Here is a 70,178-nt window from a genome sequence, read left to right as displayed (position 1 = left end):
TCCCTCTTCAGCATTTACTGGAGAGAAAAAATAAAAGATGCAATGGACAGGCTTCCTCCTGCCTGATTTCTGATTCAAAGTGGCCCTAGTTGAAGACAAGATTCCTTTCCTTAACAGATTTTCAATTTAATTTCTACCACGGTGGTCAAAAAACAGAGCAAAAAGGTCAAAAACACACCAAATTAAAATAAGCACAATAGAAACACCATAACTCTCCAAAAACTTTCAAACAAATTTGAGATGAACCACCAGGAACTGTGGGAAACTCTTGCCTTTATGGGGCTGAGGGCAGTCCCTGGCAGTGGACTTGAGGCACCACAAATAAAACACAACGAACATAAAAAAGAGAAGCAAGGTTTTGAACCCCGGCAAGTGGAGGATCCCCAGCTAAAACGCAACACTAGCAATAGTGGATTCTTTATACGTTACACACGGTGAGCGTTTTCATGTGACTGTTGCACTTCTGGATCTTCATTATTTTGTACTTGTCCTAATGTTTCTGAGAGTGTTTCATCCATTGTCCACATGTTGAGTAAAATGTGAGGTCATTTCACGCACTGACATTGTTGCTTTAAAGCTTTACACCTAGCAAGATAGTCGAGCAAACTTCAGACTTTTTAAATGAACATAAGTTAAAGACGTTTTATGGCATTATTCGTTCCAGCACAGGTCCTTCTTATTTGCAAAACCCCATGTAATAATAATTGTTCTTTCTGCTGTTGCCCAGTATTAAGGACCCCAAATGTTTTTTTTTTATTTTTTGTCTTTTGTTTTTGTTTTCTTCAATAAAATAACATTGACTGCTGGATGCGGCGAGATTGTTTGATGGTTTTTCTGCGAAGCTGGACGTTCTGGATTTCTTGGACCAGACTGGGCAGCGCTGGTGGTCGATCAGTTGGCTCCAATTCATCAAAGCTAATGTAGTCAGCACCATCTTCTTCAACAGTTTTAGTTTCTTGGGGCTCCGTGTGATTTTTCTCAGGTTTCTGAATCTGCACTTTCTTCTTCTTCTTCTTCCTTTTCTGCTCACATGTTGGTGAGTCTGCAAACAGGTCCACTGCCGGCCTTCTGGTCACAGGAGTCTAAAAAAAAAGAGGGTGGTAGACACTCAGATCAGGTCTCGTCTTGTGGGAAGAATCTCAACGTTTATGGTGAGGATTACTTTTATTAAAGAAACGCTTATGCAGGAAAAGCAGATTAAAACAACTAAATTCTGGGTGACGTCATGCACTTTAGCAGAGGCGCATTATGGCGGTACCCATTCGGTTGGCATTTGCAATTCAGTTTATTTCTGTATAGTGTGACGAGTGGCCGGGTCCCATACCCAGCCGGGACACCCCTGCTGTTTATATTCCAGTGGAGCAATCATGGGCAGCTCAATACCTCCCCCGGGACACTTGGTGGCAGCCTTCCTGGCCGATGGTGATTCCCCAACCTCCCTCAGGGCTCCATGGGACATGGAGTCCTCCACAGCCTGGTTGGGGCCCGGGGGGGCTGTCTGGATACAACAGCTGGGCTGGACGAGTCTTCAGCCCCACCCGGAGGTGCCATTGGGACCAGGTGGTCAAACACCTGGAACACTTCCAGGTGGGCTATAAAAGGGGCCAGCCACCACCACTCGAGAGCCGGAGTTGGGAGGGAATGCGACAGAACTGCTGGGAGGAGTGGAGGAGTTGGTATTGTATTGGATTATTGATTTATTATTGGAGTGTTGTGGAGTGGAGGTGTTTGGTGCACATTATTATTATGAAATAAATAAAATATTGGACTTGTATCAGGTGGCTGATGTGTCGTCTGAGGGTTCAAGGGGACGAGAGCGCCCCTATTTGCCACAATAGCCCTCTTCACTTCACCCAGGCTCAGAATCCTGTGACAAGTTTACAGATAAACTGCAATTGTATCAGTTATCAACTGCCCCATCTAAGATGAGTTGAAATCTAAGTAATCAACAATGTGCACCTGTGGCTGAGTCAGTTTATTATGTTTCATTTTAGTGAACATTCTCAAAACTATGGATTGTTTTAATACTGAAATGCTTTTCTTTTGAAATATTGTGAATTTTGTTTAATATGAATGCAATCAGTGTATCTTTTGTATAATAGTTCCTGTTTGCCTGTTGTAGCGGTGGGGGGCTTTAATTAATGAAACACCCATAGGGCACACATGTAGCGTAACAGCAGACTCCTGGTAAAAGCTGGACGATGCTGTTGCAGGAGACTGAGAGAGAACCTGTCGCTGCGTGTGTTGACTGTTCCCCTTAATGCTTGTCTTATAGCTGGATGACGTTGTTGCAGAAGAAACGGCAGAATCTGGAGATTGGTGTGTCAGTCTTCCTTAAAAGCATCAGCAACCATTTTAAAGCCACTACACATCATCTGCCGGAAAGTATTTTGTAATGCATGTAGTAGTAAAATGCATTGCATTTGTCCTTCCAACAGACGGCGCATCATAACCATTTGTGGTAACAAAATGAATCATGGACACACAGGTACACAGACACTCAGATGCTTAACCTCCTTAGCATTATGTTTACTCCCAGGAAAAACCGTTGAATTTATTTCAACAAGAAAAAAAAAAATGTTATTGCATGTAACTAAAACATCCATCCATCCATTTTCCAAACCGCTGAATCCGAACACAGGGTCACGGGGGTCTGCTGGAGCCAATCCCAGCCAACACAGGGCACAAGGCAGGAACAAACCCCAGGGCAGGGTGCCAACCCACCATAGGACCAGTTTAGAATCGCCAATCCACCTAACCTGCATGTCTTTGGGACTGTGGGAGGAAACCGGAGTACCCAGAGAAAACCCATGCAGACACGGGGAGAACATGCAAACTCCATACAGTCAGGATGCAGGAAGTGAACCCGGGTCTCCTAACTGCGAGGCAGCAGCGCTACCACTGCGCCACCCTAACTAAAACATACAAATGCCAAATCATTCAACAAAAAAAGAGTAGGAAAGGTGTGTCCAGTGTTCACTGCTGCACTGACGCAGGCTCAGTACGTGTCCTTCATGTGTCACTAATGCACAGCCCGACATCCCAATCAGGGCAGTGGATTCCAGTTTCTTTGTGTGCTTTTCTGATATTTTTTTCTGCTGCTAGCATACGAGAGGGTGGAATGTCAGTTCCTAATCTGCATGATCGGTGCATCCCTTGCAGTATTGTTGGCACAACGTTCAGTGACTTGCACATTTCTCCTGACACAGACACTGACACTTTGTGAACAGGGCTGAGGGCACTTTATGCCTGTCTTGTCCTTGCACTCATTTGCGGTCATTTGGTCTTTTTGTCACACAACTCCAGTTGCCTTACACTAAAGTTTCACGACCAAATTCATACTGGTTTGTACAACACTGCATCATGCATCAATGTCACTTTCCATGTTAATGTCTGAAGACCAGTTCACATTGTCACCACTGTCACTCGATTTGAGCAGTGCTTCAGATTCAATTCGTTCTACGATGGCCTTTATGGCTCTTTGTTTACCATGACCAGTTGAAGGCTCCACCCTACTCATGAATATTGATGAGTTACTTTGGTGTGGCAAAACACATAGAAATATTTAAAATATATATAAATCTATCTTTACTGTATATATAATACGCTACCGTGGCTGTTCGTTTGTCTGTCCAGGATTTTAAATCACCTGTAGTTCGCATACCGTTTCACCTATTGACTTGAAATTTGGTACACATATACTACGTAACGTCTACTATCCACTTCCGGTGTGATGATTTTTATTACTCTTTTTATTTTTATTTTATTTTATTGTAGAATCAACTCTCGGCAGCGCGCAGCAGGACGGCCGTGTGGCACATGCGTACGTGCATCGTTATCATTCCCTACCACCTTCGCAGTTACTTCCCCAAACTCTTCATATCTTTAATCGTTCTTGAGGCAGATTGAACACTTAAGTGCCAGCTAAAGTGAAAAATTAAGAAAAACGTACTAAGTAATTGCAACATAAAAACTAACCTAATCACAAAAAGATGCCGGCGAAAGATGAGAAGCAGCGGGCCGCTAGGGTGGAGAATAGAAGAGCAGCTCAGAAAGCAGCAAAGCGCATCAACCTCTGAGCAAACGAATGATAAACATACAGAGAAAGAGGATGAAAACTAGGAATGGTCAAGTCAAGTGGATTCACTGCACGTTATCATTATAGCAGTGCGCCATTAGTGGTATACGTATATAAAAGGCAAAGACCACTGACTCACTCATCACAAAATCTCCCGAACCATGAGGACTTGGGACTTGAAATTTGGAATGTAGGTTACCCTTGGCCCATAGGGGCTTGCTAAGCAACGGTTTTAAAAATTTCATGGTCCAAGCGCGAAATTTCCTATAGTTTTTTAGGCCCATTCACTCCATTTCTTTCTAAAATAAATTTCTTTGAAGTAAATTAAAAATGCTTTCACTTTTCTGAAGAGTACAAGTTTTGTTTTGATAGTTTCGAGTTTCCACAAAGCGTTTATAATTTGCTATTTATTTATCTTTTTAAAATAATTTAGTTATTTCAAGGTATATTAAACCAAATGTATTTCCGCACCAGAGGGTGAGGGACCATTACTTCATCAATATAAATCCTTTCTTCCTCGGTCATAGTTTTAAGGTTTTTTTTTAAAGAGGTATAAACTTAATAGAATTCGTGAAGAAAGTATGGAAAAGAATAAAATAAAAAAAGTACGAAAATCAAAATTATAATTATTATCAATTTTATAATCAATATTAGTAAAATCAAAATTATAATTATTATTATACTTAATAGGGCAGCAGTGTAGCGCTGCTGCCCTTGCAGTTACAGTGGTGTGAAAAACTATTTGCCCCCTTCCTGATTTCTTACTCTTTTGCATGTTTGTCACACAAAATGTTTCTGATCATCAAACACATTTAACCATTAGTCAAATATAACACAAGTAAACACAAAATGCAGTTTTTAAATGATGGTTTTTATTATTTAGGGAGAAAAAAAAATCCAAACCTACATGGCCCTGTGTGAAAAAGTAATTGCCCCCTTGTTAAAAAATAACCTAACTGTGGTGTATCACACCTGAGTTCAATTTCCGTAGCCACCCCCAGGCCTGATTACTGCCACACCTGTTTCAATCAAGAAATCACTTAAATAGGAGCTGCCTGACACAGAGAAGTAGACCAAAAGCACCTCAAAAGCTAGACATCATGCCAAGATCCAAAGAAATTCAGGAACAAATGAGAACAGAAGTAATTGAGATCTATCAGTCTGGTAAAGGTTATAAAGCCATTTCTAAAGCTTTGGGACTCCAGCGAACCACAGTGAGAGCCATTATCCACAAATGGCAAAAACATGGAACAGTGGTGAACCTTCCCAGGAGTGGCCGGCCGACCAAAATTACCCCAAGAGCGCAGAGACGACTCATCCGAGAGGTCACAAAAGACCCCAGGACATCGTCTAAAGAACTGCAGGCCTCACTTGCCTCAATTAAGGTCAGTGTTCACGACTCCACCATAAGAAAGAGACTGGGCAAAAACGGCCTGCATGGCAGATTTCCAAGACGCAAACCACTGTTAAGCAAAAAGAACATTAGGCTCGTCTCAATTTTGCTAAGAAACATCTCAATGATTGCCAAGACTTTTGGGAAAATACCTTGTGGACTGATGAGACAAAAGTTGAACTTTTTGGAAGGCAAATGTCCCGTTACATCCGGCGTAAAAGGAACACAGCATTTCAGAAAAAGAACATCATACCAACAGTTAAATATGGTGGTGGTAGTGTGATGGTCTGGGGTTGTTTTGCTGCTTCAGGACCTGGAAGGCTTGCTGTGATAGATGGAACCATGAATTCTACTGTCTACCAAAAAATCCTGAAGGAGAATGTCCGGCCATCTGTTCGTCAACTCAAGCTGAAGCGATCTTTGGGTGCTGCAACAGGACAATGACCCAAAACACACCAGCAAATCCACCTCTGAATGGCTGAAGAAAAACAAAATGAAGACTTTGGAGTGGCCTAGTCAAAGTCCTGACCTGAATCCAATTGAGATGCTATGGCATGACCTTAAAAAGGCGGTTCATGCTAGAAAACCCTCAAATAAAGCTGAATTACAACAATTTTGCAAAGATGAGTGGGCCAAAATTCCTCCAGAGCGCTGTAAAAGACTCATTGCAAGTTATCGCAAACGCTTGATTGCAGTTATTGCTGCTAAGGGTGGCCCCAACCAGTTATTAGGTTCAGGGGGCAATTACTTTTTCACACAGGGCCATGTAGGTTTGGATTTTTTTTTCTCCCTAAATAATAAAAACCATCATTTACAAACTGCATTTTGTGTTTACTTGTGTTATATTTGACTAATGGTTAAATGTGTTTGATGATCAGAAACATTTTGTGTGACAAACATGCAAAAGAATAAGAAATCAGGAAGGGGGCAAATAGTTTTTTCACACCACTGTAGGAGACCTGAAGTTCACTTCCCGGGTCCTCACTGTGTGGAGTTGGCATGTTCTCCCCCGTGTCTGTCTGGGTCTCCCCCCACAGTCCAAAGACATGCAGGTTAGGTGCGTTGGTGATTCTAAATTGTGTGTGTGTGTGCCCTGCGGTGGGCTGGCGTCCTGCCCGGGGTTTGTTTCCTGCCTTGCGCCCTGTGTTGGCTGGGATTGGCTCCAGCACACCCCCGTGACCCTGTAGTTAGGATATAGCGGGTTGGATAATGGATGGATGGAATATACTTAATATTATAACATTCACCTTCATCTATTTTTATTAACAAAAAATGTAGCACTTAAAACGTATGAGGTCTGGTTACTAAATAATACCAAGGGTGGTCATGTGACTCAGTGGAGCTTTAGTCCAAAACAAGTTTTGATCACCACTGTTTAAGTCTTCTATACTCAAAACAGCGTATATTTGAGTAAACCATTTCAAGAAATAATTAGTATCCTAAATTGTTTCGTTTACATGCTAAATCTTGCCTTATGACCTTTACAGGACGTATACTGTCACTCTGTATATTTTAGAACACATTTTTCCTGTTGCTATCCCGTAGCGACGCACGGGTATTCAGCTAGTATAAATACAAATACATATAAATACATGTGAATTTCCTCTTGGGATTAATAAGTATCTATCTATCTATCTATCTATCTATCTATCTATCTATCTATCTATCTATCTATCTATCTATCTATCTATCTATCTATCTATCTATCTATCTATCAAATGTTTTTTTAACAGCATGCTGTCGTTTCATCCACTAGGTGGCAGCAGAGTAGTGTCAGTCAGGCTTTAAAATGTAAAGTGTATCTTAAACGGGTTCACTCTAACCACACAGGGTTAACGCCGAGGACGTTAACGGATGATAAATATTACTCTGCTATTACGGGTCTTGCATTGAGCCTTGAGTGAGTGAAATAATAAATTAGTAACACGGCGCCAGGTGTTGGGACATCGTTACTTTATTTGTCACAGAGTTAGCAGACTCTAAGGAAGACATCCCAAGACAGGAGAGCGTGACAGAGGTGACACATTTGTGGTCGGTAAGTGACATTAACCAAAGTCTAAGAATAAAATCAACTCTTTTATCTCTTCTGTACTGTTAACCAAACATCACTTCTGTTAACAAGATTTTAAGATTTTCAGGATTTTACTTACGTTCTTCCCAGCACCGGCATAAATGGGGTTTCTGTAAAACAACAGAGAACACACTGCTGTGTTACAGCGTCATGACAGAGTGGAAAGAAAGCATCTGAGACACTAAATAATTGAAGTTGCTCAACTAACCTGACTAACTAGAACTTTAAAGCGAGGTTTTACATCTCTAATTTCAAGTCCGTTCATACAAATTCTAATACCACAAATTGGAATCCACATAATTTATAGACAGATGTTCCTCAGTTTATACATTTTATAACAGATCATCCGACTGCATCCAACTTTCCCCATTACAGTTCAGAACAAATGGCTGTACAGTACCTGTTTGTGTATTTCGCGTCTTCAGAGTCTTCCTCTGTGTATTAAAAAAATGAAATAAAAAGATCATCAAATGTTGAGCTTGGACTTGAATTATAGGATTCTCTGTGTCTTTGTTTCTATGTTAAGGGCCACCAGATTGCACTCTTGTGTAAATAGATGGATAAAATTCTCTATGTAATTTAATTTATTATTAAAACATGTCTATTTATAAGCCTTGTCTTCATATCAGATCTTTGCAAACTTTTTAGTTTTAAATCAAAACAAACTTAATTTGTCACATACAAATTATACATACAGTATAGTACAATATGTAGTGAAATGTACACTAATTGGTGTTCCAATTTATAATATATATATTGTGAGAAGCGACCATGGCCATTACCTGGCCAGGACGCCATCTGGATGGAAGGACCTGAGGAACGAGCATCTACAAGGCACTGCCTTCCCCGGGACACTAGAGGGCAGCCCACCTGGGCAGCTTTGGCACCTCGGATTCCTGCAGGGCATGCTGGGAGTTGGCGTTTGGCACAGCCCTGTTGGGTTCTGTGGGGGGCTACCAGGGGGAGACAGAGAGCTATAGAACCCTACATTGGGGCTTTCAGCACACGTGTGAGGGATTCCAGGTCCGATTAAGGAGCCACTTGGAACACTCCCGGGACGAGTTTGAAAGGGAGCCAGAGACGGGAGGAAGAGCGATGAAGCTTGTAAGGGAGGAGCAAAGACGGAAGGAGACAGAGAGAGAAGGAAGACAAAATGCTCTCTGCATTGGACTGTGTTTCACCGGGCTGTGTACTGAGCACTGCAGGGGGGAAACGAGTGAGAAGCGTTTCCCACTATAATAAGAAAAGCTTGTGTTGTGCTGCACTTTGGTCTGTGCCTGTCTGTGTCAGGGTTGGGGCAGCAGAAGCTCCCCTGGTTTTCACTATATATATAAATATATATTCATTGTATTCGTAGTCTGAGTCCTGGCCTGAATTGTGTGGGTGGTTACCTACCAGGTAATGCTTGTGGTTGGTCTGCCATTCAGCAAACATCCGCCACGGTGCCCTCTTCAGTTGCGAGAAGCAGATCATAGAATGTTGCATAGTTTGTCTCATTTGGGCTCATCAGGCGTACACATGGCAGACTAACCACAAGCGTTACCTGGTAGGTAACCACCCACACAATTCAGGCGTAAAGGGGATTCGTCTCTGACGCTGATGTCCGAAGTTCGATCTCCAAGAGGGGAGCAGTAGAGTGTGTACGCCTGATGAGCCCAAATGAGGGCGAAACACGTGTTGCGTACTCTTGCATTATTTGACAGTAAAATGTCTGTCGACTTTTCAAAAGAGAACTACTTAATGGATTTAGATCATTTTTTTCTATAATTTGCTTGAACATTCCGGTTGATTTTGCGACTTCTGTCATTGCGCTATGTATCACAGTTCCAATTTAGTCGCGCTAATCTGAGAGACAGAGGCTGCAGGCCGAGGGGAAGGGGATGCGCGACATCAGGAGTGGGGAGCTGGGCGGGGCCCCCCTCACTCACGCGCAGGCCTCCGTTCGAATCGCTTTACCTCTCGCCACGTGTTAGAGCAGACCTTGCCTTCGCTCAGCTAGCGATGGCTGTTTGTTTATTGATTTTTAAAGTCTGTCCTGTTTCACTGCTACGTGGTGGGACAGCTAGTATATTTTGCTAAAGTACTGAAACTCAGCCTCGTCTTTGGGGTGCAAGACAGAGACTCGCACGATCACCTTCATGGCTGTGCCAAGCTAAGCGATGAGAGGGCACTGTCGCTAACTGTATATTCTCTTTCAATCACAATTCTGAGGAGACACCAAAAGAGGACTCCCAGCCCCACCCACGGTGCCCAGAGCAGGCTTCGCCCCTTCTATTCAAACGGTGCCAGGAAGGTGGCATTCTCATTTTGACCATACCGTCAACAAGGACAGAGCTGCCAGTGATGGAACCTTTCAACAGGCTCTTACACTATTTCTGTTTGGTTTTTTTTTCTTGCCCGGTTGGTGCCCCAATACTCTTCCTGATTACTTGCAGCCTGTCCACTCGGTCACAAGAATATCTACATTATACTGTGTTTATACATTTATGGATATACAGCATATAGCATATATAATGATGAAGATATAAACAATGTTTTCTAGTTGCAGGAGTTTCTGAAGGTTTTTGGGTGGATGTTCTCACTTGCTTGAACCCCACCAGGAAGTGCTCGCCATGGATTAGTTGGTTTTGAATCATTCATTTTTTATAGGGTCATTACGGGCTTCTTCCACAGCCTCACCTCCTTGGCCTTCCATGCCATTATTCTCAGGGATCCGATCCATCACTTTCTTCTTCAACTTTTTTCTCTTTTTTGGAACTGGTGTGTTCAAATATAATTCTACTGATGGCTCAGTGGTGACAGGACACTAAAAAAAAAAAAAAAAAAATATATATATATATATATATACAGTGCATCCGGAAAGTATTCACAGCGCATCACTTTTTCCACATTTTGTTATGTTACAGCCTTATTCCAAAATGGATGAAATTCATTTTTTTCATCAGAATTCTACACACAACACCCCATAATGACAACGTGAAAAAAGTTTACTTGAGGTTTTTGCAAATTTATTAAAAATAAAAAAACTGAGAAAGCACATGTACATAAGTATTCACAGCCTTTGCCATGAAGCTCAAAATTGAGCTCAGGTGCCTCCTGTTTCCCCTGATCATCCTTGAGATGTTTCTGCAGCTTCATTGGAGTCCACCTGTGGTAAATTCAGTTGACTGGACATGATTTGGAAAGGCACACACCTGTCTATATAAGGTCCCACAGTTGACAGTTCACGTCAGAGCACAAACCAAGCATGAAGTCAAAGGAATTGTCTGTAGACCTCCGAGACAGGATTGTCTCGGCACAAATCTGGGGAAGGTTACAGAAACATTTCTGCTGCTTTGAAGGTCCCAATGAGCACAGTGGCCTCCATCATCCGTAAGTGGAAGAAGTTCGAAACCACCAGGACTCTTCCTAGAGCTGGTCGGTCATCTAAACTGAGCGATCGGGGGAGAAGGGCCTTAGTCAGGGAGGTGACCAAGAACCTGATGGTCACTCTGTCAGAGCTCCAGAGGTCCTCTGTGGACAGGGGAGAACTTTCCAGAAGGACAACCATCTCTGCAGCAATCCACCAATCAGGCCTGTATGGTAGAGTGGCCAGACGGAAACCACTCCTTAGTAAAAGGCACATGGCAGCCCGCCTGGAGTTTGCCAAAAGGCACCTGAAGGACTCTCAGACCTTGAGAAAGAAAATTTTCTGGTCTGATGAGACAAAGATTGAACTCTTTGGTATGAATGCCAGGCATCATGTTTGGAGGAAACTGGCACCATCCCTACAGTGAAGCATGGTGGTGGCAAGCATCATGCTGTGGGGATGTTTTTCAGCGGCAGGAACTGGGAGACTAGTCAGGATAAAGGGAAAGATGACTGCAGCAATGTACAGAGACATCCCTGGATGAAAACCTGCTCCAGAGCGCTCTTGACCTCAGACTGGGGCGACAGTTCATCTTTCAGCAGGACAACGACCCTAAGCACACAGCCAAGATATGAAAGGAGTGGCTTCAGGACAACTCTGTGAAGTCCTTGAGTGGCCCAGCCAGAGCCAGACTTGAATCCGATTGAACATCTCTGGAGAGATCTTAAAATGGCTGTGCACCGACGCTTCCCATCCAAACCTGATGGAGCTTGAGAGGTGCTGCAAAGAGGAATGGGCCAAACTGGCCAAGGATAGGTGTGCCAAGCTTGTGGCATCATATTCAAAAAGGACTTGAGGCTGTAATTGCTGCCAAAGGGGCATCGACAAAGTATTGAGCAAAGGCTGTGAATACTTATGTACATGGGATTTCTCAGTTTTTTTATTTTTAATAAATTTGCAAAAACCTCAAGTAAACTTTTTTTCACGTTGTCATTATGGGGTGTTGTGTGTAGAATTCTGATGAAAAAAATGAATTTAATCCATTTTGGAATAAGGCTGTAACATAACAAAATGTGGAAAAAGTGATGCGCTGTGAATACTTTCTGGATGCACTGTACATCAGGTGCCACAGAAAAATGGAAAAAGAACAGCAGAGAAAGTAGGGGTTAGTACGGATCACACAGCCAAGATAAAAACCATAATTCAATGCATATACAGAATATCAGAGTTACAAAAAATGAAGCTTTGAGAAAGTCATGTTAAAATAATGAGTTTTTAGCAGTTTATACAGCGGGTATAGAAAAGAATCCAACCCTTGAAAATATTCCCTTTTTTTTGCTTTACAGCCTTAAATATAAACACACAGACCAATATTTCTTCCAGGCTTTACTTACTCAATGCAATCTCTAACATCCAAGTGAAAGATATCACAGCTACAGTTCAGAAGAATTTTTAAAATAAAAACAAGAAATCCTGAGATTAATAAAGGACCCCCCCCCCTAAACTCAATTAGGTGTCAGTGCCCACCATTCGCATTGCAGACCCTGGTTACTGGCTTCCTTCCACCTGTGATCAGTTGTAATGATTGGGATTACTGAAGCTGTTCCTGGAGCATTCATTCCCTTGCTTGGTAGTGCAACTGACAGCACACGACTGACTATGGATGGCAAGCCACTTTGAAAAGATCTCAGGGATAGAGTTGTGGACAGACATAAGGCAGGAAATGGAAACAAAAAATCTCAAAGGCTTTATCAATCCCAAAGAACTCAGTAAAGTCCATAATAGTCCTGGACCCCGTGATCATCAGAGGTGACTGTGTGCAGAGGGTGCAGACCTATAAATACCTGGGAGTGCAGCTGGATGATAAATTGCACTGGACTGCCAATACTGATGCTCTGTGTAAGAAAGGACAGAGCCGACTATACTTCCTTAGAAGACTGGCATCCTTCAACATCTGCAATAAGATGCTGCAGATGTTCTATCAGACGGTTATGGCGAGTGCCCTCTTCTACACGGTGGTGTGCTGGGGAGGCAGCATAAAGGAGAAGGACACCTCACGCCCGGACAAACTGGTGAGGAAGGCAGGCTCTATTGTAAGCATGGAGCTGGACAGTTTGACATCCGTGGCAGAGCGACGGGCGCTGAGCAGACTCCTGTCAATCATGGAGAATCCACTGCATCCACTAAACAGGATCATCTCCAGACAGAGGAGCAGCTTCAGCGACAGACTGCTGTCACCGTCCTGCTCCACTGACAGACTGAGGAGATCATTCCTCCCCTACAGATAGATAGATAGATAGATAGATAGATAGATAGATAGATAGATAGATAGATAGATAGATAGATAGATAGATAGATAGATAGATACTTTATTAATCCCAAGGGGAAATTCACTATGCGACTCTTCAATTCCACCCAGGGGGGTAAACGTTAACATTATACAAAGTTATTGTCTGTTTTTACCTGCATTTTTATTACTCTTTAATTTAATATTTTTTTTGTATCAGTATGCTGCTGCTAGAAAATGTGAATTTCCCCTTGGGATTAATAAAGTACAGTGGTGTGAAAAACTATTTGCCCCCTTCCTGATTTCTTATTCTTTTGCATGTTTGTCACACAAAATGTTTCTGATCATCAAACACATTTAACCATTAGTCAAATATAACACAAGTAAACACAAAATACAGTTTGTAAATGGTGGGTTTTATTATTTAGGGAGAAAAAAAAATCCAAACCTACATGGCCCTGTGTGAAAAAGTAATTACCCCCTGAACCTAATAACTGGTTGGGCCACCCTTAGCAGCGATAACTGCAATCAAGCGTTTGCGATAACTTGCAATGAGTCTATTACAGCGCTCTGGAGGAATTTTGGCCCACTCATCTTTGCAAAATTGTTGTAATTCAGCTTTATTTGAGGGGTTTTCTAGCATGAACCGCCTTTTAAGGTCATGCCATAGCATCTCAATTGGATTCAGGTCAGGACTTTGACTAGGCCACTCCAAAGTCTTCATTTTGTTTTTCTTCAGCCATTCAGAGGTGGATTTGCTGGTGTGTTTTGGGTCATTGTCCTGTTGCAGCACCCAAGATCGCTTCAGCTTGAGTTGACGAACAGATGGCCGGACATTCTCCTTCAGGATTTTTTTGGTAGACAGTAGAATTCATGGTTCCATCTATCACAGCAAGCCTTCCAGGTCCTGAAGCAGCAAAACAACCCCAGACCATCACACTACCACCACCATATTTTTACTGTTGGTATGATGTTCTTTTTCTGAAATGCTGTGTTCCTTTTACGCCGGATGTAACGGGACATTTGCCTTCCAAAAAGTTCAACTTTTGTCTCATCAGTCCACAAGGTATTTTCCCAAAAGTCTTGGCAATCATTGAGATGTTTCTTAGCAAAATTGAGACGAGCCTAATGTTCTTTTTGCTTAACAGTGGTTTGCGTCTTGGAAATCTGCCATGCAGGCCGTTTTTGCCCAGTCTCTTTCTTATGGTGGAGTCGTGAACACTGACCTTAATTGAGGCAAGTGAGGCCTGCAGTTCTTTAGACGTTGTCCTGGGGTCTTTTGTGACCTCTCGGATGAGTCGTCTCTGCGCTCTTGGGGTAATTTTGGACGGCCGGCCACTCCTGGGAAGGTTCACCACTGTTCCATGTTTTTGCCATTTGTGGATAATGGCTCTCACTGTGGTTCGCTGGAGTCCCAAAGCTTTAGAAATGGCTTTATAACCTTTACCAGACTGATAGATCTCAATTACTTCTGTTCTCATTTGTTCCTGAATTTCTTTGGATCTTGGCATGATGTCTAGCATTTGAGGTGCTTTTGGTCTACTTCTCTGTGTCAGGCAGCTCCTATTTAAGTGATTTCTTGATTGAAACAGGTGTGGCAGTAAACAGGCCTGGGGGTGGCTACGGAAATTGAACTCAGGTGTGATACACCACAGTTAGGTTATTTTTTAACAAGGGGGCAATTACTTTTTCACACAGGGCCATGTAGGTTTGGATTTTTTTTCTCCCTAATTAATAAAAACCATCATTTAAAAACTGTATTTTGTGTTTACTTGTGTTATATTTGACTAATGGTTAAATGTGTTTGATGATCAGAAACATTTTGTGTGACAAACATGCAAAAGAATAAGAAATCAGGAAGGGGGCAAATAGTTTTTCACACCACTGTATCTACAGTATATCTATCTATCTATCTATCTATCTATCTATCTATCTATCTATCTATCTATCTATCTATCTATCTATCTATCTATCTATCTATCTATCTATCTATCTATCTATCTATCTAATAAAGAAGTGGCAAGTGTTTGGTACTACTAGGACCCTCCCTGGACCCTTAAAACTGGATGGAAGAGCAAGGAGGAAACTGGTAAGAGAGGCTACCAAGAGGCCAATGGCCACTTTGAAGGAGTTACAGGAGTTTATGGCAATTGTGTGCATGTGACAACAATTTCACAAGCGCGCCACAATTGTGAGAGGGTCACAGGGAAAAGCCACTTCTCAAGAAAGACCACATTAAGGCTCATTTGAGCTTTGCCAGAACGCACCCTGAAGATGCGGATGCCAAGTGGAGAAAGGTCTTCTGGTCAGATGAGACCAAAATCAAACTATTTGGCCTCAATACCAAATGGTACACAAATGCAGCTCACCATCCACAACACACCAAATCTACAGTAAAGCATGGAGGGGGCAGCATCCTGTTGTGGGGGGCCTTGAGGCTCTTGTTAGGGTAGAAGGAAAAATGGATGGGGCAAAATACCTTCAAATTCTGGAGGAAAACCTGCTACTCTCTGCCAGAAAGTTGAAGATTGGCAGAATTTGCACCTTTCAACACGACGACGACCCGAAGCAGACAGCAAAATTGACCACACAGTAGCTGAAGGAGCAATAAATGAATGTCCTGGTGTGGCCAGTCAGAGCCCAGACCGAAATCCCATTGAAAATCTGTGGAAAGATTTGAAGATAGCAGACCACCAACGCTCACCATGCAATTTGACCGAACTTGAACAGTTCTGTAAAGAAAAGTGGGGGGAAAATGTTACTCAATCTAGATGGGCAAAGCTGATAGAGAGGAATCCCACCAGACTCAAGGCTGTCATTAAAGCAAAAGGTGGGTCAACGAAATGACACTGACATGGGGGTGATCCTTTATTAATCTCAGTAGGTCTTGTTTTTGAGTTTTTATCATTTTTCTGAACTGTAGCTGTGATATCTTTCACTTGGATGTTAGAGATTGCATTGAGTGAGTAAAGCTGGGAGGAAATATTGGTTTGTGTGTTTTCATTTAAGGCTGTAAATCAAAAAAATGGGAATATTTCAAAGGGGAGGATTCATTTCCATACCCACTGTATAATGTACGTATATCGTTGTAAGGGTTGTCTGTCTATCACACAAAATACCACAGTTGCTGAAAGTTGACAAAACAAAGGAGTTCATTTTTGTCTCAAGAAAGAGCAAAGGCAGTCACACTCCAGACCACACTAACGGCTGCAGGGCACCACGCCGTCCTTACATTGATGGATTGAAGGCCAGAGGTCCACATGACCATCCTTGTCTAATTTTTCCACGTGAAGCCTGTAAACCATGAGGACTGACTGAGATCATTTATAAGGGGTAGAATGGCCAGTTGGGGCTGGGTGGTCTCGTGGCCTTGGCACCCCTGTAGATTTTGTTTGTTTTTTTTTCTCCAGCCCTCTGGAGCGTTTTTTTGTTTTGTTTTGTATGGTATTGCCTAATCTTATTTTTATATATATTTTTCTTTTTATCTTTCTTCATCTTGTAAAGCACATTGAGCTCCATCATTTGTATGAAAATGTGCTCTAGAAATAAATGCTGCTGTTATCAACTGCCTAATCTGTGCTTCCCATCTAAGGTGGGTTGAACTCTAAGTAATCAACAATGTGCACCTTCTGCCGGAATGCATTTTGTAACACATGTAGTAAAAAACGGCATTGCATTTGTCATTCCAACAGATGGCGCATCATAACCATTTGTAGGATTAAAATGCACCGCGAGCAGATGGACACACGGGTACACAAACACACGGACGCTTATCGTTTTATTAACCTTCTTTGCATTTTGTTTACCCCCAGGAAAAAATGTTGAATTTATTTCAATGAGATAAAAAAATGGTATTGCATGTAACAGAAACACGCAAATGTCAAAACATCAACATAAAAAGAGTAGGAAAGGTGTGTCCAGTGTTCACTGCTGTACCGACGCAGGTTCAGTACGCGTCCTTCATGTGTCACCAATGCATGGCCCGATGTCCCAATCAGGGCAGTGGATGGCAGTTTCTTTGCGCACGTTTCTGATATTTTTTTCTGTTGCTAGGATACGAGAGGGTGGAATGTCAGTTCCTAATCTGCATGATCTGTGCATCCTTTGCATCATTTTTGGCACAAAGTTCAGTGCCTTGCACATTTCCCCGGACACAGACACTGACACATTGTGATCAGGGCTTGGGGGACCTTATGCCTGTCTTGTCCTTGCACTCGTTTGCAGTCATTTGGCCTTTTTGTCACACAACTCTAGTTGCCTTACACTAAAGCTCCACGACCAAATTCATTGGGCATACTGGTTGTACAACACTGCATCATTCATCAGTCTCACTTTCCATGTCAACGTCTGATGACCAGTTCACATTGTCACCACTGTCACTCGATTTGAGCAGTGGTTCAGATTCAATTTGTTCTACGACAGCCTGGCATGGCCAGTTGAAGGCTCCACCCCCACTCATGAATATTGATGAGTTGACCTTGATGTGGCAGAAATATAAAGGAGTTTTTTTGCAGCATGCTGTTGTTGCATCCACTAGGTGGCAGCAGAGTAGTGTTACTCAGGCTTGAAAATGTAAAGTGGATCTTTAAACAGGTTCACTCTAACCACACAGGGTTAACACCGAGGACGTTAACGGATGATAAATATTACTCTGCTATTAGGGGTCTTGCATTGAGCCTTGAGTGAGTGAAGTAATAAATTAGCAACATGGCACCAGGTGTCGGGACATCGTTACTTTATTTCTCGCAGGGTTAGCAGACTCTAAGGAAGACATCCCAAGAGAGGAGAGTGTGATAGAGGTGACACATTTGTGGTCGGTAAGTGACATTAACCAAAGTCTAAGAATAAAATCAACTCTTATATGTCTTCTGTACTGTTAACCAAACATTTCTTCTGTTAACAAGATTTTAAGATTTTCAGGATTTTACTTACGTTCTTCCCAGCACCGGCATAAATGGGGTTTCTGTAAAACAACAGAGAACACACTGCTGTGTTACAGCGTCATGACAGAGTGGAAAGAAAGCATCTGAGATGTTGAGTAATTAAAGTTGCTCAACTAACCTGACTAACTAGAACTTAAAAGCGAGGTTTTACATCTCTAATTTCAAGTCCATTCATACAATTCTAATATCACAAACTGGAATCCACATAATTTATAGACAGATGTTCCTCAGTTTATACATTTTATAAATATTTTCCAAAGAAAAAAAGCTCTAGTGGCTCTAAATACACAAAGGTCCCCCCACTGAGATACCCAGATGATGGATATGAACCCCAACGGCCGGCCAGTCACGGCCATCTCACCTTTCTAAGCTCCCATCTCCTCTAAACCTGCGCTCACTGTCTCACCTACTGGTGGTCTCCTGTACCCCAGGACTTTTACTTCACCTTGTTGGAGTTTTGCCTTTTGCTCCAGTTGGATGATTTTCCTCGGGGGCTCCACTGACTGGCTAAGCACCATCGCTCTCTGAGACTTTTCATTTCATGATGGTGTCAGTGAGGGTTGAGAGCAAGGAATCGATTTGAGTACAGATCATCCGACTGCATCCAACTGACACTTTCCCCATTACAGTTCAGAACAAATGGCTGTACAGTACCTGTTTATGCATTTCGTGTCTTCAGAGTCTTCCTCTGTGCATTAAAAAAATGAAATAAAAAGATCATCAAATGTTGTGAGCTTGGACTTGAATTGTAACATTCTCTATGTCTTTGCAGAACGTGAAGAAGTCTAAATACTTTCTGACTTTATTAAACTTCATTACGTACTGTATTATAATATAACGCATATGTGCCTTGTGAGATTTCGGAACTATTATGAGACCCTCCCCATAGGAACGACACGCAGAAGCCACGTCTGTTGAGAGCTGCTTGTCCATTGCCAAGGCAGCCGCAGGTTCGCAGCTTCACAGAAACAATTGCAAGTGGACAACTGTCATGTGCAAAGCGCCTGTCGCCCGATGGGTGATGCAGGGAGCAGTTTAACTTGGCCACTGACCTGGCCCCATCCCTGCCTGTTTGCTGTGTCTGTGTGTAGTAAATTGGTAGAGCCCCGCTTCAATAAATAAACTTGATGTTCCTGTTTCAAGTTGAATGAAGCCGGTTTTACTAAAGTACTGAGAGTCAGCCTCATCTTTGGGGTATAAGACAGCAACTTGCACGTCACAGCCTGGTGATCACCTTCTTGGCTCAGCCAAGCTAAGCGATGCCACTCCGGGATGAGAGAGTGCGCTGTCGCTAACTGTATATTCTCTTTCACTCACAGTTCGGAGGAGACGGCCAAGGAGGAGTCCTAGCCCCACCTATGTTGCCCAGAGTAGGCTTCGCCCCTTCTGTTCAAACAGTGCCAGGAAGGTGGCATCTCATTTTGACCGTACTGTCAACGAGGACACAGCTGCCAGTGACGGAACCTTTCTCTAACAGGAATCTTCAACAGCCTGATACACTATTTCTGGTTTTTTTTTCTTGCCCAGTTGGTGCCCCAGTACTCTTCTTTGAAGGTTTTTGGTGGATGTTCTCACTTGCTTTAACCCCACCTGGCAGTACTCGGCGTGGATTAGTTGGTTTTGAATCGTTCATTTTTTATATGGACATTACGGGCTTCTTCCATAGCCTCACCTCCATGGCCTTCCTTACCATTTTTCTGAGGGATCACTTTCTTCTTCAACTTTTTTCCCTTGTTTGGAACTGGTGTGTTCAAATACAATTCTTCTGGTGGCTCGATGGTGGCAGGGGACTAAAAATAAAAATAAAAAAATATATAAGGCAAGTATAGAGTTAAGGTCTTATCTTTTGAAAACATCTGGCTTTCGTGATCACATTAGCTTTAAATAAATGTGAAGAAAGCAAATTCTGGTTGGCATCACATTCTTTAGCAGAGACATAGTCTCTGGGTTCAAACATCAAAGGAAGATGATCTTCAGGTGGTAGGTCTGAGGGGGCAGGAATACCTGGTGACCCCAGTGGCCCCGTTGAACTGCAGGAGAGAGGGGCGCAGACACAGCACTACAAGAGCACTCTTCTACTGAAGACCATCGGCTCAAATGCTTTGGCCGCCAATGAGCCTTGGATTGGTACCTTGGGCTTGAGTTACCTCACAGAGATTAAATAGAGTAGCATATTAGATGCCTCTGACAGCAGTTGAGGAAGAACTGGCAGGCATACAGGACCACTGGAAGGGACAAAGCAGCTGAACATCTGAGCAGCGGGTGGAAACAATGCTGAAGAAGCCAAAGATCCTTTTAAGGGCTAGCAATCGGCATTAAGAGGCTAATTCCATTCCTCCATTTCCCGCACACCCCGGGTTGTTACAGTCCTATGGCGGTATACATATAGAGGCCATTTTATTAGGGCCATCTATTTGGTACCAGCTGGGTCCACCTATTTTCTAAATTCTTAGGGCCAGTTTATACTTCACACACAGAATGCGTATGCGCGCGCATCATGGCCGCCACGCGTTCCCAGCATTCACTTGACGCGTCCTCTGAGCACGTCCTCAGAAATTAACGCAACGTGTGTGCATGCGTTGCAGTACCAGCAAAAAGGCAGGGGGCACAGTGTGATCAAGTCGGAGCATGACATTAGAGTCTTATGTGACAGAAAGCCGCTTTGCGGATCGTACAGGATCGATGTGCGCGCTTCCATGTTTGATGAATGGTCCAATGTGGTGAAGCAAAAGGGCTGACATACAAATGCATTCCTCGTGCTTTTCTCACATACCATCTTCTATGCCATCTTTTTTTTTAACAGAATGTATTTGACCCACAGAGAGAAAAATTTTGTGATTAAAGTAGAATTTTCGGCTTAAATCTTGAAATGTCCACTTTAATCTTGTAGTTTATTTTATCATTGAAGTAGGCCGTCATAAACGTCATCGTAAAACAGACCCAGTTGTTAATCGCTACCTGCTTCTGGCGCTTCCTCCTGAACTGACAGCAGCGGCAAACAGTAATCGTCACACAGAAGACATTACATGTATGATATTCCAGCTCTCTGCACATTTAGAATCCTTAGATTTATACTTGATATCACTTTCATGATGAAATGCATTAAACAATGTATTTTACATTTTACAGATAAATCTTTAACTTCATTTAAATAATGAATTTTACTAATAATTACACATGTAGGGGTGACACGGTGGCCGAGGGGTAGAGCTGCAGTCTCGAAGTAGGGAGTCGCATCCCTGGTGTTCCCTGCCTGGAGTTTGCATGTTTTCCTGGTGGGTTTCCACAGTGCGCTGCGGTTTCCTTCCAAAGATATGAAGGTTTGAGGATTTGGTGATGCTAAAATGACGCCAGTGTCTGTATGTGAGTGTGTGCTTGTATTCAGCTTGTGATGAGCTGATGTCCCGTCCAGGGATTGTTTCTGCCTCGTGCCCGATGCTAGCTGGAATGGCCGCATCCCTGGATTGAAGGATTTAATCATTAAACATCCATCCTTTTTAGAGATATTGTGGCAAGGCATCCTCAGAGTGTAATGGGTGTTTCAGGTAATTCACAACACAGCAAAGCCGACAGTGTTGTGCATGAACTAGTTCAAAAGAGCGTGTTGATTGAACAAGCTAATTTTTCTAAGAACGGTGAACTTAACATAATGAATTTGCAAGTGAAGAACTTGAACGTGAGTTAGTTCGGTTTTATGTGACATTTTGGGTCTGGTTTAGGTTCAGATTAAATGTTTTGCCTTACCCTGTAATGTAGGGGTGGAGCTGAATCCGAACACGGTATTCAGATAAGCACACATAGTCAATTCAATCTCAGTTTGACACGGGTGACTATGAAACAGCACATACTAATGCGTAAGCACTGTTTTCAATCAATTTGTGATTTCAAGTGCCTGTGTCACCTATTAAAGATGGCGGCGTGTATTCCAGATTTGGATCTGATTAGAATGAAAACATTGTGTAGCATAACTCTTTTGTCTCTATTAAGCATTTTCTCTGTATTTTGATATTTTTGTTAATAAATCTTTCATTTCTAAAGATTAGCTGGAGGTTTATGGTCATCTCTACTCTTTTTTTTGCTTTTGTTACATTTTGGGGATATTTATAGTTGTTTTTCCAGCTACCCATTTATAACCCTACTCCTGTTGAAGCCTATAGGTAGCTTAGCCCTAGCTGGTTGAAGGCTAGGCTCCTCTGGACAGACGAGTGAATATCCTGGCCTGCTTGAGTAGCAGCTTTTGGAGGCCTCACACCGATTTTGTCATGGAGCAGTGGACTCTTAATCCTTTCTTTTGCTGCCCAGTTTTGATGTTTTTATGTGTTCAAGACCCAGACTCGCCACCAACTGTCATCTTTTTTGAATGGTCTTCTTAGAGAATCACTGTCATCCAGGGGTGGGAGGGAAAACCCTTGGAGAATCGTAACAGAAGCAACGCTCATTCTGAGGCACTCCATATACAGTCCATGACTCTACCATTGAATGCTATTGCGAATCTCGATGATTCTTCTTTACGATTCAAAATCAGACAACCCATGACCCAAAAATGGAAGAAACTCTAAATACTATTGCTCATTTTTGACTTGAGGGTGTTTTGACCTCTGTTGACCTTTGGACTTTGATTTTTTCATATTCTAATCTTCTCCTGGTCTATTCCTGCTTCCAATAATCCACAACTCCCTATATGTCATAACACTTGATAATGGAGTGGGTGCCCAGGGTAGACTTGAAATTGTGGGGTATAAAGCAATCGATATGCCCACCCACCATTTAATTTCAATCCACTCCCACCCACCCATAATTATGAATCACTTAACTTCAGCTGTTTTCACTGACCTACCTGCTGATCAAACTGGAAATTCACTTGATGCTTCCTTACCTCTAAGCAGTCTGCAAGATTCTCCACCTCCAGGCTTTTGCGGCATCCTTTTCTGTTTTTCTATGTGAGAAGAAAATAAAGTGTCAAGTGTCTTTCGCAATTTTTACCAAACGTGGGTTCCACCGACAGTAATTTTAAATTATAAATTGTTTCAAAAGTTTCCTTACATCCTTTCCGCCATCAGCATAAATGGGATTTCTGTAAAACACAAAGAACATGCGGATTTATTACAAATTCCTGATTGCTTGGAGTAAAAAAGTTTCAAGCTCTTTCTTGTGGGAAGTCTGATTTCTACTCATTTTCACATGCAAAGAAACTAAAACAAGGTGGCCTACATACAACAATCTGAAAGTTCATGTTTACACCTCTGCTTCTTGATCCACTTTCCCTTACGACAGAGGAGAAATACAAAGGTTGGTTTTGGAAGTGCAGAGGACCATCCAAAGAGACACCCAGATGAGAAGTAAGAGTAGTAGTAATAGAAGTAGCATTGTAATGTGAACAATGACATGTTGACGTCAATGAGCGACTAAGATGCATCACGTCACCATGAACCCAACCAGTCTTACCCGTCTCCTCTAAACCCATAGTCAACGTTAGTTAGGCCTCTTTCTGTTAGCGGCATCCTGTATCTCAAATTACCTGACTTTGATGATGATTTTCTTATTTTACATTTGCTAGTTTTCACCTTGAACTCAAACATCCGCTCTCTAACTGGCCATGTCAATCAATCTGAGATTCTGACTCCATCAAAATCGAAAGTAAGGAATTGTTGAAATTTCAAAATGTTTCAATCAGATCATCACCAAGCCAACACATTATACTTCAGTACCGACGGCTATACGGTACCTGTTTACATATTCCGTGTCTTCAGGGTCCTCCTCTGCTGTAAATAATGAAATAAGAATAGTGTCACACATTGTTAGATTAGAGATCAGAGAGATTAGAAGTTAGAGATTTCTATTGTCACATACACTGCAATAGCAGAGTGAAATCCTTGTGCCAGAACTATGGTGATGTATTAATAAATACAGTAAATTAATAAGAGTAGCTGATGATTAATACATGAGTAAATAAATAAACAGCATAAAATAGTTAAATAAATAAGATAAAGAGTTGAGAAAGAGTTTTGGTGCACAATGACACATAAACCAGCAGGTGGGTACAGCACACAGTGCAATGAAGTTACTGGGAGCTCAGTGACCTTATGGCCTGGAGTAAGAACCTGTCCCTGAAGCGGGTGGAGTGAATGGTGTTACTCCAGTAGCACTTCACAGAAGTACACAGTTTCACTGGACTGAGCTGGACAGCTGTGATGATGATGATGCATCCGGTCAGGATACTTCCAATAGTGCAGCGGGAAAAGTTTGCTAGTGTTTTGGTTTCCAACCCAAATCTCTTTACACTATTCAGGAAAAGAGCCTTTGCTGAGCCTTTTTGAGTATGCAGGGGTTGTTGACTGACCACAAAAAGCAGTTGTTGATGTGGACACCCAGGAACCTGAAGCTGCTAACTGGCTGGACAGGGAAGCTGTTGATGTGGACTGGAGTGTGACTGCCTTTGTTCATTCTGAAGTCAAAAAGGAACTACTTTGTTTTGTCAACTTTCAGTGACAGTGGTATTTTGGGTGATAGACAGACAACCCTTACAATTATATACACCTATATATATATATATATACTGTATATATATAAAATGCAATGTTTGTCTGTCTGTCTGTCTGTACGAAAGAACTACTTTACAGGTTTTTTTCTCTGATTTTGCGACTTCTCTCATCATGCTATCTGTCATAGTTCACTTGCAGTATCGATTTATTTGCGCAATTCCGAGAGAGACGCAGTGGACTGAGAGGAGGGGGGGCGGGGCCCACCTCACTCACGCGCCAGCCTTGGGTTGCGCCTTACCTCTGCTTGCTAGCGAATGAGAGAATTACTTAACAGATTTAGATCGGGTTCTTTTCTATAATTTTCTTGAAAGTTGCAGTTGATTTTGCGACTTCTCTCATCACTCTAAGAATCATAGTTACTTGCAAGAGTGATATTTCTCGCTAATCTGAGACAGAGGCTGCGGCCTGAGGGGAGGGGGAAGTGTGACGTCAGGAGTGGGGAGCCGGGTAGGGCCCCCCTCACTTTCCTGTTTCAGTACTATGTCTGCACGGCTAGTGTATATATATATATATATATATATATATATATATATAAGATATTTCGAACCGACTGGCTGACCAACCACAAACAGTACCTGGCAGGTAACCACCTAAACAATCAGATTGTGATTCAGACCTAAGAATGTAATACTGTACTCTGATCTTCACCTTGTCAAATAAGCGAACAAACTGCTGTGGTGCAATGTCAGAGGTTTCGCCTCAGGTGCTGACATCCAAGGTTCGATCCCCATAAGGGGAGACAAAGTGCATGCACCTGATGAGCCCCAATTAGGGCAAAACACATGTCATGTGCTCTGTGTATTATTTTGCAAATCCTATTTCACACACATATTATATATTGTGCCAAATGGCTGGAGACCCTACCCAGCTGGGACGCATGGATGGTCCACGAGAGGGAAGATGCCTTCCCTGGGCCACGAGAGGGCAGCCGCCCTGGTCTGCTTGGGGGCCACTAGAACAGAACTGGGAAGCTCATCCCAGTGTGCATCCCAGTGTGCAACTCTGTGTGCATCCAGGTGTCCGTGTGTGGGTGTCTTCTGGTGAAGTGATATTACTGTCAGAGAAAGTTGCAGGCATTTTACGGAAATACAAACCAGTATTACTGCGAGAGGAAATTAAAGGTACACAATACAGTTACGCATATTACAGCCACAAACAAGCCAGTATTACTGTCAGAAGAGATTAAAGGCATATTACCGACGTGCACGCCTGTATTACCGCCAGAGAAAATTAAAGGTATATTACGGACGTACAAGCCAGTGGACGTACAAGACGGTATCCTTCAATAAGGGCGCGCACAAAAAGGCGAGCCTCGAAAGGGCGACCTCAATTGGGCGCAGCGAATAAAGGCGCGCATAAATAAAGATCTGCACCTTCATTGCTCTTCACATATTCCAGAGCCATTTGAACTAAATTATCTACGAACGCCTTTATTCGCCGCATTCAATTGAGGTCGCCCTTTTGAAGCTCGCCTTTTTGTGCGCACCCTTATTGAATAGAGCTGTACAAGACAGTATTACTGTCACAGAAAATTAAAGACACACAATACACGGCGGCAGCCCACAAAGAACGGTCAGCTCAGCAAGTAAACATCAACAAAAGAAAGGCTGAAAGAAAGAAAAATACGACCAACAAAAAGAATGAGGTCAAAGTCCCTTACCATTTAATATAGACTGTTCCTACTAATGTTTATGCACTACTGTTCAAGCGCCTGTTACTGTAACGGGCTAAATGACTAGTACATATATAATTATACTAAGCGCTGTTGCCTTGCAGTTAGGAGACCTGGGTTCGTTTCCCGGGTCCTCCCTGCGTGGAGTTTGCATGTTCTCCCCGTGTCTGCGTGGGTTTCCTCCAGGCGCTCCGTTTTCCTCCCACAGTCCAAAGACATGCAGGTTAGGTGGAGTGGCGATTCTAAATTGGCCCTAGTGTGTGCTTGGTGTGTGGGTGTGTTTGTGTGTGTCCTGCGGTGGGTTGGCACCCTGCCCGGGATTGGTTCCTGCCTTGTGCCCTGTGTTAGCTGGTGACTGGCTCCAGCAGACCCCCGTGACCCTGTGTTCAGATTCAGCGGGATGCAAAATGGATGGATGGATAATTATACTAACTGTGTGTGATCTTTGGGACAAAAACAACCTGAAGAGTCCATGACAATTTTACTATAGTCGAGAACTTGGAGAGGTGTCAGCTAACTCTTAACAATTTTCCAGTGCAGAGGACGTTGGACCCATATGTCCTTGCTACCTCACTGGCTTTCGCAAGAAGACACTGGCAACACCATATCTTAGCCATATCACTGGCATATGAGTCCTATCGATCTTTGTCTTAGAGAAAATACCTCCATATAGACAATTTTTTAGTGAACACTTCAAGCCTTGCCCTCCATTGCTTACATACAATATTTCACTTGCATGTTGTTGATCCTTGTCATTTGCTTCATTTCAACGTTGTGTCTCTTCATCCGTGTCATTAGAACCATGTTGTTGTTTTGTGGTGCCGTTTACTGCACTCAGGTCTTTTGTAGTGAGAAGTGAGGTGCGTGCAGGTGCTGATAAAATGTAAAAGTGCATGCTTGTGCCATCTAGTGGCTGTGGCTGAGAGTGAGCAGAGTGGACTGCTCCATACACACACACACACACACACACACACACACACACACACAAACAAGTCTTTCGTTTATGTATATCTGATTGTTTACTGTATAATTATCTGAGGGGGTTGATCAGTCAATTTAAGTTAGTTTGGTAAGTTAATAATTCTGCTAATGTTTCCCAATAAGTCAACTCAACACAGTGTCATTTATTTTTTCTCTAATTATAATACAATTATATTTCAAATATTTGAAATGAAGAAAACTAGTTCTGGAGTATTTGTGCCCCTGTGGAACTACAATGGAGATGCATCATCATCAGAGACAAAAGGACCTGTTGCGGGTCTTTTATATTTTTATTATTTCTTGAACTTTCCACGGGAAGCTAAAACAAACAAACAAGACATTGCAAACAGACGCATGTGGAAATGCCTACCTGCCTGTTGTCCTTCCTTGCGTTCCTGTCCATCAGCATATTCTAATGGAAATTAAAGAAGAATCACAGTAAATGTAGTAACAGTGAAATTCCAAGGAATATTTGTTTAAACAAAAACAGCTCCCCTCACCTTCTTAATGATTGTAGCTTAAGAATATTCTTCTGTTAATATTTATTTACTTTCCAGTACTTATCTGTTCGGAACATTTTGAGCCAAATATTATAACTTACTTATTTTGTAGGCTGTGTGCGTGGATACAGAAAACGTGACATATAGAGGTAGGACATAGGTCATGGGTCAAGTCAGATGATGGATTTTTAGAAACGGGCCACTGCATCTTGTCACACAGATAACTGTTTGCAGTGTCTCAGAAAGAGGAAGGACCTCAGGTGGGCTTTATCACCCACCACAGGTATGTTGACTTCACCTTTTATATCAGTCTAAGTTCACAATGCAGCTCAACTCCAGTTGATTTTCTTTTGTGAGACAGATCCAATCTTAATAAAGGAACATTAACATCAAAAAAACACAAATTGAATTATAACATCTAAGAGTGGATTTAGACCCCCTTTGTATGGTGGCAAGAAAAAAGTATTCAGACCCTTTGAAAATAACCGCATGAATGTATAAATCTGTCTTAAAATATGGTCTGACCTTCGTTTATGTTACAATAATAAACCGATACAGTCTTCTTTTGAACTGATAACCCACAAATTATTGCATTGCTTTTATAAATTTTGAATACATCAGACGTTCACAGTGTAGGCTGAAAAAAGTCTGTGGATATCTAGGCTGATGACTTCAATAAAAGCTAACTGGAGTCAAGAGTTAGCAAACCTGGAGTCTGCATCCAGTAGGGGGTTTATATGTTCACTAGAGATACTAACTAGATATACTTATGCTAAACCAAAAGTCTAGATATACTATATATATATATATATATATATATATATATATATATATATGTTACGGCCAAAACCCGAAGTTCGGCCAGTTCCCGAATTGGCCGGCCATTTCGCATACGAGGTGTGGCCAAAGTCCGAACTACTACAAATGACCAGTGTACTTTGGCTGGCCACTTCGCAAAGTGGTGAGAACTCCCTGGCCAAAATTTGATGTGCTGATGTAAGACAGTTTGCTCAAGGTGCGAAGATGCTTAAAAATTTCAGATGCAGATTCAGAAGTGAGTTTTCCATTCAGGTGGATCTTGTTTAGAAAGCGGACGCCACTTGTGACGGCCTTCCCCTCGCCCAAACACTAACCTTAAGGTCAATAAAATAGGTCCCTGATGTTAAGTCACTATTTTAGGGCTAAAATGATAACAGAAATATGAAACCTACTTATATACCTACTCTTAATTATTGTGAAACAACCAAGTGGCGTCCGCTTTCTGAACAAGAGCCGCCAAGGCTACACTCGATGCAATTTCACTACTAAGTGCGCAACAAATCACTGCTCATGCCTTTTTTCTTCCAACTGGCCGATCGCCCCATGCCATTTCGCAACCTGGCTCTCCAAATCTGACATTGGCCAGTCAACTTACAGGGACATTGGCCATTTCTCAATTTGGCCGGATACTTCTCGCTTTGGCTGATTTCAGGTTTTTGCCATAACATATATATAAATACGAGGTCTGTTGTCCAATGCCACATGGATTGTACTGAATGTATTCTAAATAACAATATATTATTTACCCTATACAACTCCAGGCACCTCACACATAGACAAACAGACTGGGAGAACTTCAGCTGTGTCGGCGGAGACAATAGGATAGCAGGCTGCTTGTGCTGATCGACACATTTGCAAAACAACGATAGTAATGGAAAAGTGCAAAGGAATTTAAGGTGGCCCGGGATTACAAGTTTTTTAGGCTTCAGGGATTCTAGTGCTAAAAAGATGGTAAATGAAACAGCAGTAAGTCCAGTTTGGTGGAACCACCGTTGGTAATAAAAGCACTAAACACAGCCCTACCATGCTACCAAAATTGGAGTGGAAATAAATCATTAATAATCAAGGTTCTTCGTATCTACTTGATGATATAGACTACCTGCTGCATAACACGTTAACAGAAGGACTTGTTTTTTATTCCATAATGCAGCGGTTCTCAAACTGTTGGGCGCAAAGATGTGAAAAAAAAAGAAAACAAGAATCGAAAATATGAAAAATACATCTATTGAAACCAAAACAAATTAACTTAAACTACATTCTGATACTAGAAAAATAAATATAGAGCTAGATAAATGTCGAAAAAAGTTAAGTAGGTATAATAAAATATGCATCTATGATATATCATTAATTAAAAAAGAACAAATTGGTATTAGTGAGCTCCTTTCAAAAAAACGTTACGGGGGGGGGGGCGCGATTAAAACTGTTATGAAAACTCGGTTCGCAAATACTTAATGGTTGAGAAACGCTGCCATAATGAACCATTTGCTTATGTTTTGCTCTTTCTTTTAAATTAATTACAGAAAACACAGCACATGCAGAAATTCATACCTGGTTCTTTTTTCTCTTCGTTTTGGTCTCCTTTTCTCCGAGCTAATGGGGGAAAAAGATGAAGCTTCAGTAAATGGAGTGGCACGCTAGAGTTTCTTTTCCTACAGCTTTCAGGTTCTCTGATGGTGGTGGAGAGGATCCTAACAAGAACAACCAGATCTCCCATCTTAAACGTGTCATGCTGAGAAAACTTTTTTCCCTTTTATTTTACTGCCATTTCTTTTTCTTGAATAGCAATCACACAAAGCACTCCAAACACCCCCTAAGACTTTACTCTGATCAGTTAGCTCCTGTATTTAGATTAATATTCGCTCCGTCTTTCGCTCAATGCAAAGTTCCAGCCTGTTTCAATATCTAACCCTTGACAACATTGATATCAGAAAGAAATAAAATGGAGACCTTGGGCCTCATGTATAAACGGTGCATATGCATGTTTTAGTGTGAAATCTACGCACAGTGTTATACACGAGGCCCCTTGTCTTTTGTCTTCTGCTTCTCAGTATGTTCTCCGGAGATAAAATACCCCAAAATTCTCACAAGGGTCTCCTCTTGAGCTTCAGCAGGTATCTCAGCAAAGTCACACAATGGACTCAAATGTTCCAGGTAGCATCTTGACTTTTTATTTTTTTCTGATTTCAAAGTATTTGCATTATGTGCTCAGTAATATACAATGAAATGCATGGATGATAGTAATAAAACACTTTACTGTGATTACAAAGCTGTACTCCTTGCTTCTGCAATGATACAATTTGTTGCTCTAATTTACCTTTCTGTACTCCAGTTAGCTCAGACTCATTCTAGAAAAAAAAAGGCAGGCAGGATTGAATAGTCGTGAAGACTTTGGACTTCAACCTCTGAGGTTGTGGTTCCAAATCCCACTACTGACACCAGTGTGTGCCCACAAGAAAGTCTCTTCCCCTGCCTACAGTCCCATTAGCAAAATAAATGTAACCAAGCATGTCTCAAATTTTGTAATAATAAATGTAAAGTCTTAACAGAGATCTCCCAAAACATCTCATGCTTTTCAAACCAAGTTCTCCATTTCGATTCCTTTGATCTCAGTTGTACCTAACGTCTCCTTATTGCCTAAAGCTCTTTCTCGTAAGGAATTTTAGCAGACACATCAGTGACAAAGTCATTTCTGAAATGAAACATAAATGAGAATCTCTGTGAAGTCTCACCAACCATCAAAGATTCACCTTTGAGAAGTAAAATTTTCCAATGGGTAACCACTGTAACAATGAAGACATTTGAACATCTGATTCTTCGGCATCTCAGATCTGTCACATATTCTCTCCTAGACCCATCACAGTTTGCTTACCAAGCCACGAAGCAAGAAGGAACAGGGGTGATTTCAAATGCGCACTTGCCAATGTCTTGTGTTTGTCGTTCCACAACATAATTGAAAATAGGAAATTAAAAAGGCTGAGATCGAGGCTCAGCTCACCATACCTGGAAGAGACTGGAGACAGGCAGTGGTCAGCCGTAAACCCGCAAGATCTTGTAATGATTGTATGCGCTAGGCTTCACTTAGTTTATAGTGAAAATTGTACTGATGATTGCAGGTCAACCCCAAACTGCCTTCAGCCCCTTCCCACTGCGCAGAAAGATGACTTATAATAATAAAAGTTATTTTTACAAAACCACACAGAGAAAAGATGCAACAAACAAAATGTAATTAATACCTTTTCTACAATCCCCCAAAACTCCCGATTTCCAATATATACAATAAACAAAAGGCATAAAATTATGTACCCAAGAATATTCCCCACCGTCCATTCGATTGGTTCTATTCAATAAGGGCGCACACAAAAAGACGAGCTTCAAAAGGGCGACCTCAATTGGGCGCAGCGAATAAAGGCAAACGCAACAAAATTATTACAGAAAATTTATTAGATAAAGGCAATGATTGAACGTATAAAAAGGCAAAAGCAAGAATATTAAAACATTCGCGCAATTGAGGTCGCCCTTTTGAAGCTCGCCTTTATTTACGCGCGCCTTTATTTGCGGCGCCCAATTGAGGTCGCCCTTTTGAAGCTCGCCTTTTTGTGCGCGCCCTTATTGAAGGATACCCATTCGATTTAGTCTTTTTTATCCGATTGTCCTATTTCTCCATAGTTCAGTTTCTTAGACACGCCAATCCCAGAATAAAAGATTTACGGCTCACACTGCTTCCGATCCCTTTCACGGTAAAGTTCACTTCCCCCAGTGTATCCGGAATCTTTGAGGTGCCCACCACATGACTGCTTTGAACTTGTGGTGCTCCCCGAAAACAATCTTTCTCCTGGACCCAGATGGGTCATGTCTTTTTCCTCCACCATAAAAACTCAGGCTGTCTTTTCTTCCTTCTCTCCCTGCCTTTTCGTGCCCCTATTTAAAGGGCGTCCATTTCCATGGCACTCCCGAAAATCACAATGACAGCCCCGTACCTCCCAAAAGGTCCTCTCTATCCAACCCGCCCATCTTATACTACAGTATAATCAAATGGCAATGGGACTTTACAAAGAGAGACAAACCATATACAAATTTATGTGTCGATGCTACATTCTGGCAACACGTTCCTTGGATGTCAGAATGCGTTTTGTAAATTTGAAGCAGTGTCTAAAAAATCTCACATTCTGAATTTCTAGTTCAGTAATTAGACGTCATTAAGGGATCAAGATCCAGCAACTGCACTCATTATGTTTTACACCCACATCTGACTTAAAGTCCTGCAATGTGCCATTGACTTAAATCAGTGGTCTCCAACTCAGGTCCTGGAGGGCCGCAGTGGCTGCAGGTTTCCATTCAAACCTTTTTCGTAATTAGTGACCTGTTTTTGTTTCTAATTAACTTCTTTTGAATTAATCTTAATTGACGTGTTCTTGAAGTCTCAGACCCTTCAATTGTTTCTTTTCCCTTAATTAGCAGCCAAACAATAATGAGCTATAAGATGAGCCAAAACATGACCAGTGTCGACCATACAATATCTGAAAATAAAGAAAGATGAAGATCTCAGGAATGTTGATCTGCTCAGGTCCCCAGTGCTCTTTGAAAAGAGAAAATCAACAAATTCAGAAATGTATGCCATTACACAATGAGAGGAGCAACAAGCCATGGAATTAAAGAACGGGTTTAATTAACGAAAGGAATCAGCGTCTAATGAAGCAACAGGTTGGAGTTTGAGGCCCTGACTTAGTTGGTCTTCTGTTGGCTCACTCACTTCACATTTCATTTCTGTTTGGGTGCAATTTAAGGAAAGAAATGAAGCAATTCAGAGGAACAAATCTTACAAAAATAAATCAATTAAAATGAAAGGGAAAGGAGTTAATAAGGGGCAAAACCTGGTCACCAGTTAAGAAAAGGGTTAGAATGAAAACCTGCAGCCACAACAGCCCTCCAGGACTGGAGTTTGAGACCACTGGCTTAAATGAAAGTTTGTGAGTAAGAGTTCTATGGCCAACAGTACTGTGAGGAAAATCAACTTTATTAACTCTTTGAGGGCTGAATATTTTTTCCAAAAAGCAATGGTTTCACTCAGAAATGAACATAAAACATCTGTTGCTGCATGCTGTGGCTGTCCCTGGCGAACATTGTCAGTACCATGACTAGCTGGGGACCAATCAGCTGAAGCTGGAACCTCACATTCATCTTCGATCGCTTGTATCAAAAACCTGTGTCTGACAAGTCATAGTCCAGTTCAGAGATAACAGGCAACAATGTCGTCCACGGAGTATTTTGCTTTACACATTCGCTTTGATCTCTCGCCAGATGTCAGTGCCATTTTTGCCATTGTGTGCTCCTTGCTACTTACAAGAGTGCAGGGAATCTCGGTCAAACCAATGAATCTAACTTTCCTTCTAGCAACGATAGTCCAAATAAAATGTAATGGTGGGTTTTGTCACAGTATACAGTTGATTACCATTGTCTACACCTCCTTTTGACAAAAGTCAACATCAGCCCTGAAGGAGTTAAACAAAGAAAGGCAGACTTCTAAGAAATTAGCTTTTCCAGGAAGTTACTAATCTTTTAACTAACTTCTCAAGAAGACCGCTTAAGTCAGTCGTGTGATCAGCAATATTGTCCTTTTTTAGTAACCCAGTACTTTCTCTATATGGTGACTGATTCAGATTTTCTCGGAGCAAATGTATTCTTAAAGTAAAGAATTTAAGGATGGTGAGTATTTCTGTATTAGTTACCAAAACTTGCTAAATTAGCAATTCTTCCTGCAAGCTTCTCAGATTTGCTAAAAAGACACAATGTCAGGGTGTTCAGCCAAGAGAGGCGTCATTTTCTCGAGCCGTGGTTAGTTCTTCTTTTGGAACTGCTGACTTTTACAAAACCATATTTTAAAAATGACTTATGCCTTCTATTGCAATTTAGTATTAATAAAATAAAGAATTTGTATCTCAGCTCAGTAGTGGCTTTAAGATTATTTCTTTAAAATAATTCAAGTTCATAGGCTTAAATCATTATGATTCCACCTTGCTCCCTTTTGGCTTCTCAGTTGGTGAATATCAATAACGGTAGGCTCAAGTTTCATAATCTCAACTTCTGAGTAACTTGAGGCAAGGGAACATGGTAATGGTGGCGGGCAGAAGTTAAATGTGTGTCGTCAGAAAATTCTGAAAAGGAGCTTCTGACTGCAATGAAATATAAAGAGAAAAGTCAGGGAAGACCCCCGCTAGAGGCTATCTGTAGTGTATCGACCAAAACAGATGACACAGTGATGAAATTAAGAAAGATACAATCAAGAAAGTAATGAATTGAAAGAAAATAGATTAAAAGAAATGGAAAAAAGCCAGGAATACAAGCTTGATGTAGTTACACGTTGACAAAATTCCACGTAGCCCACATAAGTTAATGTGATGTAATGTTTACAGCTTTTGACTCAATCAACTGAGGTTGTAGACTTAAAAATCTGCTACTAACACTGCACGACTATGAAACCACAAAAGAAATATACCCAAATGTTGTAAGTCACCTTGGATAAAGGTAACAGCCAAGTAAATAAACGTAAATATTGTTCTGAACTAGAAGTCCCAGGCATTAAAGAGATTCCAAAAATGGCCAATAGATGGGCGTATGAGCAGCCCTCCTTTGGTTTCATTTTTGGTGAATTTCTTAAACAGTGATGACTGGGTTAGCATCCCAACCTACAGTACCTTATATACATTATATATATATATATATATATATATATATATATATATATATATATATATATATATATATATATATATATTGCGTACTCTTTGCATTGACAGTAAACTATTTCCACCATTCTATGATCTGCTCCTCACAAACTGAGGGCACCGTGGCGGATGTTAGCAGATTGCTGGCCAACCACAAGCGTTACCTGGTAGGTAACCACCCATACAATCAGATTGTGACACAGACTTCGAATGCCGTGAATATATATATATATATATATATATATACAGTACAGTAATCCCTCGCTACTTCGCGGTTCACTTTTCGCGGATTCACGACTTCGCGGATTTTTAAATACAAGTGATTGCCCGCCTATCGCGGAAGTTGTGTTCCAGACCCATCAGCAACAGGAGAAAATCCGTGATATAGAAAGACCATATAAATAAACATTTTTATAGTTTATGCCTTAAAATACCCATCCCACATGCTTTAAACACATGTAAACTTATAAAACACACTTTGTTAACACATATGATATGTGGATGTCGGGCTAAGGATATGAGTAACATCTCACTATTATAAAACATTTTAACTTCACGCAAGACAAGACAGTGAGACAGGAAAATTGGTGATGTACACCTAAAAGCCTGATTGTACAGGCTTTTAAATTATTGACACGCAGAGCGACAAGCAGCACAAACCCAGCACAAAGTCCACTTCTCCTTAGCGTTCATTCAGCTCCCCACCCCCTTGACAATGCGAACTGCGCTTCCGGGGAGGGGGGGTTTGAGCGAAGGTGCGTTCAGCTCTCACACACCCACACACACACTCCTCGAGCAGAGCGACAAGCAAGCATTTTGGCAGAAGCAGCACAAAGTCCATTTCTGCTCAGCGTGAGTTCAGCTGCCCCCCTTCACAAAGCGAGTGCAGACACATTGACGTCTGATCGCTGCGTGCAGTGTGCAGTGTTGGTCTGAGGTGTTTAAGAATGTAGAAAGTGTTTAAGAGCATAGGAAGTGTTTATAAGAGTGTGGGAAAGGTTAACAAGAGAGTGAGAAAGGTTTATAAGAGTGTGGGAAGGGTTTATAAAGCCTTAAAATATGTATAAATAATAAAATAAATATAGGTCGCTACTTCGCGGATTTCACCTATCGCGGGGGGGGGCTCTGGAACGTAACCCCCGCGATAGGTGAGGGATTACTGTACATACTGGGGGATGCGGATGGATCACCTGCTTGTTTGCTGCTCCTCCTGCCGTGCTGCATGTTCTGCTTCTTGTGCTGTGCGCCGATCATTTCAAAGCCTGTACAGCCGCTGTTCTTGCTTCACTCGCTTACCCACCTAAGCACCTGCCACTTCGCGTCTCTGCCACTCGCGTTGTGAAGGGTGTGGGGGGGGGGGGGCTGAACGCAAACAAAGGAGATGCGGACAGATCAGCTTCTGTCTTTCTGCTCCTGCTGCCGAGCTGCGTGTTCTGCTTGTCGAGCTGTGCGTCAGTCATTTTGTCTCACTGCTTTGTCTTGCGGGACGTTAAAGTGTCTCTCGTGGAATGTCTGGGCTGATTATTACTTTCCTTATTTTCTGAATTTGCAGATAGATAATTATTGTTCTCTTGTGCATCCTTTTTTGCCTTCTTTTGTCTCCAGCACTTTCGTGTCTGTTTTCGACGTGCTGCTCTTTCTTCTTCGCTTAGTCGTTCACGTGCCATCTAGAATATATAACATTTTTAAGAGCTGGGAGCGCATGAAGTGTGTCTGCCAAACACATTCCAACAACTGCGAGGTTACATGTCCGTGAACTTGTTTTAAATTGTTTGTAAATAGGACGTGACGTGCAAAAGTAATGTAATGTCTAGTCTCGCGTGTTGTCCAAGTGTCTCTGCAAGATGATCATGTCTCGACCCAAACTTTTTTTATATAATAGATATATATAATCATGCGCATGTGTACAGGGGACAACCAAACAGTTCTAGTAATGGTGTTCTTCTCTAGGGTGGTACCCAGCCGGGACTCACAAAAGGATTACGCCTCCTCCAGACCACGAGGGGGCGACCGCCCTGGTGGCTGTGGGAACCACAACGGGTAGGGAGCTTTGAAGCTCAGCCCTGTAAGGGCCCGTGGTCACCACCAGGGGGCGCCCCGATGCCTATGGAGCCCTGGACCTCAGCATTTCCACCACACCCGGTTCTCATACTTTTCATGTTCATACCTTTCAGTTGGCCAACATTTCTAAAAATCCTTTTTTTGCATTGGTCTTAATTGATATTCTAATTTTCCGAGATACTGAATTTAGGAGTTTCATTAGTTGTCAGTTATAATCATCAACATTAAAAGAAATAAACATTTGAAATACATCAGTCTGTGTGTAATGAATGAATCTAATATACAAGTTTCACTTTTTGAATGGGATTACTGAAATAAATCAACGTTGTCATGATATTCTAATTTTATGACCAGCACCTGTATATATATATATATATATATATATATATATATATATATATATATATATATATATATATATATATAATCCAGCATCTGTCTGTACGTCTGTCCGCTTTTCACGAGAGAACTACTTAACAGATTTATATCGGGTTTTTTTCTATAATTTGCTTGAACATTCCGGTTGATTTTGTGACCTCTCTCATCACGCTAAGTATCATAGTTCGCTTGCAGGAGTGATATATTCTCGCTGATCTGAGACAGAGGCTGCAGGATGAGGGGAGGGGGAAGCGTGACGTCAGGAGTGGGGAGTCAGTCTACCTCTGGCCACATGTTGGAGTGTACGCTGCCTCCGCTTAGCTAGCGATACCATTTTGTTTATTGATTTTTAAAGTTTGTCCTGTTTCGCTAATATGCAGGCGGAGCTGTGAGGGATGGCTAGTATATTTAAATAAATATATATATATTGCATAAGTGCTGCAAAGGACTATGGGAGCTGAGTGAGAGCTCAGCTGACATCACCAGGAAGTGCTCCGCTCACATTGTTCCGTAAACACTGCCTGCTCCCACTCAATCCAAGATGGAGAAGTCTTCTTTATCTTGGCCTAATAAAATCCTGGTTCTCAGAGCGGTTGTAATCCAGATGTCAAGGGTTTGCGGCTGACCACTGACTGTTACCACAGTGCAAATCTGCAAACTGAGATGGCTCATGGTGTGTGTGTGTGTGTGTGTGTGTGTGTGTGCGTGCGCGTGTAGGTGTGTAAGACAAAACACCTCACAAGTGCCTGACTTGAACTTGTACTCCACACGGTTACCACTCTTCATTACTTCTTTACAGTCCTGAGGTGAACAATAAAGGACCCTTTACTCATAAAGTTCTTTCAGATATCACCTACTTGTTCTGCTTTCATTTCAGTACTATAGAAATTGTTACATCTGTGCGTGACATGGAATTGCTTACCTTTACACACCACACAAAGGATGATTCCAATAAGGAAGACAGCAGCAGGAACTCCAACAGCTATGCTCAACAGGAAGACAGAAATTATGGGAGACCCTGTGTTTTGCAATGAGACAATTAAGAAGACGTACAGTTAGCACATATTTTTATGAAATCTTCAGGATAATTCAGGGGTGATCCGACTTAGGATATACACCCTGGGTGTACAGCAAGTTACTTCAGTATGATCTATCATTTCATTATACTGTACACGTGACTCCAAATTGCAAGAAACGGCTTCAGAAACAAGGGGAGTTCCTGGTGTCCTCTCGTCTTGTCAAAGTTCCTCTTACACTTGGGATGCCTGTGATTCCTTGCCACTTTTGGTTTTTCCATGACAATAAATAAAGGAAAGACCCTATGAATGGCACCCATACTGGTCAAGTTGCTTATCTCATGTACAACTACTGCTGTGAGCCAGGGGAAGAACCCATGCTGAGATGTAACAACTGCTACAACTACTTGAGTGTTACCATCAGGAGAAATCTGTTTATTTGTGCTTCTGCCATAAAGCATAGGTCAGGTCAGGTTGGGGAGTCTGCACTGGTACAGCGTGTTGCTGCACCCACTTCACAAAGAAACAGCTCAGGATCCTGGTTGGCAACACCCAGGGCAGACACGCGGTCCAGTCCCACCATCCAGAAATGACCCTCTATCTGCTGCAGCCAGGTGTTATGTAGGCTCCCCTTTGGCCTGATCCAGCCACTTGGGTCCTCAACAATGAGGATCACCCTCGAGTAATCGCACCATGTGGCTGTGGTGCCGTAACTGAAGCTCCCTCACAATGCAGGTAATGTGCCTTATTCAAGACTCTGTGAGCAACACAAAGTCAAACCAGTGATAACCAAGGACTCTCCAAAGAGACACAGTACAGTAAAGCATAGTGGATTAAGAAATGGTATTCATCAACATTAATCGAATCGACAACTCTACTTCACACTTTGACTGCCAAAACATTTATGACCTGGACTCTGCAGTATCGGTCTGTGGATATATAAAACATAAACAATGAACTCCTGCTGTGGGTTGGCACCCTGCCTGGGATTGGTTCCTGCCTTGTGCCCTGTGTTGGCTGGGATTGGCTCCAGCAGACCCCCGTGACCCTGTGTTCGGATTCAGCGGGTTGGAAAATGGATGGATGGATGGATGGATGGACAATGAACTCGTTAAAAATGTAAAGAAATTTATCAGTCTGTAACGGGTTTTATTATCATCAGTGACTTCGCCGAAATGTAAAGAAACTGTTAACTGCTTTATTTTCACCAGCAATGTGACTAAAAGTCTCCATTTGATTGAGAGGCCTAGAACATGTGCCATAAATATGATGTGCTTCTTTACGCCGTCCACACTTGTTACAGGTTAACGACTGTTTGTGGTCAGTGGGTGGCAGAACGACCTACTGCCCTGAGAGTCGTGACAAGTCGGACGCCTCGTAATGAAGAAACACTTTTGGGGCAGCAATCTGCACGAGTCCCAAAGCCTACAGGGTCCACAACATCCAAATCATTTTCACAATCTCAATCGCTGTCATTTCCATCCATTCATTTTCCAACCCGCTGAATCCGAACACAGGGTCACGGGGGTTTGCTGGAGCCAATCCCAGCCAACACAGGGCACAAGGCAGGAACCAATCCCGGGCATCTTGCGAAAAATCTCGTTGTTGCAAAATGTCAGCAGCTTTATACCTTTAAAGAAGGCTGAAATTGTGCAGCACGCTCAAAATATAAAATACTCTTAAAGGAAGCACGTTGATATGTGAATGTTTGGACTTGGACAATTTTAAGCCTTCATTTTGAATACACGATTGATGAAATTTAGGAACTGAATCCACTGACCTGCAAACTATAATCTAACGCTACAGCGTGTGGTTCGTTCATTTGACAACATGTAGATCGGGGTAATTACATTCATGGCATTCGTAGTCTGAATCACAATCTGATTGTATGGTTGGTTACCTACCAGGTAACGCTTGTGGTTGGTCAGCAAGTCGGCTAACATCCGCCACGGTGCCCTCTTTCAGTTGCGAGCAGATCATAGAATGGTTGAAATAGTTTTAGTATGTACGCCTAATGAGCCCAGAATTAGGGCGAAACACGTGTCGCGTACTCTTTGCATTATTTGACAGTAAACTATTTCAACCATTCTACGATCTGCTTCTCACAACTGAAAGAGGGCACCGTGGCAGATGTTAGCCGACTTGCTGACCAACCACAAGCGTTACCTGGTAGGTAACCACCCATACAATCAGATTGTGATTCAGACTACGAATGCCATGAATACAGTGATCCCTCGCTATATCGCGCTTTGACTTTCGCGGCTTCACTCTATCGCGGATTTTATATGTAAGCATTTTAAATATATATCGCAGATTTTTTGCTGGTTCGCGGATTTCTGAGGACAGTGGGTCTTTTAATTTCTGGTACATGCTTCCTCAGTTGGTTTGCCCAGTTGATTTCATACAAGGGACGCTATTGGCAGATGGCTGAGAAGCTACCCAACGTACTTTTCTCTCTCTCTTGCGCTGACTTTCTCTGATCCTGACGTAGGGGGATTGAGCAGGGGGGCTGTTCGCACACCTAGACGATAAGGACGCTCATCTAAAAATGCTGAAAGATTATCTTCACGTTGCTAGCTTTTGTGCAGCTGCTTCCTGAAGCGACATGCTGCACGGTGCTTCACATACTTAAAAGCTCGAAGGGCACGTATTGATTTTTGACTGTTTGTTTTTCTCTCTCTCTCTCTCTCTGTCTCTTCCTGCTCCTGACAGAGGGGGTGTGAGCTGCCGCCTTCAACAGCTTTGTACCGCAGTGCTTCGCATACTTAAAAGCAAACAGCCCTATTGATTTGTTTGCTTTCCTCTGTCTTTCTGACAGACTCTGCTCCTGATGCGCACTCCTTTGAAGAGGAAGATATGTTTGCATTCTTTTAATTGTGAGACAGAACTGTCATCTCTGTCTTGTCATGGAGCACAGTTTAAACTTTTGAAAAAGAGACAAATGTTTGTTTGCAGTGTTTGAATAACGTTCCTGTCTCTCTACAACCTCCTGTGTTTCTGCGCAAATCTGTGACCCAAGCAATGCAATATAAAAATAACCATATAAACAAACATATGGTTTCTACTTCGCGGATTTTCTTATTTCGCGGGTGGCTCTGGAACGCAACCCCCACGATGGAGGAGGGATTACTGTATATATATATATATATATATATGTACTGAGTATACTTTAATACTTTATACATAAAATATATGCTGTCGTACCTGGCATAACTGAATAACCCTTATGGCACAATAACAATTCAATACATTTATGGTCACTACAGTATTTGGATTTAATAATCTTCATGTGGGAAAAGGCTGACTTCGTATAAATAAGTAGAGCCGAATAATGCAGTCAAGGAGGTAGCACATTTCCTCATGTTTGGGTACTTTTCCTCTGTGAGTAAGTTCCAAAACTGTCCATGAGCCCCAGACTTCAGCTGAATGTCACCCTGTAGTGTCAAAATCTCATTCTCCACTGTAGAGGAGTTTTAGGTGAAACAGTTTTGCAATTTTTGATGCGGGTGTGTCTGCCTTTGCTTTTGAATTCAGCTGAGTGAAAAATGACGGCTGTCCGATTAACTGCGATTTTAGTTCCCTCTCCTTTCTCTTTCACAGATCACTTTTCGGAAGGAAGTCAGTTCCATAGTTTTTATGAACAGTTCGAAAGTGCCTTTCCACAATTTTCCTTCTTTGGAATAGCAATGATAGATTGACAGATCAGACAAATGCACTTTGATTGTGACATTGTGAGAAGAAAAATCCTCTTCCAATTCCTCATCCAGCCCATACCCTCCCCAAACAATTTTTTTTTTAAATCCCTTTTTTAGTCGATACAAATTGGATGGCTAACTACATCACAGCCGGAGTTTTGCAGTAGCTCGTGCGTTTGATCGTGCCTGCGGGATGAACAGTGTGTTAGAAGAAAGATCTCAGACTGGCCGCCCTGTATGTCAATCAAGTGTCAAATGCCATAGGGAGGATATATGATAGACTAACGTATAAAAAAAAATTTTTTTTGAATGCAACGCAATCTACCTTCACTACCTTTCCGATCTACCGGTTGATCGCAATCAACGCATTGGGCACCCCTGGTCTAGACAAAGGAATCAGACCAATAATAACTAAAAACAGGAAGTTGTGAAAGAGATTAAGACGAGACTAGAAAGAGATCTTACAAAGTATACCCTGCCTTTTCAAACCAGATTCTCCATTTGGACTCCTTACGCCTCAGTCGTATCTCAGGCTTCCTTTTTTGTCTAAAGCTGTTTATCTGAAGTAATTTTAGGAGAAACAGCGGCGACAAAGTTGATTCTTAAATAAAGCATAAATGAGGATGTCTTTTAAGTTCTGTGAGCCTTCAAAGATCAACCTTTGAAAAGTCAAACTTCCCAATGGGCCAACTTAATAAAGTGTGTGGAAATTGAAGGGCTCAGATACTTTTCTGAATCTGCCATAATTACATTCTACTGTGCAGAGTGATGCCGAAGGAAGTGTGTTTTACTTGGTGTTGGTTTTAATAGTTACTGTCGTGGTGTCCCTAAGTTGAGGACAAGGGGCCCTAGAGATGTTTCTCTCTTACCTTTCACATTTAGTTGGACCCCTTCTTTCGCTTTGAAGGGTGTATTCATGTCTCCATCTTTGTACTTTTCACAATAATACGTTCCACTGTCATTAAGCTGAACAGACCTAATGGTGATGCTGAAGTTGACGGTAGATTTCGCTTCTGTCCTGGTCACTCGGGGGGCAATTGTTTCACTTCCTGAGGATGATAAAGAGTAGATGTGTTCTTGCCCGTTACTTGTTTTCTTCATCCATTTGACCGGTCCTTTTAGAAGCGGACTGGACAGAAGGCACAGTAAGGTCACGTCACTTCCCACTACTGCATCCACGGAGCCTTGTGACTGATTGACGGTGAACTCTGAAACAGAACAAATGGAAAACGGTCACGCCGCTCAGTTTCCAACTCATCAGATGAACCGCAGAAAAGGAAGCATTTGTTAAAACAAAAGCGTCAAGGAGAATGCATTTGTTGCTGATATACTTTTATAGGATTAATACATAGTGGGTTATTGTCTCTTAGATCTAATCCAGAAAGGTGTGTTTCATGCATCTTTAATTTGGTGTTTTGATACTGCGTTTTACCCAGTGCTATTTATTAAGCTTTTCCTCTGCTTCTGTTTCTATATTATGCCCTTTTGAACTCTAGGGAATCAGTCTGAATGATCTCGATAACCACTCTGACTCTGGTCTTGGCTCGGCTTTTGGTAAAGCAGCTCCTTTAATCTCTTTAGCAGTTTGTTCAGCCCTTTAAAAATGAGCCAAAAAACACTGAGCCTATTTCATCAGGAGAATATGTTATTACGTGTAGCATTACATCGAGTCCTAAGTTGTCTCAATAGCTTGCTTAGTGTAATCTTTTTAGTTAGCCAATAAAAGGTGTTATTTTACTTGACTTCTCATTACATCTTGTGAAATGAATAGAACCTTGACACCAAAAGGAGGTTTGGGGTTGCCACCCGTATTCTTGAATAAGGCTGCAAAATGCAAAGTTTTGGTAACACAGAATTGTACAGGTTGAGCCCAACAACAGAAACAGAGTACAAATGGATGATAACTGGCTTTTAGTGACATAATCTGGGGCCGGAAATGGAAGTTACATCGTTGGAATCAGGCAGAATTTCCCGTGTCTCGTCTGCAGAGATAAAAGAGAAAGGATAACTGAACCCCTCCAACCCATGGCCTGGAGTGGAATTACCTTCTTTTGGTCCTTCTAGCCACCTCCCATGCGCGCATTTGTGACAATCCATAATGGCTAACACCGTACAACATGCTAGTACTACATGTAACAGAAACATAGAAATACCAAAACATTAGCAGGAATACAGCTGAAAAAGTATGTCTAGCCCCCAACATTGCAATCGGGACAGTACAAGTGGGTTTCTTTCTATTCATTTGGTTGTCAGTGCCAGATCCGCACGAACGACGGATCCCTTGTGTAGTTGTAGGCTACCACAGAGAAAGGCATAATGACTTCCACTTTTCCCCGACACAAACTCTGACAGTTGCTGTCCTCTGAAAAGACATTAGGATGCTAAAGTCCTTCCAGGCCTTTCACTTGATCACAATCGTTTTATCTTTTTGCCACACACGGTGAATTCGCCCGGCATATCGTGGTGGGGTCGGTTGCACACTGCTGCTAAATGCATCAGTTTCACTACCCGTGTCAACGTCTGATGACCAATTCACATTGTCATCACGATTGCTCGATTGGTTCAGTTTAGATTTGTATTAAAACTGACTTTTCATTTGTTATTATATGTTTGTTTGAAGCCTCAGCCCCACTCTGTCTGTTCAGTTTCGGTGCTGAGTCTTAGAATCCTACCTGGTTTGCTCAGCTGATTTCAGCCGACTTCAGAAATGGGGCACTGGAAAAACAAATATAAAAATTTCAATCATACACTGCCTGGCCAAAAAAAAAGTCGCCACCAAAAACAAAGGTCACACACTCTAATATTTCGTTGGACCGCCTTTAGCTTTGATTACGGCACACATTCACTGTGGCATTGTTTCGATAAGCTTCTGCAATGTCACAAGATTTAGTTCCATCCAGTGTTGCATTAATTTTTCACCAAGATCTTGCATTGATGATGGTAGAGTCTGATGAAGGGTGCATCATTTCATCTGCCTCTCTTCTTACCCTGATGCGCCCATCACACTGGAACAAGGTAAATCTGGACTCATCAGACCACATGACCTTCTTCCATTGCTCCAGAGTCCAATCTTTATGCTTCCTAGCAAATTGAAGCCTTTTTTTCCGGTTTGCCTCACTGATTAGTGGTTTTCTTACGGCTACACAGCTGTTCAGTCCCAATCCCTTGAGTTCCCTTCGCATTCTGCGTGTGGAAATGCTCTTACTTTCACTATTAAACATAGACCTGAGTTCTACTGTTGTTTTTCTTCGATTTGATTTCACCAAAGGTTTAAGTGATCACCGATCACGATCATTCAGGATTTTTTTTCCGGCCACATTTCTTCCTCGAAGACGATGGGTCTCCACTATCCTTCCAGTTTTTCATAATGCGTTGGACAGTTCTTAACTCAATTTTAGTAGTTTTCTCTGCTTGATGCATGCCAATGATTTGACCCTTCTCAAACAGACTAACATCTTTTCCACGACCACGAGATGTGTCTTTCGACATGGTTGTTTAAGAAATGAGAAGCAACTCATTGCACCAGTTGGGGTTGAATAACTTGTTGCCAGCTGAAAGATAATCGCCCATGCAGTAATTATCCAATAGGAGGCTCGTACCTATTTGCTTTGTTAAATCCAAGTGGCGACTTTTTTTTTTGGCCAGGCAGTGTATAATCAAAACAACCTACAAAAGGAGGGATAACTGAAAGTATTAAGTGGCAGATGAAGGAGTAAAGTATTTATTTTGCAAAAAAAAAGAAAAATACAAACCAAATTTCAAAAGAGCAAAGAGTGGCAGAATGGAGTTCCAAACGGGTCCCAAAATGAAACCCAAAATCAGAATCCTTTAAAAACAGTGCAGAATAAATCAAGAAAACTGGAAGATCCAACACAGATAACACACTACTCATAGAAACTCCTACAAATGAATGATTCCCAACACCCGAGCCTTCTTAGCCAGTTTAATTAGCCTGAGGGAAGATTTGGGAGTAGTGACATCAGGTGGGCCCCACCACCTGGGGGCTCCATCCACAAAGAAACAAAAGTACATTTAAAGGGACAATACACAAGTACAAAATCACATATAAAATCAACAAAAATAACATTTACACATGAAAATGAACACCTCATAATTAACAAAAGCCACAATAAAATGTTAAAAACATATAACTTTGAACAAATACCTAACAGTATTAACATCTCCTAATGTAACAAATCTCTAAAAATCCACAATAGAGTAGCAGAAAAAAAATGTATTTTAAGCAAAATGTCCCAATAAATGACACAGTTCCTTCACATATTCTGTGAAATGTAATATTTGTGGTTAAAGCCAGGAGGAGGTGCTGCAGGTTTTAGGACCAAGAAGAACATCTTTTTATGCAAAAAAGAGTGTGACACTGCCAATTTTATATATTTTTTTATTTTATCAGTGGCAGAAGATGACAATCAGTGAAATCTTTATTTCAAGACAGGTGAGGGCCAGTCGATTGGGACAAAGAGTCTTCCTTTGGGTGTCAAATGCGTGAGTATGTCGCAGATGTTTGAGGGTCTGATTTACAGGGGAAGTTGAAGTTACACCACAGCTTCATTGTGACACGGAAGGATTGATCCGTTAGACAAATGTGAGTGTTTTACGCATTAGGATTTCGCAGACTTTACAGGGACTGTTTTACGGGGGACCAGAGGAAAGACATTGAAGCTTAAAAGGGACAGGCAAGGGTCGATCGATTAAGCAAACTTTTTGAACTTGGGTATCTGATGTTTGAGAAAACGACAAACATTACAGGGTATAATTTTCAGGGGGCATAAGAGAAAGACATTGAAGTTACACGTCAGCCTCCCTCTTGGTCTTTTCCTCTTCAGCCAGGAAGGCAACAATCAAGAAGAGCAACAGAGAGCCTCACTCCAACATAGCTCTGTCGCTGGCACTTTAATCTATGGGGGGGCCCATTGTTAAAAGCTGTGTATGCCACACTGGTGTTACCCTCAGCACCGTTGTTTCAATCCAGCAGCAGTAACGAGGTGTCTGCATTTTGGACCCTCAACCCTTTAATATTAGCTAGTGTGTTCTCTTCACGTGGGTGGAAAAAAAGAAGCTGAAATAGTAGTTGAGAAAGCTACTGAAGCAATGAATACTCTAAGTCCTAAAGAGTATACCTTGCTTTTAGATTGAGAGGGTCTTTTCTTAAGTTTTATAGAAGTGTCATGCATGTGCATCAGAGTGTCACCCTCCAAATGTCCTCCCAGGTATGTTGCTCCACCCCGGGACAAGAGGGGGTGCTGATGGTAACTGTGTTGTCCTCCTTTTGTTTCACAGTACCAAGAAAGCATGCAGTGAGGGCAACTGGCTCTGCCCCTTCCAGTCCCTGGGCCATAAAAGCAAGACCACCCGGAAGGAGAGTGTCACTGCACGACCGAGTGACCCGAGACAGGCGGCGCTCCTGTATGACTTGAGATCACTCCATCACTGTACCCTCCAGCTTATCAGGAGGTTGTCATTTGTTGTACTTTCTACACCATTGTGTGCTTGCTTTCCTTTTCATTTGAAGTAGACAGGGATGGACGGGTGGGCACCCCAAAGTCATGATTTAGGCTGAGGATTGAGGAATTGTTTAATTTGTACTTTTAAACAGTGGAGCAGAGGGAGAAATCAATGAAAAAATGGGTCTTTGTCCCAGACATTATGGAGGGCACTGTGTATCCTACCATATGTCAGAGGCTGAATATCATGAAGGCATTTGCTTAAAAGCAATGATTTGTCACCCACCTTTCACAGTCAGTTTGACCCCCGGTCCTGAGGTGTGTGGTTTGTTCTCCTCTGTCTTTGCATATTTTACACAGTAATACTCTCCTGTGTCATTGACTTTGAGGTCTCTTATTGTGATGCTGTAGTTGACAGGTGTGTTCTCCATTGTCCAGGTCACTCGAGGGTCATTTGTATCTCCTCCTTTGGGGGCTGCTGAGTAGAAGTGTGTGCGCTTGCTGCCAGCACCTCGGTACCACCTCAGTGGTCCCACTGGAGTCTCACTGGACACAATGCAGATCAAAGTGACGTTGCTACTCTCCACACCTTCCATTTGGCCCTGAGGCTGAAAGACTTCGAATCCTTTAAATGTCAGAGAGAAACAGTAAGGAAAAAAAATGAATAAACATTTTTTATTTAAGTTAGCAGCTCAGCGTTTTCAACTGTTATTATGATGATTTTTTCATAAATGTACAGTATTTAGATGGAGAAAACTTTCAAAAGTTTCAAGGTAGCACCATCAGTAAGAAAAGCAGCTTAAGAGAACAACAACAACAACAACAACAACAATAACAAGAAAAAGAAGAAGAAGAATTAAAGAAGGTATGGCTGCCCAGTGGTTAGCTCTGCTCTGGTGGCTTCTTTCAGGTTCTCCAGATTTTATCTCATATTCCGAAAGATGTGTGCATTAGGACATCTGGAAATGCAAAACTGGCCTTAGTGTGGGCATGAGTGTGATTCTATATAAGAATGAGACTTGCGATTGACTGGCACCCTGTCCTTAGCTGTTTCCTCTCCTGCAACAATTCTAGTGGGATTAATTGGGCTAAGGAATGTTTTATTATATTGAACAAATATTAATAATATTATTATTTTTAATAATGCAGTGGTTTGTAGTACTGTCTAACATCTCTTGAGTTCCAGGTTTCATTCCCTAGGATAGGCTCCAGTGTGATACCCAGGGTGCCCACAGCCTTGGGCGTCTTCCTCTTCCTGGGACATTGATAGTTATAACCGAGGTGGACTTGGCAATATGAGGACAAGTCAAGTCAAGTCTGCTGCACCCACTACATGATGAAACAACTCGGGATTCCGGTTGGCAACCCCCCAGGCAAACACAAAGTCCAGTCCCACCCTCCGGAGATGACCCTCTATCTGCTACAGCCAGGTGTTATGTGGGCGACCTCTTGGCCTGGTCCAGCCACTCAGGTCCACAACAATGAGGATCTTACGAGGTAGATCACCCTCGGTGAAACGCGCCACATGGATTGTAGTGCCATAACTGACGCTCCCTCACAATGCTGGTAATGTGCCTCATTTGGGACTCCATGAGCAACCACTCATTCAACACAAAATTAAACCAACGGTACCCAAGGATTCTCTGAAGAGACACAGTACCAAAGGAGTCAAGTCTTCATCTCAGGTCACTGGATAGCGTCCATGTCTCGCAACCATATAGCAAGACAGGAAGCACCGGGACTCTAAATACTTGGACCTTCGTCTTTTTGCAGTGATATCGGGAGCGCCACACACCCCTTTCCAGTGACATCATGACCCCCCATGCTCTCCCAATCCGTCTACTGACTTCATAGGAAGAGTCACCAGAGACATGAATGTCACTACCGAGGTAAGTAAACCTCTTGACAAGGTTGACACTCTCACTGCAGACAGACACACTGCTGATGGCCATGTCCAAGAGGTCATTAAAGCCCTGGCTCTTGGTTTTTATCAGGACCCTCGCAAGCCTAGACCCTCAGACTCCTCACTCAGTCTCTCGAGCGCCCCGATCAGAGCCTCCATTGACTCTGCAAAGATCAGAGCATCGTCAGCAAAGTCAAGATCCGTGAATCATTCTTCATCAACAGATGTCCCATAGCCGCTGGACCCCACGACCTTGACCAACACCCAGTCCATACAAGCATTGAACAGAGTAGGAGAAGAACACACCGCTAACGAACCCCAGAATCAACTGGGAAAAATGTCCTGCCTCCACTCTGCATAGTACTCACAGTACCAGTGTACAGGCTGGCCATGATATCAAGGAACCTCGGTGGGATACCGCAAAACCTTAGGATGTCCCACAGGGCACAGACTCCTGTGGATGAGGACACAAGCAACAAATTATAGTACAGAATGCATAGTGTTTTTTTTTATTAAAACAAGGACATAGTGTCCAAAATACAGTGCTAAAATAGGGATTTTTAAGAAATAATCAATAAAATCAATAGTGTGTAACAATCAGATATCACCAAGTTGAGTTACTAACACACCAAGGTTGAATTCTAGAATGTTCCCCAAATAAAAAAAAACTATACCCCTTTAATTTTTTTGGTGTGACAAAACCAAAATATATTTAGAATTTAGATTTAACTCATCAACAACTACAGATACTGGAATATACATATCTATGTATACATAAGTATAGAATAAACTCAAGAAACAATTGTCCTATTTTTCACTTTTCCACCAAACAAGGGAATAGTCTGTTTTCCTTTCCAAAAAGGATTGATCTCACTCAACCCATGTGGACCATCTTAACTTAAATGCTGGTTGTTGTTTTTTTTTTTCTTTTTCTAGAGTCCAGTAAGCACAATCCACTAAATTAATTATCGGGAACATTCTCCATTCCCCCTAGATCTCCACAACCATTTTGTAATCCTTAAGACCAATCCTAGCAGCCTGTTTCCCCAAGATGGTGGATCTCCTCTTTTCTTTTTCTTCTTCCAGTTTTTTTTTCTTTTCTACTTTCCTCAGGATGATGAGCTTCCTGTTACACCTTGGATCAACATAAAAGTCCTTCCTGTGTCCACATTACCTCTGGCAGTCTTTTCAAAATAAAAGCTTAGCAAGGAACTGAAGGTTCAGTAACATCCCAGTCCCTTCCAATTGCAAAAATCTAGCTCACTGTGCTTTTGTCACAAATGAAGTGAGGCAGAAAAAAACAAAAAATATGACTACATTAACAACTCCTACCACGTCACATGTGATGGCCAGTGACAAGTCCACTTCCAACCATCAGTGTGGACTGTCCATAACTGAAGAGCAAGTAAGGAGACAACTGAGGAAGCTACACACAGGAAAAGATGTGGGACCAGATGGGGTCAATCCTCGAGTTCTTAAGGTCCATGCTGACCAACTTTGTGGTGTCCTCTGTTACCTGTTTGTCCCTAAGGCTTCATAAAGTGCCAAGGTTATGGAAAACAACCTGCATTGTTCCTGATCCAAAGAAGACAAGCGCCTCTTCACCTAATGACTACAGACCAGTGGCACTTTTGTCTCACATCACAAAGACCCTTGAGGGGCTGGTCCTGGACTTTAGGAGTCTGCTTGTGGTAGACCACCTGGACCACTGCAGTTTGCCTATTAGACAAAGATTGGAGTGGAGGATGCAATTATCTGTCTGCTCCACAAGGCTCGACAAAACTGGCAGCACTGTGAGAAGGATGTTGTTTTATTTCTTCAGTGCCTTCACTACCATCCAGCCATCCCTGTTATGGGGGTTAACTCAGAGATCTGCAGGTGGATGAGCCTGTGGGGTCCTGATGATGGACTATCTGTCAGGCAGACCACCAGTTTGTGAGACTGTGTGAGCAACACTGGAGCAGCACCAAGAACGGACCTGTCACTCTGTACACCTCAGACTACAAATATAACAGCAGGTCGGATCACTGTCAGAAATTCTCAGATAATTCTGCACTTATTGATAAGAGGGATGAGACACAGGAGAGGAGTCATGTGGAGAACTTTGTTCCTTAGTGCAAAGAGAATTGTCTCAATCTTAACATCAGCAGAACACGGGAATTGGTCATTGAGTTTGGCTACACCAAAAAGCCACCATATTAATTCACTATTCAAGATGTAGATGTAGAGGTGGTCCACTCCTGCAAATGGTCCAAATTAATGACAGGTTGGACTTGTCTCAGAACACAGAGGAACTGGAGAAGAAAGAGCAGAGTGGGCTTTTTTTCCTTAGGAGACGGCGCTCCTTTAATGCGGGGGTGACATCTTTCACATCTTCTACAACTCTGTGATGTCCAGTGTTGTCTGCTGGGCTGGTAACATCACTTTATGAGAGGCCCACCAAATTACCAAGCTAATTCAAAGGGCAGGCTCAGTTATGGGACAAACTCTGGACCACCTGGAGGTTGTAGGAGAGAATGAAAACATAACTGAGTGCCATTATGAACAATGATGCACATCCTCTCTCTGACTCCAACACTGAGGACTTTCAGCCAATTAATTATTCAAAAAAACCCAATGGGAGTCCTTTATACCAACAGCAATATGCCTGCATAATGCCTCACTGGTAATGAAACCACCAAGGCAAAAGTTTTCTTGTTTTTAATTTTCTTGCTTTAGAGTCATTCTGGTGTGTGGTCAGGCCAAAGCATGTGTGTTTGTTTATTTGTTTGTTTGTTTGTTTATTTATCTACCTATTTATGTATAAGCTTCCGTAAGAAGCCAAATTTCCTCCTGGGGACAAATAAAGTTCTATCTATCTATCTATCTATCTATCTATCTATCTATCTATCTATCTATCTATCTATCTATCTATCTATCTATCTATCTATCTATCTATCTATCTATCTATCTATCTATCTATCTATCTATCTATCTATCTATCTAGCCACAGCCATCATCAGTGTGTCTGTCTGCAGAGAGAGTGTCAATTTCTTCGAGAGGTTTGCTTACCTCGGAGGTGACATTTATGTCTCTGGTGACTCTTCCTATGAAGTCAGTAGATGGATAGGGAGAGGATGGGGGGGGTCATGAGGTCACTGAAAAGAGGTGTGTGATGCTCCTGCTATCTCTGGAAATGGTCAAAGGTCCAAGTCTTTCAAGTCCTGGTGACTTCCTGTAATGCTATATGGTTGTGAGACATGGCCACTATCCAGTGACCTGAGATGAAGACTGGACTCCTTCATGTGTGTTTCTTAGAAGAATCCCCGCTGGTTTGACTTTGTGTTGCTCAAGGAGTCCCGAATGAGGCACATGACCTGCATTGTGAGGGGCGTCAGTTATGGCACTACGGCCATGTGGCACGATTACCTGAGAGTGATCCGGCTCATTATTGAGGACCCGAGTGACTAGACCAGGCCAAGGAGATGCCTACCTAGCACCTGGCTTCTTCAGATAGAGGGTCATTTCTGAAGGGTGGGACTGGACCGCGCATCTGCCTGCGGGGATTGCGGACTGGGATCACGAACTGTTTTGTTGTGTGGTGGGTGCAGCCACACGCTGTACCACTGCACACCACCCAGTCTGACCTGACCTGTTGGGTGTCTGAATGGGTATCGAAGCCCATGGATGCCGCCAACTAGTAGGTTGGAACAACTTATAGCTTTGATATGGATCCTCCCCGAATCTCTCCATTGCACTGCCTTCCCAGCCTGTTAAGGGGTTAGGGCCAATTCCAACATGCGTGTCATCCATTACATGGACATTTTTCTCTCATATTTTGAGGATGCACAGATAGTATTGGTCAGAGACTCTAAATTTGTCCTGTGTGTACCTCTGAGTGTACTGGTGTCCAATCTGCTGGCTGTCAGCTTGTGCTTAATGCTGGCAAAATAATCTCAGCATACTACAAAAATGTGCTATGAGAATGAATACATGAACTTAAATTAGAATTATGGCTTCATTTAGATAAATGCATAGCAGAAGTAGAAATGTTCAGTAAAATTCAAAAATTTCATTGCCAACTCTACTTTTTGTGCAAGTAGATAATGAGTAACGGAAAATGTTGGTAATTTGAGGTGTAGTGGTGTGACCTGTTTGGTCTTAATGATCTTATTTTTATTTCCATTTTTAGAATAATTAGCTTTACACTTAAAAGATGTTTTTCTTAGTGTGAATGACATTCTCAGCATTGGTGTGAATGCCAGATGTGACTTTAACCATTTGGGGGAGCCTTGCATATGAAAGCCAGAAGTGACTTTGACCATCTGGGGGTCTTGCCAATGAAAGACAGAAGTGACTGTGACCATTTTGGGGTCTTGTATATGAAAGCTAGAAGTGACTTTCACCATCTGGGGGTCTTGCAAATGAACGACAAAAGTAACAGTGACCATTTTGGGGTCTTGCTTGTGAAAGCCAGAAGTGACTTTGACCATCTGGGGGTCTTGCATATAAAGCCAAAAGTGAGTTTCACCATCTGGGGGTCTTGCCATTGAAAGACAGAAGTGACTGTGACCATTTTGGGGCCTTGCATATGAAAGCCAAAAGTGACTTTCGCCATCTGGGGGTCTTGCAAATGAATGACAAAAGTAACAGTGACCATTTTGGGGTCTTGCATGTGAAAGCCAGAAGTGACTTTGACCATCTGGGTGTCTTGCATATAAAGCCAAAATTGAGTTTCACCATCTGGGGGTCTTGCAAATGAAAGCCAGAAGTGACTGTGACCATTTTGGGGTATTTCATTTGTAAGCCAGAAGTGACTTTGACCATCTGGGGGTCTTGCAATTGAAAGACAGAAGTGACTGTGACCATGTTGGGGTCTTGCATGTGAAAGCCAGAAGTGACTTTGACTTTCTGGGGGTCACAGAAGTGACTTTGATCATTAAAAGGGACTCTGTTAGCTCGCATGCCAGTGCTACTGGAATCAGCTGTTGCCCCCCAGGACCCCAGGAGATGAGAACGTTTGATTTTTTTTTTTGCATATTAGGAAACCCTAGCAGCTGTTGTTCATTTACATCTTGCACATTTAGACGCCAGCAGTGTTGAATCGTGTCAGCTTCTGTCTGTTGGAGTTACCGTATAATTTTTAAATACCCTCATATAAATGCACCAGTTTGTAGAAGGCCTAAGTTGTGGTGCATCAGTATGGTGGCCTGTCCATCACAATGAAGACAAAGAACACTTCAAGCAAATCTATGAAAAGCACAGGTCAAGGGATGGAGACAAGAAAATTTCCATGTCACCAAATATACGGTTAAACCCCAACCATTCTTTCTTCTTCTTCTTTTGGCAGGCTTCTGTTAAGGGTTGCCACAGTGGATCATCTTTCTTCCATATCTTCCTGTCCTCATCATCTTGCTCTTTCACACCCATCACCTGCATGTCCTCTCTCACCACATCCATAAAGCTTTGCTTAGGCCTTCCTCTTTTTCTCTTGCCTGGCAGCTCTATCATTAACATCCTTCTCCCTATATACTCAGCATCTCTCCTCTGCACATGTCCAAGCCAACGCAATCTCGCCTCTTTGACTTTGTCTCCCAACAGTCCAACTTGAGCTGACCCTCTAATGTCCTCATTTCTAATCCTGTCCATCCTCGTCACCCCCAATGCAAATCTTAGCATCTTTAACTCTGCCACCTCCAGCTCTGTGTCCTGCTTTCTGCTCAGTGCCACCCTCTCCAACCCATATAACATAGCTGGTCTCACTACCGCCCTGTAGACCTTCCCTTTCACTCTTGCTGATGTTCATCTGTCACAAATCACTCCTGACACTCTTCTCCACCCATTCCACCCTGCCTGCACTCTCTTCTTCACCTCTCTTCCACAATCCCCATTAATCTGTACTGTTGCTCCCAAGTATTTAAACTCATCCACCTTCGCCAACTCTACTCCGTCATCTTCACCATTCCTCTGACCTCCCTCTCATTTACACACATGTATTCTGTCTTGTTCCTACTGACCTTCATTCCTCTCCTCTCATATCTCCACCTCTCCAGGGTCTCCTCAACCTGCTCCCTACTATCGCTACAGATCACAATGTCATCAGCAAACATCACAGTACACAGGGACTCCTGTCTAATCTCGTCTGTCAGCCTGTCCATCACCATTGAAAATAAGAAAGGGCTCAGAGCCGATCCCTGATGTAATCCCACCTCCGTCACTCCTACCGCAGACCTCACCACAGTCACACTTCCCTCGTACATATCCTGAACCACTCTTACATACTTCTCTGCCACTCCAGACTTCCTCATACATTACCACAAAACCCTAACCCTAAAGGACCAAATGTCCCCCTGGGGACAAATAAAGTTCTATCTAAAGCAGTCATTCAGAAATGGAAAGAGTTTGGCAGAGAAAAGAGAATGGTGGCAAAACTGGCCACTGTCATGAAACATCCCCTCCAGGAGGCGCTCTCTTTTGGAGCACTTTCAGCCACAGGCTCATTCCACAATGGTATACTAAGAAGCGCCTCTGGGGGGTCTTTTCTGCCCACTGCTATCAGGTAATTCAAGGCTTCCTCTGTACGTACTCTTTAATTGTTATTTATTTATTTATTTATCGATCGATTGATTGATTGGCTGTATTATCTGGCCTGTGATCTTCTATCCTTGTTTTTTTATGTTTCTGCTGCTGTATGTATTTGAGTTTCCCCACGGGATTAACAATCTTTATCCAATCTAATTTTGTCTAATCTAAAGGGTCTTTTTTAGTTTATCGGTGTCAGAAAGGCAAATTAAATCGGCCCTTATCCAGCGTCCCACAGGGAAATTTTACCGCTCAAAGGTTGATCTTTGATGTTCCATTAATGTTCATTTAAGAACCAACCTTGTCACAGAAGGACATTATTACTCATTTTTCACGTGTAGTATGCTTGTCACATTTTGACAAAAGCTCGTCATTTAGCTGGTTTGGCTCTGCTTGATCGAGGGTGTCGTCATTTCTCAGTCACACATGCATGTTGCCATAAATTTACGCAAGCTTTGGCGTCACATCTTCAATAATAAATCACAACGTTTGCTTGGAAAGCTGCGTACGCACACTTCGAGATTCTTTTTGTGTGTACGCAAACTTTACAGAAGAGGCCCCCCTGGAGGGTTTCATTTCCTGATTAGAACCCATTTCCTTTCTGCTAAAGGTGACGCCAACATTACCTAACTTCTGCGGTGCTTTTCAGTCACGGCCTACATTCACAACGTCTTAGCAAGTCAGAGGCAGTCGGTCAGTGTTACGCTCCTGTAAAGTGAGTTGCCGAATGTGATGCCTCCATTGACTCCCTCCAGCATGTCTTTGGGTGTAGGGGCAGGCGCTACATGCACGGGAGCTGACAACCAATGATGGCTCATTTGGAAGTAACAATTAATTAATTAAGAAGGAATAAGGAACGTGAGGTGGTTCGGACCTGACAAACAGAAGAGAAGCTCGTCTGTCAGATGTCTTGAGCTTTATGTACAACAACAGAATGGAAAAGAAACGGAGAGAAGGGGCAGAGATTGTGACATAGCTGTTAACCCTTCGTACAACACTGGCTCCCTCAGGCAGCACGTTATTAGCTCTCATGAAAAGGGGGCGAGTGCGACTGTGCTAGGAAAGGTGACACACAGTCTGGCCAGTGATTGCAGTCGTGTAAAATGACACGACCCAGCGAAGAGATCAGAAATGGCAGTCGGCAAATCTGACAGTCCTAACGACTAGAATTTCAGAATGTACAAAATACATTTTTTAGGCTTAATTTTTAGTTAACCCACTTGTTGCGATTCGGAACCTTTAATTACCCTTTTCAGTTTTAAGCAGCGGAATTAAAGATTTAATTGATTCTGATTTTCTTAACCCAGACATCATTTAATAGCGAAGAAACCACCAGCTCTCTTGCTAATTTGGATCCATTTACAACGTGTTAATAAAATGTTTAAAAATAAATTAAGGAGAAAAGAGAAGGAAAGTGAAGTGCAAATATGTTCTGGTTCAAAAAAACATACTGTTCAAAGAAAAGCAAATTCTACAATGAAATGTGACAGACGGGGGGGGGGGCGCCACCGAGCTTCAAACCCTAGAGACAGACATTACAAATACGGTCACGGGTTCAAAACAGAGGTAATTACATCACAAAGGTTGCACAAGCACAATTACAATCAAATTCTCCTTCCTTCCTTCCTTCCTTCCTTCCTTCCTTCCTTCCTTCCTTCCTTCCTTCCTTCCTTCCTTCCTTCCTTCCTTCCTTCCTTCCTTCCTTCTCTTATCTTTCCATTCACCTTCCTCCAACAAGTGTTGCCTTCCTTCCTTCCTTCCTCCTGGCCTCCTTTTATGTTGGATCTGGGAATACTTTGGGGTCAAACGGAAGCTCCAAAAAACATGGACCACGAATCCCTGCAGCACCCCCTGAAAGAACCCATGGGACCCAGCAGGGCTCACTCATGACTGTAATAATTCCCATCATGCCCTACAGGTGTCTACATGGGTAGAAAGGTTCTGGGATGCTTCCATCTAACGGATGGGGGAATAAACATATTCCATAATAGGAGACCCACTGCTTGAGTAAGGGTCCCATACCCATCCCAGATGGGATGCTAGTCCATCGCTGTCACTACATTCTGGCTTCCCTTTCTCAGCAAGGGCCCCCTTTTTATCCAACCCTTCTTCTAATTAAGATATGTCTTGGTTGAATGAAAGAAGTAACAATCCATATGGTTATGATCAAGGACTGTCTTCAAAATAAGGAAACTGGCTGGAACGAAAAGCTTGCAACCACTGTGGCCCACCAAGACAATGATTGAGGATGCCTACTTTAAATTTTCCCGAGTGTGGTTTAAGTGGTCAAGCAGAGCATACTAGCTATTCAAGTATTAATGTCCTCGTAGGCTGCAGACTTTGTCTTTGTATAAGTCTATTTGTGGAAGGCCCTAAAATTAAAAACAAAGCAAGCTTTGCTAAACTGGGGGGAGGAAATGGACGGAAACCCAATCAAAAGCTGTATTTCCTGGCCAAAGTGTACAGAGTGCAGCAGACGTGTTTAATTTTATTGAATTTCAGTGAGAATAGAAAGCGGTCGATGCTCGTGCTGAGGCTCACTTCTGCTTCAAAAATCAAGTTAAAAATAAATTCTGCAGTCAAGTTTAATTTTCACTTCTTATTGGATCTGTGCCTCATTTGGATTTACACTCCACTTTCTATATTTTCAAAGTTTCTCCTTCTGGTTATGAAATGAACTTCACAATGTAGTAATTGATATAAATTCTACATACTGTGCTTTGTAGGGTTTTTCCTGTTTTCTTGCACTCCAACCTGGAATTCAAATGGATTTTTGCAGGGTTGATACCATTTGACTTACACGGATTTTGATAGTGCAAAATATTTTTTTGTTGTGACACAAAGAATAATTCCGAAAAAAATATTCCTGGGTGGGCATAGATATTCACTGCCCTCCCACCCCCACCCCAAACTCAATACTTTGCAGAGCTCCCAGTCTCTTGGTTAGCTTCGCCATTGGAATTGTCGCCCATTCCTCAAGGTTCCAACTCCTTTAAGCTTGGTGTGTTACATTGGTGTCCAACCATCTTCATGTCATGCCGCAGACTCTCCTTTGGCTTGATGTTTGAGCTTTGACGAGACCACTCCAAGACATTTCAATGTTTCCCAGTGACAGCTTTAGCAGTGTGACGAGGGTCCTTGTCCTGCAGGAAGATGAACTGTCATCCCAGTCTGAAATCTCTGGCAGACTCAAACAGGTTTTTCTTCAAGAACTGCCCGGTATTTACCGTATAAACTCGCGTTTAAGTTCTCCCATGGATGTGATTGATTTTATCATATAGTTTCCTGTATTTTATAATGTCGATAGTATAAGTCAAATGTGGAAAACTGACGCTAATGGTCCAGGAGATTATGATATGCTCATGCCAACCTGAAAGAATAACCACAGAGCACACTGCCTTTTTTTTCCCCTATTTATTGTGCCTACGTGACCACACGATAATATCTGAACTATTCTGGAGTGACGTTTGCACTGTTTTGTGTTTTTTTTATATCTCACACCATCATACACCTTTATCGTACGATGAAGTGTTCGATCAGAAGAAAATATGAAGCTGGTTTTAATTAAAAGTCATTGAAGTGCCGAAAGAAATTGGTAACTGCGCTGCTGCAACAAAATTCGATGCATCTGAGATATTGGTGTGAGATTGGAGGAAGTAATAAGATGTAAAAAAAAAAAACCTCATATTTTTGAATTTGCACATAAGTCGGGGTCTGATTTTATGATCAGTTTTTTGGGTTTCAAGACCCGACTTATATGCAACTATATACGGTAGTGCCATCCATCTTTCCTTCAGTGGTGACCAGTTGCCCAGTCCCCACAGCTTGAGGCCACCAACACTGTGGGAATGGTGATCATGGGGTGAAGGGGAGTGTTGGGTTTGTGGCACCCATGGCATTGCCTATGATGGCCAAAAAGTGCGATAATTTTAGTCTCGTCTGACAAGAAAACCATGTGTTTGGGGAGACTGCCACATGCTGTTGGGCAAACTCCAAAGGTGCTTTCTTTTGTTATTTTCTTTAAGCAATGGCTTCTCTGTAACGGCCCAGTCAGTGAAGTGTACAGCTTAAAGTGGTCCAGTGGACAGACCCACCCATCTCATCTGTGGATTTTTTGCAGCTCCTTCAGTGTTATGCTTGATGTTTTCGTTGCACCTCTGATGAATGCCCTTCTTGTCTGGTTGGTGAGTTGTGGTGGGTTGGCCTTCTCTTTTCAGGTTTGTAGTGCTACCATATTTTGCCATCATGGATTTAATGTCGCTCCGTGGGATATTCAAACTTTAGAATATTTATTCATAGCCCAACGGTGATCTCTACTACTCCACAACTTTGTCTCTGAGATATTTGGAGTACTGTGTAAGAGCCATTTGCCAGTTATTTATGTCATGTTAAGTTGATAGAAGTACAGTATTTTCTTAGTTAAATTAAATGTTTGCTTATAAATTAGTACATAGCATATGGGAGGTCTTATTATAATCCGCACAAGCTGAATTAAATTGCTATATTCTAACTATTTCTTGTCCCTCTGAACATAGATTAGTCTCAGTCAGTTGACCTGCTTTGCCGTAGGTAAGGTATGGAAGGCCCACGATTTCAAACCGTGCCTTAATGTACTCAGTGATATGTGCAGAGCTGTACATTTAGAACATACTAACACTTAGAGAAATAACTAATACTTAATACTGGATGATAAATTAGACTGGACTGCCAATACTGATGCGCTGTGCAAGAAAGGACAAAGCCGGTTATACTTCCTTAGAAGGCTGGCTTCCTTCAACATCTGCAATAAGATGCTGCAGATGTTCTATCAAACAGTTGTGGCGAGCGCCCTCTTCTACGCAGTGGTGTGCTGGGGAGGCAGCATTAAGAGGAAAGACGCCTCACGCCTGGACAAACTGGTGAGGAAGGCAGGCTCTATTGTTGGCATGGAGCTGGACAGTTTAACATCTGTGGCAGAGCGAAGGGCGCTCAGCAGGCTCCTATCAATTATGGAGAATCCACTGCATCCACTAAATAATGTCATCTCCAGACAGAAGAGCAGCTTCAGCGACAGACTGCTGTCACTGTCCTGCTCCACAGACAGATTGAGGAGATCGTTCCTCCCCCAAACTATGCGACTCTTTAATTCCACCAGGGGGGGTAAACGTTAATATTTAACATTATACATAGTTATTGTCTGTTTTTTTCACCTGTATTATTATCATTCTTTAATTTAATATTATTTATTGTATCAGTATGCTGCTGCTGAAGAATGTGAATTTCCCATCGGGATTAATAAAGTATCTATCTATCTATCTATCTATCTATCTATCTATCTATCTATCTATCTATCTATCTATCTATCTATCTATCTATCTATCTATCTATCTATCTATCTATCTATCTATCTATCTATCTATCTATCTATCTATCCATCTATCTATCTATCTACTTACCTGGGTCCTCCCTGCGTGGAGTTTGCATGTTCTCCCCATGTCTGCGTGGGTTTCCTCCGAGTGCTCTTTTTTCCTTCCACAGTCCAAAGACATGCAGGTTATGTGCATTGGCTATCCTAAATTGTCCCCAGTGTCTGCTTGGTGTGTGTGTGTGCCCTGCAGTGGGCTGGCACCCTACCCGGGGTTTGTTTCCTGCCTTGCTCCCTGTGTTGGCTGGGATTGGCTCCAGCAGACCCCCGTGACCCTGTAGTTAGGATATAGCGGGTTAGATAATGGATGGATGGGTGGAGATTATCTCATATCTCTAACCAAAAAATAAATCGGAAAACAAGAAGGCATCAGAGTTAATCGGTGAAATTGCCAGAATAGATGAAGAACACACCAGGTTCCCAAATGAGCCACTTTATAGGAAAAGAAAGACTTTGCATTCAGAACTCAGCCTCTTGACAGTAAATGAAATTGCAACATCATTACTATGAACATCGAGAGAAGGCTAATAAGATCTTAGTTCAATAAATCTACAAACAGGAAGTTCACAGAGCAATACTACTAATTACCTACACAGATGGAGACTAAATCATTGACCATAAAAATGTAATGCACACATTTACAGACTACTATAAGTCCTTATATTCTACTCAGTTTAAAGAAGACAAGATACAATTTAATGTGTTTTTCGAAGCATTACAGATACCATGGCTGGATACTCTCAGTGGAGAGGAATTGGATAAACCTCTGACACTCTCAGAATTACTAGACACAATAAACTCACTTAAGAGCGGGAAAGCAGCAGGCCTTGATGGCTACCCTGCTAAATTTTATTAAAAAAAAATTAAATTAAGTTAGCTCCCAATTTATTAGCAAAATTTATAGAAGCCAGAGACAATAAAATTCAACCTCAAACTTTTCATCAAACTTTAATTATTGTGCATCATACAGACCAATCTCACTTCTGAATAATGATCTTAAGATACTCTCCAAAGTTCTAGCTAGAAGGATTGAGACAGTGCTTCCTTCGGTAATATCAGAAGAAAAAAACAGATTTATTAAAAGTAGATACTTAGCTTCCAGTCTTCAATGCCTGTTTAATGTAATATATTCACCCACAAAGTCTAACACCCCAGAGATATTATTATCGCTAGATGCAGAAAGAGCATTTGATATGGTTCAATGGGACTACCTGTTCACCACATTGCACAAATTTGGGTTTGGCCCTAACATATGTACATGGATCAAACTACTGCATACCAGTCCAGTAGTCTCAGTTTGTATTAAAAATATTATTTCAGACTATTTCAGACAAGAACGCGGTAGTAGACAAGGATGCCCCCTGTCACCACTGCTATTTGCAATCGTCATTGAGCCATTGGAAGTTCACTTTCAAAAATGTTTCTGAGATAAAGGGGATTATCAGAGATGGACTTGAATAGAAATTATCACTATATGATCAAAAGATATCTGGCCTCAAAGTTAATCGAAAAAAAAAAAAATGCTCTGTCCATTGAACTCTCTAGCACACAACATTAGATTGGACACCTTCCCTTTTGTCATTGCATTGGAGATCAGTTTAAATACTTAGGGGTAAACATCACAAATAAATTTAAAGCTCTTTTTCAACAGAATTTTGCTGTCTGCATGGAAAAACGTAAGCGAGACTTGCATAGACAGTCTACCCTTCATCTCACTTTAGTAGGTTGAATTAACACTGTCATGATGAATATCCTTCCTAACCTTCTGTTTCTATTTCAAAACATCCCCATATACATTAACTAATCATTTTTTAAGAAATTAAATTCAATCATAGCCTAATTCATTTGGAATTCCAAACATCCACGCATCCAAAGTGCAACTCTACAATGATCTAAGGCAGAAGGTGGCATGGCACTACCTAACTTTCAATTTTATTACTAGGTGGCAAATATACAAACTATAAAAACCCGGACATTGACACAAATAGATGAACACACACCGGCTTGGTCTGCAATAGAAATGAAACCCTAGAGCACTTCTTTATATTCTTTGCTTTGTACATTAATACACGTTATCGTCAATATACTAGCAACCCAATTGTGCGTCATTCACTCAGGATGTGGAACTAATGCAGGAAGTACTTCAAGACAGAGAAGGTTTTAACTGTGGCACCTCTACATGATAACCACCTTTTCCCACTGTCTCAGACTTACACAGTTTTTAAAGTTCGGGATTAAATCACTTAGAGATTTGTACATAGATAACATTATTGCCTCAAATGAACAATTACACTGTGGAACGAGCCCCGGACACATACAGGCAGACATGATATTTTGCACAACCACACGTTTATTTACAACTAGCAAAATACCTGCGCTTCGCAGCAGAGAAGTAGAGTGTTAAAGAGGTTATGAAAAAGAAAAGGAAACATTTTTAAAATAACATAACATGATTGTCAATGTAATTGTGTTGTCATTGTTATGAGTTTTGCTGTCATATATATATATACATACACAGACACACATAAACATATATACATATATATATATATATATACACATATCAATATATACACTGTATATACACATACATATACACACATACACATATACATATATACATATACACATACATACATACACATACATATATATATACACACATACATACATACATACATATATATATATATACACACACACAGACACATATATATACATATATATATTTACATATCTACACATATATATACATATCTACATATATATACACATATACAGTATATACATATCTACATATATATATATATATATATATATATATAGACATACATATATACATACATACATTCACACATATATATATATATATATATATATATATATATATTTCTCCATATATATATATATATATATATATATATATATTTCAAAATCCCCGTGCTTTGCAGCGGCGAAGTACTGCTTTTAAATTTTTATTAAGAAGAAAAGAAAACCTTTTTAAACTGAGGGAAAATATACCAATAACAATTTCTTAAGGATCTGATTTTTGTGAAGCTGTCTTTACACAGCTTCTCCGCTGTTTTATAAACGAACGCCATATAAGTCCGTCCTTTCTGCTTGCTTTGCGGTTCTGTAGTGGTTTATTGTTCGTCTATTACGATTGTTTTTATAAACGAACGCCATATAAGGCCATCCTTTTTCCTTGCTTTGCCAAGGAAGCAGCCTTTTTATTTGATGCACGGGTTCTCCGTTGTTTCATTGTTCATTTATTACGATTGTTATAGTTGTCTTTGTATACCACGTTGTCAGTTGAGCACTCCGGTTGAAATATGACCAAGCCGTGGAAGCTTACTGTTGAGAAAGCAACGTATAGTTGTACAGGAGAAAAATGGCAATCTTTTGTAGGTCTATGAACTTAATTTATGCCTGTATGCATCAGTCGCTTCATATTCTTTTCGTACCTTATCAATTGTGTAATGTGTTTTTTGAACAGGTTTGATTCATCAAAGTGATCACTCGTGCTGTGTTCAGTCAGTCACTCGCTTGCTTCTTATTGTTTCGCTGCTTTCTCAATTGTGTAATGAATGTTTTCTTCAGCGCTCTTTGTGGCTGTTCCTTGTTTTCAGTTCACGTGATTACGTAGGAGGTGTGATGACGCGATACGCGACTCCGCCTCCCACGGCCATCGAGCTGCACTCCATTACAGTATATGGACAAAAAAGAGGTTCCAGTTATGACCATTACGTGTACAATTTCGAAATGAAACCTGCCTAACTTTTGTAAGTAAGCTGTAAGGAATGAGCCTGCCAAATTTCAGCCTTCCACCTACACGGGAAGTTGGAGAATTAGTGATGAGTGAGTGAGTGAGTGAGTGAGTGAGTGAGTGAGTGAGTGAGTGAGTGAGTGAGTGAGTGAGTGAGTGAGTGAGTGAGTCAGTGAGGGCTTTGCCTTTTATTAGTATAGATAAGATACTATTTACAAAGTCTGTGCACCATAACCCCAAAGTCCCCCAAAGTCCAGGCCAACCACACCGCCTCTTTACTCTTCAGGCCTCCTCCTTGTCTCCTCCTGAGACCTTGTCCAGCTTCTCTCCCGACTCCAGCCCTCAAATGAAGGGAGGCGGCCCCTTTTATAAGCACCCGGATGTGCTCCAGGTGTGTTCCGGCAATCTCCCACCAACACACCCCAGTGTGGCAGAAGTGCCGGCTGCGTACCTGGAAGCACTCCGGGTGTCCCCACTCGTCTTCCCCCAAGCACTTCCTGGTGTGGCGGAAGTGCTTGGGGTCCAGGGTTCTCCAGGCCTGGGGGCGCCCCCTGGCAGTGACCACGGGCCCCTACAGGGTTGAGCTTCCCAACTCTGTACCCGTGGCCCCCAAAGGTATCAGGGCGGTCACCCCCTCGGGGTCTGGAGGAGGCATGAGCCCTCCTCCTGTCTTCCTGGGCATCCCGGCCGAGTGCCACCCCCTAGCCACGTGCCACAACTACAAATTGAGCTTCCTATCAACACAATTTCTCCGAATTAGAAACTTTGCTGAACAAAATCTGCCCAGCTTTCCTCACCTCCTACCTACTTCTATTGCAGAAGAAATATCGATCAGGCTTGAGGACTCAGATAACATTTCTGTAATATATAAATTGAAGTCCCTTCATTTCAAAGATCCCAGAGTGCAGTGGGAAAAGGATCCCTCACTCAACATTTCAGAAAAGGAGTGGAAGGCAGCAATGCATAGAATTCACTTGAGCTCCATATACTGTATAAGCATATCAAAGCATAAAATTATTCAACTTAAAATCTTTTATCAATCACATCTGTTTTGTTTAAAATAGTTCTGCAAACTTTGCAATTGAGCTTCAGCCTCACTAGGCCTCATGTTTTAGCCGATCACCAAATTAACATCATTTTGAACCAAAATCTTTAAATGCCTGTCAGAGAGCCTTGCAGTCACAATCCCTCCTAATCCACTAACAGCTGTGTTTGGTGGGCTCCCAGGTGGGATTAAAGTGGAGAACGACAAACAAACTGTAATTGCTGTTACTTCACTATTAGCATGTAGACTTATCTTGCTCAAATGGAAGTATCCAAGCCCACCACTGTTAAGTCAGTGGGTAAATGATGTTAAATACTATTTGAAATTGGGAAAAAATCAAATTCTTACTTAGAGGATCTGTTCAAAACTTTTTTTAAAACCTGGCAGGATCTGATAAATAGCATTGAGAAGAAGGAATATTCTCTTGAATTTGGATTTAAGAATCTCCCTGGGTGTGCTACGTTTTAATCCATTACAAACTGTGTGGTTGTCTTTGTGATATTAGATGTTGTCCATCCAGGTCTGGATTTAAAAATAAAAGCTCATGTAACTTCTAACTGACTAATAAAAACACTGTAGGTCACCCCACTTGTAAATTGTCACAGCTGCTTTATAAGGCTCAATAATACAAAACTAACCCTTTGCTGATGCCTTGTTACAGAACAGCAACTCAGTAACAGACATCTCCAGTTAGCTTCCATAATAAAACAAAAATTAAATAAGAAGTGCCAAGTACAACAATGAAATGATGTGATAAATAACATGAAAATGAACACTGGGCAAAAGTTTTCAAAGGCAATAAATAAATAAATAAATAAATAAAACAACTGAATTTACAGTACGTAGCAATGAAATGTCAGTATAAAGCATAAGCAGCAAACTGCTAGACAATAGGCATATGTATTCAAATTTAATTAGTTGAAATGTAATGAATTATCTAAAATGATAAAAAGGTAAGCAGTAAACTGCCAGAGGCTTAAATTTAAAGTTTAGTTTAGCAAAAACTGAAAAAAAGGAAATTTCAGAATATTACAAATGGGCCTTCTTCAGGGAGCAACTAATAAGTAACAACCCACAGATGTTCCACACAATTAAAGTACATGAAGCCATGCAAATTGAAGCAAACAATTTCTACAGGTGTCCCGACTTCTGTTTATGACTTAAAAACCCTCTGTCTGTCTTAAAGCAGATTTGGAACAGATTGTGTTACTACACCCACTGAAATACTACTTGGACAATAATCCAGCGATAATGGCAAGAAAACAGCAATAAACAAATGACATGAGACAGAGCGTTATTAACCTTAGAAGTGTAGACTTTTCATTTAGAGAAATTGTGAAAAAAAAACCTCAAAGTGTCAGTGGTGTCCTACACAATCGAAAGGCAACTGGAAACTGGAAGAAACTCTGATAGGAAGAGAAAGTCAGAAGCCAATCCAAAGACAAGTTTCTGGGGGTCACCCGTTTGTGTGATCACAAGAGCCTCACAGCACAGCAGCTTCAAACACAACGTCACAGTGCAAGTCGAAAAGAGCAAGTGTCTGTGTCTGCTGTGAAGCGGAGACTTTATCGAGTCTGCAGTAGTCCACAGCTGGTATTTCAAGGCCTTATTTTGTTCTATAAGAAATGGCCGTGTTACTGCCACTCACCCTGTCAAACTTGCAGGACAAAGTCTCCTTTTCATCCATCGAAGTGAAAATGGAACCTATCTCAGCAAGCATCAGACGCAAGGCAGGAACAAATCGTTGGACCAGGCACCAGTCCATCGCAAAACACATTACAGTACAAAACAAAGCAATGAAATACTAAAGTGCCAAGTACAACAATTTAATTATGTGATAAATGTCATGAGAATTAATGTTTCTAAAAGTCAGCAATGGTGAAAATCAACTGAATCTACAGGATGTACTGTAAGTGAAATGTTGGTAAGCATTTGTAAATCACACGCCGCGGCAATACACAAACGTGAAATAACAAATATCTAAATAGGGTCATCTGAGATAAGATAGAACTGAGAGGAGCTATATAAAATAAAGTCAGAGATAGATGGATGTGAAAGGCGATAGATAGATAGATAGATAGATAGATAGATAGATAGATAGATAGATAGATAGATAGATAGATAGATAGATAGATAGATAGATAGATAATAATAATAATAATAATAATAATTCATTATATTTATATAGCGCTTTTCTCAGTATTCAAAGCGCTAGATAGATAGATAGATAGATAGATAGATAGATAGATAGATAGATAGATAGATAGATAGATAGATAGATAGATTATAATAATTCATTACATTTATATAGCGCCTTTCTCAGTATTCAAAGCGATAGATAGATAGATAGATAGATAGATAGATAGATAGATAGATAGATAGATAGATAGATAGATAGATAGATAGATAGATAGATAGATAGATAATAATTCATTACATTTATATAGCGCTTTCTCAGTATTCAAAGCGCTAGATAGATAGATAGATAGATAGATAGATAGATAGATAGATAGATAGATAGATAGATAATAATAATAATAATAATAATAATAATAATTCATTACATTTATATAGCGCTTTTCTCAGTACTTAAAGTGCTAGATAGATAGATAGATAGATAGATAGATAGATAGATAGATAGATAGATAGATAGATAGATAGATAGATAGATAGATAGATAGATAGATAGATAGATAGATAGATAGATATTTGTCTTTCTCCATCGCAACACAGTATTTTCAATGTCTTTCAGAAGCCATATTTTTCATTTGTTTATCTTTCGATCCAACAAGACACAAAGTAAAGACAAAGTTTGGACAAATTAAAGAAGGAAAGACAATATCAATACCTTGGCAATTTGCTTGTGGCAGAAGCAAAACAAAAGTGATGAGGAGGCCATGAAGCTCCATTCTTGATGATCTGCCGTCAAAGAGCTCTTGGGCTGTACCTTTCATGTATTTAGTTTCAGGAAGAAGGGAAGTGCTAATCATTGCACAGCTTGAAACACACATTACTAGGGGGGTTTGATGTCTGATGTGAAATTTTCAAAGAATGATAAAAAGAGAGAGAGAGTGAAAGTTTGTTCATTAGAGCAAAGCAGAAGCCTAAAACTTTGTGAGAATGGGGCACACCACTTATAAGGTTGCATTTCCCCTTGGAATTCATGAACTTGATGTAATATAATGTAATGTGATCTAATTTGAATTTGAATGATGCTTAAGGTCAAATGTATCTTTTGGTATTTCATCACTAAAGGAGCTCAGCCTTGGACCTTAAGTGAATGCTGCAGTGTTTCTTGTGTTTGTTGCTGCTGCATGAGCTCTTAACATCATGGATGCACAGACCCTGAAGCGCCGCAGGCAGGCGTTGACCATTCTCTTCACACCCCAATCTACCAGAGTGCAGTGAAGCCATGTGACTGTAGAGACTCTGCTTTGCCCAAAGTAAAGGACAGGAAACCACAAACAGACCTCCAAAGTGTGCTACAAAATAAAATAATTAGCTGGGGGCTGAGTTAAAGGAGATGGTAC

The 70,178-nt window shown here is 41.6% G+C and overlaps 1 protein-coding gene across 1 annotated transcript; it reads right to left on the bottom strand.

Moving 5' to 3' along the window:
- Positions 1-20,094: 20,094 nt before the first annotated feature.
- Positions 20,095-69,638, bottom strand: LOC114658475 (signal-regulatory protein beta-2-like). The gene is made up of 10 exons (XM_051932474.1): positions 69,497-69,638; positions 48,256-48,594; positions 43,377-43,715; positions 38,719-38,814; positions 30,184-30,225; positions 27,687-27,728; positions 23,847-23,883; positions 23,165-23,195; positions 22,959-23,057; positions 20,095-20,151 (listed from the first exon to the last, which is right to left on the bottom strand). The coding sequence occupies exons 1-10, from the start codon at positions 69,636-69,638 to the stop codon at positions 20,095-20,097; spliced, it is 1,224 nt and encodes a 407-aa protein (XP_051788434.1).
- Between the last annotated feature and the right edge of the window lie 540 nt (positions 69,639-70,178).

This window comes from Erpetoichthys calabaricus, chromosome 10 (assembly GCF_900747795.2).
Source record: "Erpetoichthys calabaricus chromosome 10, fErpCal1.3, whole genome shotgun sequence".
NCBI lineage: Eukaryota > Metazoa > Chordata > Cladistia > Polypteriformes > Polypteridae > Erpetoichthys > Erpetoichthys calabaricus.
The sequence above is the reverse complement of the archived record's forward strand: the minus strand, read 5'-3'. Positions and strand labels throughout refer to the sequence as shown.

Coding starts and splice junctions, on each gene's coding strand:
- LOC114658475 (XM_051932474.1), bottom strand. CDS start 69,638: ATGATTAGCACTTCCCTTCTTCCTGAAACTAAATACATGAAAGGTACA. Junction 48,595..69,496: donor GCCACAAGCAAATTGCCAAG/GTATTGATATTG, acceptor TGACATTTAAAG/GATTCGAAGTCTTTCAGCCT. Junction 38,815..43,376: donor GGTCCAACTAAATGTGAAAG/GTAAGAGAGAAA, acceptor TGCAAAACACAG/GGTCTCCCATAATTTCTGTC.